At 39.9% G+C, this 72,089-nt stretch overlaps 1 protein-coding gene across 1 annotated transcript; it reads right to left on the reverse strand.

Annotated features, from left to right (window-relative positions):
• Positions 1–30,538: 30,538 nt before the first annotated feature.
• LOC122794776 (vimentin-like) lies at positions 30,539–56,484 on the reverse strand. Its single transcript, XM_044063401.1, has 3 exons — positions 55,685–56,484; positions 40,659–41,318; positions 30,539–30,858 (listed from the first exon to the last, which is right to left on the reverse strand). The coding sequence occupies exons 1-3, from the start codon at positions 56,184–56,186 to the stop codon at positions 30,788–30,790; spliced, it is 1,233 nt and encodes a 410-aa protein (XP_043919336.1). The 5' UTR covers positions 56,187–56,484; the 3' UTR covers positions 30,539–30,787.
• Positions 56,485–72,089: the final 15,605 nt, after the last annotated feature.

The raw sequence follows: 72,089 nt of genomic DNA on the forward strand, positions 1-72,089 counted from the left end.
CAGATGCAACGGTTATGATTTAATAAGTTTATTTGAATGTATATTTATGATTGTATATTATTTTTATATGTTTGCATACACACAATTTTGTTCTGATGTACTGTTTCATATCTGTTTTATACAAATATGTTTCTTTAATTCAGTTTTAACTTGAATCGTTTTTTTCATTTGAAGAAAAATACCTGGTGTACGGCTCTGTTCTTGTTGGCATTGCAGTGCTTTTGGTTTACCTTAACTGTGTAGCTCTAAAATATCCCATCAAATCTAGTAATACTAGACCATCTTATTCTGTGGGGAGAAATTACTTATCCCACTTAACTCTTGCCCACTTTCCTTCTGAAATAAATTTCTTCAATTTTTTTTTTTATTAATTATGGTCCACAGCTTCTTCTCTGGTTGATAAAAATATGCCTAACCCATGTTTGTTTGTTTATGTATTGACATCTATTAACATTTGATTAACAGGAAAGCCTGGATGGGTGGGAGCCCAATCTGAGAGGAGACCTGGGGAGAAAAGCTCCACAGTATTAGAAAACATTTTAAGAAAAATAATTTTGTAGTCTTTAAAATAATACAAAAAACAAATGCAGTTTAAATAATTTTACCCAATTAGACATAATATGAAAACATTGGTTATCTATCTATTTATTGGCATTTGTTTACCGTGATAGTCCACTGGACCATAAAGAGCCCATTTTCAGTGGAGGCCCGGGAGAAAAGCAACATAAAAACTTAGAATAGTTATCAGAATTAACCATTTTAAAAAAATAACAATTTAAAAAATTACACAAAGAATATAGCATAATCTTAGGATTTAGCAATATAAGATTGACATGAAAAATAAATGCATAGGAAAAACATTAGTAATGCTTTCTTAAGATTGTAAGAAGTAACAACGTATTAGAGAAGAATATAATGACCAAGTGTTTGTATTACTTGTGTAACTAAGATATCTCTGGATATTTAATTGGTAAAGAAAGTTAGAAAATAGGAATATAAATAAGAGGAACATGTAAGTCATGTTATAGATGGAGGAGGTTTAGCCCAAGTACAGACCCAGTTAGTAAAGAGGTGTTAATGCAATGAGGTTTTGAAAGAAGCAAAACTCTGAATGATACAAATTGCTAATGGAATGGTTAAGAATAGAAAAAAAAGTTATATGACAATGATTTAATAGTTAGAGAAATTTTGGCCAGTATATAGACTAATTAAAGGTAAGTTAGTATAATATGAATAAGAACTGCAATGTGAAGTGAGAGAAAAACAGGCTTATGGTATATTTAGAGAGAAAGCCAGGGGAGAGAAATTGATAGAGGTATAGAAATGAGTGAAGAAGGAAGAGTAAGGAGATGTAAGGTATGAACAGGTATTTGTTCACATTTAGGGATATGGACATGGTTTATCCTAGTGTTGAGCAAGAACAGCTTTAGGAAGGCTTTCAGAATGGTTTTGAAGGATGGGAGGGAGGGTTTTGACCTGATGGATAGAGATAAGGAGTTCCAGGTCTTGGCAACATGGTACAAGTGCAGACAATACCCAGCAAATTTGATAGGTTTGTGGACAGACAGGAGTTTTTGTTCACTGGATCATAATGAGAGACTAGGAACATAGTTGTGTAAAATGTCATTTAGTGCTGGACAAGCAGATGGATTCTGGATACTTTTATAGATGGTAAGAAGCTCTGTATATGTTAGTTGATGGGGTAGTTCTTAGGTTCATAGGTAAGTACTAGGCTATCTGCCCAAAGGCATTTATAAGCCTAGCCAGAATGTATTGGCTTTCGCTGGCCCTTAGATTAGTTCCCTGTGCCTCTGTCCAGCAGAGCCACTGAAGTGATCCCCGGGGTAAACTTTCTGTTTCCCATCCACTCGTCAAGGATTCTCTTGAAGAGTGCTAGTGAGGAGCTCTGCCTAATGTAGATTGGAATCTTGTTTCAAAGCATGGAAAGTCTCTGGGACAGGAATCTATCCCTCCAGCACATCCTATTTATTGTTGTGGTGAGGTTTAGATCCCTAGACCGTGTGGCTCGAGGGGATAAGGTTTTCTTTAGGTTGGAGCATGTCCATCAATTCTGGGTTGGACATGGCCTTGTATGTCAGGCAGAGATCACCTCTGAGCAGGTGGTATGCAACTGAGTACAGCTACAGTTTCTTCAGTCAAGCCCTATTTGAGGCCAGTGATCCTCTTATTGAGGTACTTCTGTGGTCTTTCCAGCTGTTGCAGGTGTCTTGTAAGGTACATCCCAAATGGGGCATTGTATGCTATGATGGGTGTGATGAGTGATGAGTAGAGAGGCACAATGACCTCTTTTGATCTGGATGCAAACTCTTTTGTGATTAGGTGGGCCACATAGAAGGATTTTCTAACCACTTTGGCAATGTGATTATCAAAGAAGAGATTGCTATCTACTTGGGTCCCCAGATCCCTTATTACGTTTTCCTTATTTAGGGGACTACCACCTATGTGATAGTTTGTAGGTACTTTGTTATTTCCAAAGGGAATAACTATGCACTTTTTGGCATTTAGCTTGAGGCCATGATTTTGACACCTATCCAGTTTAGGCTTTTTAGTGCTATACAATGGTGAGTTCTGAAAGGGTTATAGGCTGCAAATTTAACAGCTTTGTTATAGCATTGTTCAAGTTTTGACTTTTGTGATGCCTGAAGGTCATTAAGGACAGGACAGCCATAAAACAAAACTGTAAACTGTATACAAAATTACCGGGACTAAACATTTTCACAGCTTGTACCTTATCAATATCCATCTTCAAGAGCTTCCACCTTCTCACTTTTTTATCTTTTGATACAGTACTTTTCCATCCACTTCAACCTGTGGATTATTAAATCCTACTGGATCTGAGACCAGCACTTCAGAATCTTCAACTCTGAAGCTCCACCTCCTCTCTCATAATGCCCTGTGGTCCAGAATCACCTCAGATTTCATTTGCTGCTCTTCAGTGTCAGACGAGTTTTCTAAAGCTCCTGTATGGTTAAGTGCATACCTTTGATGATATTTTGTACTCACAGTTTCTTACTCAGTATTCTTAGTTATTGCCTCTACTTCCAAAGGAAAAAAAAAATAGATATATAAATACTTAGGAGGAGTCTTCATTCTTACTCTTTAGCTCTGTTATTGTAGCTCTGTGTGTGTGAGCTCTGCTCCTAGCTGCTATTTTACTGTTTCTTTCTGTTCTTTAGTATTTAGGGTTAGTCCTTTTCAGTGTTACTATATTTACTTGATTTAAGCAGCTGGTTTATTTAATTAAGTTTGTAGTATTGCTATACCATTCTATTTTCTTTTGGTGTTATTACAGTTTTGTGGATTCATTGAAATCGTTTGATATTTCTGTGTGCTATGGTCTCCTTTAATGCTTTTCTCACTTGTGTGCTGTGCTTAGTAGTTTCTTATGGATAAGACTTCAGGCCTCCAAAAGTGTTTGGGATGTGGTCATAAACTGCCCCCTCAAGACTCTCACAACTGCTGTGTATATTGTTTAGGGGTTGCACACTTGGATTCTGATTGCCAGCTCTGTGCTTCTTTTCAGGACCAGGGGCTTGGCTGACCATAGAGTGAAGCTTATTACAAAGTGTGTGCTTCCTGACTCTTCTGCTGTGTCTTCCCAGGATTTTGCTTCACCCTTTACATCAAACAAGTCAGTGGAGAAAAAGAAGAACAAGGATAAGGAAAAGGGTAGGGACAGGAAAGTGGGAAACAAGAAAAAGTGCAGGGGAAATTAAACGAGGACAGAAAATGGCCTGTTGTGAGCAAGGGAAATTAAATGAGGACAGAAAATGGCCTGTTGTGTCTTCCATTGAGGATGAGCAGGAGCCGAAGGCCCCAAAGCCCTCAACCTCCTCTGCATCTGGTATGGATCCAGTGTTGGTAACTCCTTGGTACCAATAACTACTTTTGACAGCTCTGGTGTTGGAGCTGCACAGGTTGCCTCACTTGGATGTTCCAAGTTCCTTTTTGTTGGTGGCTTTTTCTGGCCATTACTCCAGATCCAGAATTCACCCAAGAGCCTTCCACTTCTCAAGTCTGTGTTTCCCCTTTCAGGACCCAAGGCTGTGAGCATCTCTTGCCCCATATCTAGTAAACCATCCTCTATGGCTTATTCTATGTCTGCAAGGTCCACCCGGAGTACCAAATTATCAGATCTGGACAAGTTAATGTGAAGCCCAGATAGATGTAATGATCATTCTTTCTCCCTTAGCTCTGAGGAGAGAGACACCTGCTCATTCTGCCCCATTACTAGTCGTGCCTTCTGTGGTCTATACTTTGGCATCAGTGACTGTGGATTTGATGCCCACCTATATTGTTCCTTTGTCAGTGCCTACAGCTTGGTTGACTTGGGCAGTGATCACTGCATTGATGTATTCAACACGGTGACACTGGAGCTGACTGAATACCAGAGTCTTAGGGTTTGGGCCAGGGGACCAGGATCAGATCTAAGGTTGGCAGAATCATCATTGCCTCTGGGTGCATTGGCCCTTGACAATTCAACTTTGCTCTCAATTTCAGACCCACTAGGTCATCTGCTGGATTAGGGATTTCTCCTAGGTCGTTGATCAAGAAGGGTCCTTTCCCAGTCATCCAACTTCGTATTTGGTGTTCAGTGTTGTAGAGAAGATTTTATTTTATTCAGAGATGGGATCATCATATCCAATGCTGGATCCTTCCTGATTATTTCTTCTTTCTAGTGTTTTGATTTCATATAAACTTGTCCAGGGACAGTCTGTACCAAAAGGTTTTGAGCAGTCCCAGGCCTGAGCCTCCCATGTTCTTTCTGTGCCCCCCTGGTTTCTTCCCCAAGGAGGTTCACAAGAAGAACCCTCTGACTGAAGGCTCCAACCTTGATGAAGGGAAAGGGTCCCCTAAATTCCCTTGTGATGACACCTCCTTTAGAGATCTCCTTGAATTGATTAGACAGAGGTGGTTGGACTGCCTGAGCCCCCTTCCTGGAAGAGTCTGTTTTCCTTCAAGCTTTTGGTATGGGCCCAACCATGTCTTGACTAGTACCTCCTCTGGATGCAGTTGTCAACCTTGTGTCCAGGAGGGCATGGAATGAGCCCCATGTGATGGAGCCAATACCATGCTAACCTAATAAAGTTTTGGTCACATCCAGGTATAGGCCCTTCTGGAGCAAGGGTCCCACAGTCATTGCTGTTGTGGTCACTGCAGCCACAAAGGAAGACATCATTGAAGAGAGTGCTTCAGTTCACTCTTGAACAGAGAGTCATAGGTGTTGGACCGATTTGGGAAGTACACATATACTTCAGCTACCTTTGCCCTCTGTGCACTAAACTGTATTGTACATTTAAAAATGTAAAACACAAAAATTCCGCCAGCCGACAAACACACTAGTAGCCAGGAACCAAAACTAAGTACAGAAAAAAGCACCAAAGTGGAAACACATCACTCACAGTTCAAAATATCCAAAGCTAAAGTAGGCAGCAAACAGCAGGCAGCAGGTAAAATAAATCCAAGTTTAATGCATATATAAACTGGCAAGCACTTTCGCTATGGAATTATAGCTTCTTCAGACCCAAATAAAACAGCATCTTCACTGAATTTTTTTATAACAATTCCATAATACACAAACCAATCAGAAGCTAAAACTAACAAAACAGTTAAATAGTTAAAGCTGAACTCACTGAAGATATGAACCCAGCAAAAGGAGGTAAACATTACTTTTTCCTTCTCCTTCTGGCTTTTAAAACAGGTTTCATGGGTACAAATTAATGTAAGCCTAACCCCATATGAGAATGTAGTTTGGCTATCCATCTTGCTTCACATCTCTCTGTTTCATTTTCAATTTTGCCTAACCTAACATTCTCATATATAACATCTAACATAATAAAAGAAAACCTATGTGCATTACCTTGCATCTGAACATGTTTAGACAGTGTTACCTGTATTTATACAATATATATGGTCCCTAATGCATTCATGAAACCGACAGTTGGTCTTGCCAACATAAAATGAGCTGCATTGCTCACAGCTGAATCAACAACGTCCATGGTGTCAAAGTTAGCCATAACATATAAAAAATATTTCTTCCCTGTCTGTGGATGAACAAAACTCATTATCCTAGTACTCTGTTAAAGGCTTTTGGCCGAGGCGCTAGAGATTTTTACAACTGCTGTTTTGTAAATAAATTCCTTCTTTGGAGTTACTGGATTGCTGCTGTGGTCTTTACAATACTATTCGTTACATTTGGTTGCTGTGGTTTATCTAAAACTCATTATCCTGTCTGACATACTGACAGAAATTACAAGTGTCACATTTTTTGGTACCCTCTCCCCATTGTCCATAGCCCAACTTGTCCGGATAACACAACAACCTCTTTAAATTTGAAATATTCCTGTAATAAAACTTAGGAGATGTATCAACTAATGCTTCAATAGATGAATTAGAAGTTAATATATGCCAGTTCTTTTTAAGTACATCAGTGACCTTATTTATGTCACTGGAGAAAGCCATAGGGACTGTTAAGATGTTGCCCCTTCTAACTTGTCTATGTGGGTCTCGGGTGTGGGGGGGGTCATAAAATAAGGTCTCCCAACACCCTTGCTAAGCTGGCAGACACCATACATACCCTTGGCTATCTCAGTCCCTTTATACCCCCTATCCTCAAAATCATCCTTCAGGGTCATGATAAATTCCTCAAAGGCCTGATCTTTAACATGTAGCCTAGAGGCCCTTAACATTTGTCCCTTCACCACATTCTCAAATACATGGTTATGATACATACTGCTACAGTGTACAAAACTCAGTTTGTAACAATCCTTCCTATAAAGGCTTGTAATAAGTCTATTACTACCAGGCCCCCTCTTCACCATAACATCCAAATAGGGTATCTCAGTATGGGACTAAGTAGAAGTGAACCACAAAAAGTCTGTAGTGGAATGCAGATAGTAGATAAATTTATCTAATTCCACTATGGTGCCAGCCCATACCATAAAAAGGTCATCCATGAACCGTTGGTAAAATTTAATTTGATGACCCCACTATTGTACATACATTTATGTGAATGATCAAGTTGGTTTATTAAAAAGGCTTTACTCTATCATATGTTTATCTGAAAAAAAATTCAGTTTTAGAAAATGAAAGTGTCTGTCACTTTCTGTGTTTAAAATGACAAAAAACAGAAGCTCTGGAGAATAAAGTGCCAAAAAAACCACAAAAATATCATAAAGGTCACAAACACGGCTCAGGTGTAGAACTTTATTAGTCGCACAACTAAAATGTATAAAAAGTGAGTGCTTTCATATCCTAAACAAAAAGCTTCCTCAGACTTCAATAACACTACTCATAACAGGTGTTACTTAAATACAAAGAGGTAAAACACTTCAATAATAGGTCATCCAACTCTAACCAATATCACCTGTCTCATTAAACCTTACAATTGAATATGCAAATAGAGCTAAAGGCTTACAAAAACAATGGGCAATAGTAATAAAAATTACCTTTTTGTCAACTAATCTCTTAAAAAAGATGTATGAGAATAAAATGTTAGAGATGTTAAGTGATGATGAAACATATATTTCCTTGACAAATGGGCAACTTGATAGTAACTTGATAGTATCATTGAAATGTGCCTGCAGATCTCTATTATAATTTGATGTGTAAAATTATAGACAATGATTTGTGTAAGTATTTTTAGTTGAAAATCTGATAGTTTCCTCTATTAGGGTTTACCCAAAGTGCACAAAAATGTATTAAACCCTCCCTTGTCTTCTGTCTTGGACAATAAGTTGGAATACAAGATCTGTTGTATAAACAAAGATACCTGGTTCAAGGTAATAAAGGTGAAGTTTCTTCCCTTTTGGGGAAATTATGTCTGTATGTTACATTATATAGAAGTGTATGTATTTTGTATGTGCTCTGTCTGTGTGGCAAAAACATGTAAGTGGCAAGTGCCTTATTGCCACTGGCAGATAATGAGCGTTTGTTTTAATCTATAACACTGGATGAGTTTAATACTGTTTTATAGACAGTACTGAAGAATAAATTTTGAGGTATTGACAGCATATCCTTTTCTTTTCATAGTGCTAAGCACAATTCATATAAGTTGGTCTTTTTATCCATTCTGAATGAGTAGTTTTATAATGGGGTCAGCTCTTCAGATATTTGTGTCTTGAAGTTTACTTACCAAAAAGGTGATATATGTAATTTTGCTAATTGTCAACTTTTGACATTTAACAATACTGACTATAAATTATTTTGTAAAAGTTTCCAACATGGATTAGATAAGATTTCTTTTACGCTGTTTTATAAGGAGATGTATAGTATTTCAGGGAAAAGTATGAAGAATATTTTATTGTTATTATATGAGGCAGTAGACAGTGCTGCTCATGGGTAAGGATTGTTAGTGATGTGTGATGTGTCAAAAACATTTGATCCATTGGCCCATGGTAGTCTTTTGGATATTTTACAGAACTATAAAGCTGTTGATGGATTTATTAAAGTTATTTGGTCTAAATTATAATTCTTGGGTTAGAGCAGTAGTTAATTTTTTATGTTGTAGATTAAAGGTTTCTCGAGGAAGTAAACATGGTTGCCCAATGAGTGGCTTACTGTTTAATTTGGCTGTGAAGGCTGTGCTGCAAAAATGTATATCAGCTATTCTCAATTACATGCGGAATTTGCAGGTAATAATGGAATTTGTGGAAGGTATTAGGAAGGAAGCAAAATGTACAGACATATGATGTTGTTATTCCTACATATTTATCTTATGCAGATGATTTAAATATTGTTGTTAGCAATATTTTTGAGATAAATAGAACAGTTGAAGAATAAAAAAATAGTCTTATAGGTTTGCAATTTAGCATTAAGTGTCAAGGGTTTGGCATTGCAATGCCTTATAAGGATATTACATTTCAAGTTCATCATATTAAGATCTTGGGTATTTCTTTTGGAGATAAAGTCACTTATTATGGACAATTGGATAGACTTATAGAGTTAAGTTCTTGATTTCTACTTGCAAGCTTGCAAGTCTTTTTCTTTATATTTCAAAAAATGTCTCTCTACTAAGTTCCATTATATTAAATACTCATAGTTGAGTTGGTGGGTTTTCCCTTTCTCCATTTCTAGGGAAAATATTTATTGGGGTTGTTTTTCTCTTATTTTGGGTAGTAGAGATAATATAATTACGAGAGGAATTATTTATTGTTCTATAGATAATGATGTTTAGGTCTGATTCATCCTATATTTTTTCTTGTTTCCTTGCACCTTTATTGGACACTATTAAAGTTGTGTTACAGGAATACTGATTATATTGGGAAGTTTTTTTATGGAATAAATATCATTCAGTTTGAATATCATTAGATATTCATAAAAGGAAATTGCCATCTGATTTTCTTGTGCATTAATATACTCAAGAGATAAGCTTTGGTAAGTTCTGTTTAGAAAATTATGGTATTCTCTTGAGATGTTTTTTTTTGATGATGTTAAATCTCCTGTTAAGGGTCTCATGAAATATAAACTTTAGGAGAACTTGTCTTTATGAGGTACTATGGAATATAACCTCTTATCGTGTCCCAGAGTTTTCTTTTGTGGGAAACAATATTGTCTAGTTGTAGTGTCCATCATATTTCTAGAATTAGTATTATGGTTTTATTATATGGTGTATATTCTACTTTACCATCTTCCTTGGTGGATGAGTTTGATAAACTGATTGTTGAGTCCTGCCTGGGTTTTACTATTGGCACATTGCGAAGAGATGTTATATAACAAATTGTGGAATTGTTCATTCATTTTGGGAAAGTTATGCAAATGCTTATGGCAGAAAAATTGGAGCCACTTGCTGTGACAATGCATATGTTGCATTTTGCACTGCATTTCATGTACTGATGTTTGTTTTTTGTATGTAATCAATAAATTTCCCCTACTCTAGTCGATAGGCGCTATGGGATCTTTTGCATCCACCTGAGCTGCCACCAGCTCATGTAGATGGCTCCTCAGTTTAACATCTCATCTGAAGGGTGGCACACTGAGGAATGCAGCAGCCCTATAATGCCGAACTGTAGTACCAACTATATAGTCACCTGGAGGGGGAATAGAACCCGCAGCCTTCTGGTCTTCCAGCATCAAAGGCAAATGCAATGCCTGTTGAGCCACTGACACTAAGTTAAACATAAGTATGCAAACCAACTGTTGGAGCAACACGTAAGTGTTATGATAACACAAATATGCCTGCAGGCTCAGGCATCTCTTATCTGAGGAAGCAGTGTGGACCATCATAATCAGTGAGCTAAGGCTTTAATATACACTTCTTTCACAACCTACATCAGAAAGCAGAAAATATGATTTGGTAATCTATTTATCTGGAAGATAACAGAAAACTCCACTGTCTGATAGTGGCTGAAAGTTACAGCAGGAATCTTATACTACTAAATAATTTTATTTTTAAACTGTTCAGTGACTGTTGTTGCACTTCCTTAAGGGAAAATACACTCATGGCATATGCCCTTTGAAACAAATATGGAAGTCTTCTCTGGAGGCTGCCTCAGACTCTTGTGAAACAACATGCTACAAATTGTTCCACCAGGTGGGAAGGCATTACCCTAAAACCCTCAAAACTTAACCAGTTACATTTGGCTCACTTCTAAAGAAAGTTCTACCAGGACTATGGTTAACCGCTTCATATTTTGCTATCACTATTACATATTGTAGATTTTTAAATTTTACAATCAGATGTTAACTTATTGCAAACATTGTAAATACTATAAACATTGTAATAGGTTAACTTTTGTTTTATAATAAGGTATTTCATATGCATATTCAATAGCTGTTCCAGATGTACTTTAACAGGTATACAAAAACTTGTAGTTGGTTGTTCCATATCCTAACCTTAAATATAAAGTTTTTAGTTGCTGGCTGATAATCTTATAGTGAGTATTTCTGCAGACAGATTCTCCTACTTTATTATGCATCTGTCCATCAGTGTGTCTGGTATGAAGTAGTACTTATAACAAGTAGAGTATACTTTATTTTTTGTATCTTTAAATGAACTATGTGTGATATATTACATGTGGCTCAGGTTGCAACTGAAAGAGGTTTTGTGGCCAGCTTGCTAACCCCTTAGCAAACAATAAATAAAGACAGCAAAACAAATTTGGGGACATAGAGACCTGTTATATTATAAAATGTGATTATAAATATTATAAATTATAAATATTAGCTACATTTTACAATCAAAACTGAAGAGAAGAATTAGTAAAATAATAAAGTGATAAAAGAAATGGGGAATGCAGTGATATACAGTGGAATTTGTAGGTAATAATGGAATTTGTGGAAGGTATTAGGAAGGAAGCAAAATGAAATTTTGACCAGTATGGATATAATGAAAATGTATGATGTGGAAGACCATTTAAGTATGAAGATGATTTTCTAAGGATATCTTATGAGATAAATCTAGGTTGTAGTTTATAAAAATATATAGACATTTATTAATAAAGCCAGTCATTAATGGATATATGTGGAAAGTAGTAGAAAAGGGTATTAAACAAGAACACCATCTTACTTTGATACTTGCTGTGTGCATGGATAAAGTGGTTACAAATTAAGAGGGGAACCAGAATGATAAAACTGTAATGTCATAGGCAAGCCAGGTACCCATGGATTTTAATTTCTAGCAATGATTTAGCATTGGTGGTTAGAGTAAATGATGGATAAGGAATGGATTATAAATGATAAGAACAAATCTAAAGGAAAACATTTGGACATTAGTAGGGAAAGGAATACGAGACATGGCCTATATGTGAAACACAATATAAAATATTGTAGTGAAATTATTGAGACTTGAGGCTGAAATTGGTAAGAAAAAAAATGGCAAGAAGTAATAAAGAAATACAAAGAGCATTAGAATTGCCAAATATATTTAAATTGCATATTGTAAATTACAGTAAGAAGGTATAATTGATTGTCAGTACTTTCAGTACATTGATGAACAGAAGAATGTATAGCTAGCATATGTTTTGCCTGATTATGTATACGTGATATACACACACGCACACACACATGTATATATGTATATGTATTACACTTAAAAAAACTTCTAAGACATATGGACAAAAAACACAACACACAAACTAGTGATTTTTAGCGCTTTCATTCCTTAAATATCCTGGAACTTCATCAGAAAACAAGAAATGTACAGCAGTGCAGAGTTAAATAATGAACAAAGGGTAATACAAATGTAATAAAATAGAAGCATAACACCCAACTTTGGTTACAGTAACCAATCCTAAATCAAGAGATAGTAGGACTAATGGATATTCAATAAGTCCATTGCACAGAAGCAGCCCACTGGTTTCATGGTGAGGCTGTACAAACTACATGTAAGTTAAACAAAGAAAATGTCTATGACCTGTATAAATTCCAACAATTCTACAGAAAAATGACAGTAGAAAATGGAAGGTTAGTCTTGCCATTGCAAGACACACTTCAAGTTCAAATTGTCATTAAGTCCGGGTGCACAGTCCGCTCCCATTCGTAGATGCCATTTCAGTTCTTTCACTTCTAATAAGGTGCCACAGTCCCCGAAAAATAACTCAACCTGCTCCAAGATAATAAAACTGAATTTAGAGAAAATAGTGCAGATAAAGTATGTCCTGCTAAAGCATTTCTGCAGTTTTTAGCTCTAGCACCATAATGCTCTTTCACCAGGTCAGACAATTTGCGGCCAGTTTTTCCAATATAAAAGTAATGACAAGTCTCACACACAGTCACATACACTATGTTCTTACTGTTACAGTCATAGTGTAAGGGAAAGGACACAGTAAAAACCATTGTCTGAAAGTGTAGCTGGCTCAAATAAATATATATTGGTAGCAAATATTTTCCACATGGGAACATACCTTTAGGTTCAGTAGCATTGCAAACTCAATCAATAGAAAAGGCAGTGTCTCTGTTCTCAACCAAATACCTAATAGTGTTTGTGTTCTTATATGTGAACAAAGGCTGGCACCCTAGGACAGCAGCCAAATCATCCGAGTTAGTAACAATGTTCCAGTTTCTATCTACAATATTTCTAATGGACTGCATGTCCAGGCTAATTAACTCTGCACAGTTGTACATTTCTTGTTTTCTGATGAAGTTGCAAGATATTTAAGGAACAAAAGCACTAAAAACCATCAGTTCGTGTGCTGTGTTTTTTGTCCATATTCCTTAGAAGTTTTATAAGTGTAATAGATTTATTTTCTTCGCTTAGTTTTCCTTCAGTTTTTGTGGTGTATATATATATATATATATATATATATATATATATATATATATATATATATATATATATATATATAGGCATTATATGATTTGTCACTGCAAGCATTTGTTTTGCCTGATATATGTGTGCGTGTGTGTGTGTGTGTGTGTGTGTATATATATATATATATATATATATATATATATATATATATATATATATATATATATATATATATATATATATATATATATATATATAGTGCATAGATCACCGTGATTATGTCCCAGTATCAGTTAATAGACAAGGTAGTTCAGTGCTACTCTAGCACTAAACCTGCTCTTAACAGCGCTTACAAGGGTGCTGTTAAGAGCACATCTGGTACTAATCACTTAGAGCTGGCCAGCCATCAAGTGGCAGCACAAAACATGAAACAGTTTCATTTCAACCTAATTTCTACCTTTTTATAGAGGATTGCAATCAATTAAAATGTGTTTATGTATGAACTGCTTCCCTTACACACACAAGACTTAAGCAAGTACCTAAGACATCTCCTGCTGTCTGTTTGACAGTGCTTGCCAACTGCTTTTCCAGCTTTGAAATCCAGGAAAACACTTTGTTGCCTGTAACTGGTAGTACATGGAGAAGATAGAGCTCCATGCACTACAAAGAACTACAGTTGTGTATTGCCATTCATAACTGTATTATAGTGCATGGAGCATGCTGATTACACTTCAATATTCGGAAAAAAGATAAACCAGTTAAGCACCAGAGTGGCATGTGACCCCACCTTAACAAATGTTAAGCACCCCCTGCTTATGTTGTTAAGGGTGGGTCCCATGCTAGGCAGTAAAAATCTGCCTCTACTGACTAGCAAGGGACAGCAGCAGAACAAAACATTTGTTTCTGCCTGCTGTCTGTACCCTTGCCCCTAACTTCCTGTAAAAAAAAAAAAAAAAACTTTAAGAGAGTTGCCAGAATAACAGGATGTATATTCGCCTGCATAATTTGAAGTATGTGAATGCGGAAACTCAAATGTATGCCATTATTTACTGACTTCAAGCCTCACTGGTTTGTCCACAAAACACATTTTATGAGGAACACATCAAAACTATGAAGCAATAATGTGGATGTCCTGTGAAAATCAAGTTAGCTGAGAGGTATGGAGGTAAGTGTAAATGTACCAAACTGCATTGCACTACCTCTCTGGCAGCACTTGCTAAGTGTTTAACAACTTTGAAAGCCGGGAAACACTTAACAATTTTTCTCCTTTAATTAGTAGAGGGTAGAGCAGATAAAGCTTCATGCACTACAAAGAATTATGATCGTGTCACCGATCATAACACCCTTATTATATGTTCTAATTACCTCTCGAGCTTCGCTGTCAAGGTGAATTTCTTGACATCCATGTCTCAAATGCATAATAAGTGAGTTATGATCGGTGACCCAGTCATAACCCTCTTTGTTATATGTTCTCAACATGGATGTTAAGAATTTCTTGTCATCATGTCTCAGACATAAAAACACTGTTACGATTGGTGATCCATTTTTAATGCTCAGTATTATGTGTATATATGGGTCCCAACAATTTAAGTTACCTGTAACACATTGCATTTAAGTTACCTGGCACTTGCTCACTAAAGCAATTATATAAGTCAGCACTAAAAAATTAAAAGTACTACACCCTCACAAACTCCCCTTGAGCACCTTGTTCCCCATTGGCCCTTTGTTTCAATTATAAAGGAATTCCCAATACTATTCTAGCATGTCCAAAGGTCAGTTGTCAATCTCCTCTCAGGTCCAGCTGGTGAATCTGGGAATCTTGAAGCAATGTTACAACTGCCTCATGTACACTGACAACCCTCTCCTCCTCCCAACAAATTCCAACACATGTGAGAGATGCAACCATATAGCCAAACTGGAGGCTAAGCTCTCTCAACTCAGTACTGGCATAACCAGTCAGGAGGAGAAGGAAACCACACTCACTACAATTCCAGTCTCACATAGACCTACCATGACAGCAAACCAAACACATAAACACACAAAAACATACTCGGAGGCTCTAAATAAAAATCTGCCTAAGCAGCAGAGACCTCCAAAGCAGACACCCAAGCAACCGCTACCCCAAAACAAAACACATGCAACACATAGCTCACAAAGCCAGTGTGCCGAACAGTCACAGCCCTTAAGGCTAAACAACACACCTGATACACTTGTAATAGGTGACTCTATCGTCAGGCACACTGATGTCCCGCTCACCAGGCTGAACAAGAAGAAGGTCACAGTGAGCTGACTGTCGGGTGCTAGGATCCGCCACATAACACAAGCACTCAGATCACTCCAAGGCAAGTACAAATATGATTCAGTCATTGTCCATGTTGGTGTGAATGACCTGAGACGCACCTCCCTGGACTACATGAAAAGAGACATAGAGGAGCTCTCTGAGCATGTAGCCCAGGCCGGTATGACCCTGACCTTGAGTAGCATCTTACCCACACCAAGAATGATGCCACAATATGAAGACAAGATGATCAATTTCAACAATTGGCTTAAGTATTGCTGTCATTCAAAGGGGATCCAATGCCTGTCAGCCTGGGATGACATGCTCGACAAGCCACGATGCTTCGCTAGGGACGGCTTGCACCTGTCACTCCTGGGCTTTCGGATATTGGCAAAGGCTCTTGCTACCCCCATAGTGCCTTTTTTAGGCAAGGCTCAAAAGACAAACCCACCTCCATAGGTATCACAAAGGATAAGAAACTAAGAGTAATGCTACTCAATGCCAGAAGTCTAAACCTCAAGATGCACGCACTTGAAACTCAGCTTAGCATGGAGAACATCGATATCTGTGCAGTAACAGAAACCTGGTTCAAGGCTCCCGAGAGCACCCCAGCACTATCAGGTTATACCTCATACCATGCTTTTCAGCCCCAAAACTTGGACTGAACCACAAAAGGAGGGGAGTATCAATATTCGTCAAAGATACCCACACATCCAGGTTGGTGGCACAGCACGAAGCATCAGAGACTATCCATGTGCAACTAACAGTGGGTAAAACTGCCTTCCAGTTTATAGCCTGCTACAGACCACCCTCCCAAACCCAGGAACCCCACTTGGCCTTCCTGAGAACACTGGAAAATATGAAGGTCTCTCCAAACACCATTATATTGGGTGACTTCAACTACCCAAACATAGACTGGGAGCATTACTCTAGTTCCAACACCCTAGCCCAAAGGTTCATAGAATTTATAAACTCAAATGCTATGGAACAACTTGTTACCACTCCCACAAGAGGGGAAAACATACTGGACCTGATCATCACCAACATGGGGACTCTATGCTCCAGACCAGAAGTGTATCCCTCACTGGTAAGATCAGACCATAAACTAATCTCACTGGATATTCACATCCCAACCCCACCCCCTGCCCAGAAAACCACAGAGAAAAACTTCTCTAAAGCAAATTTCACACTCCTCAAAACCAAGGTGGAATCCTTCAAAGCCCCCTGGCCTGTGGAAAATACAGCCCAGACCGCAGAATCCTTTATAAACGCATTCTATGAACACATTCAGGAATGCATGGATCATGCAATCCCAAATAAAACCAAGACCCAATCCTCCAAAGGCAGACGTCCTGTCTGGTAGACCCCAGCCATAAACAAGCTATACAATAGAAGGAGGAAGCTACTACATGATAGCAAAATCCCAAAAAGGGAAGGCATCTCTAATCAGTATTAGCAAAAAACTACGGGCACTCATAAAATCGTCTAAGGCCAGCCTAGAGAGAAAAATTGCACAGGACACTAAGGATAATCACAAGGCTTTCTTTAGTTATGTTAGGAACCTGGGTGGGAATTCCCAGATATGTTCAGAATTAGTCCAAAATGACAAAAAATACACCGAACCCACAGACATTGCCAACATCCTAGCTGACAGGTTCACCGCAAACTTCCCCACCAAAAGGGCAAATATCTATCCCAGCAGAGTGCTGCCCCTGACATCTCAGATGCACAGGTAAGAGCCTCTCTCCAAAGAAAAATACACAGCATCAATGGGACCAGACGGTGTCCCGGGCTGCGTCCTACATGAACTCCAAGAAGAGCTAAACCCAAACTTAAAACTACTGTTCAATCTCTGCCTTACTGCAGGATATGTACCCAAAGAGTGGAGTACAGCAACAGTGGTCCCTCTTCACAAAGGTGGTGCCTCAACGGATCCTGGAAACTATAGCCCCATAAGCCTGAATAGCTTGGTCTGCAAAGCTATGGAAAGGATCATCATGGACCTCATAAATAAAGATATTGGGGACCTACAGACACTGGATCCTACCCAGTTCGGCTTTGTTAAGGGCAGATCCTGCCTCTTAAACCTGGTCTATTTCTTTGAAACAGTCACCAAGGCCATTGACGAGGGGAAGGTGGTCCACACAGCCTACCTGGACCTCACAAAAGCCTTCGATACAATACCCCACTAAGGCATTATAGATAAGCTCACCAGCTTAAATATAAACCCCTATGTCACTAGATGGGTTGCAAACTGGCTCAAGGACAGAACCCACATGGTTAGAATTGCTGGAGCCATGTCAGACTCCAAACCAGTTACAAGTGGTGTCCCACAAGGCTCAGTCCTGGGACCTCTCTTGTTCGGTATATATTTCTCGGAGGTACAGGCCAACATGGAAGGACTGTGGCTGACCAAGTTCACAGATGACTGCAAACTGGGTGCCATAATCGACTCTCCAGCCGACACAAGCATCCTCCAAAAGGGCCTCACAGAAACAGACAACTGGTGCCAGAGCCATAGCCTCAAGCTAAATGCCAAAAAGTGTATAGTCATCCCTTTTGGCAAAAACAAAGTGCCCACAAATTACCACATAGATGGTAATCCATTAAGTACGGAAGAAGTAATTAGGGACCTGGGGACCCAAGTTGATAGCAATCTCTCATTTGACAACCACGTGGCCAAAGTGGTTAGAAAAACATTTTATATAGCCCACCTAATCATGAAGGGATTCACATCTAGATCAGGGGAGGTCATCGTGCCTCTTTACTCATCCCTCATCAGGCCCATAATTGAGTACAATGCCCCTTTGGGATGTACCTTACCAACACCTGCAGCAACTGGAAAGACCCCAAAAGTACCTCACCAAGAGGATCAAAGGGCTCAAACAGATGCCATATGCTGCCCGGTTAAAGAAACTCCAACTCTACTCAGTGGCATACCACCTGCTCAGAGGCGATCTGTGCCTGACGATAAAGCCATGTCCAACCCGAATTAATGGACATGCTGCACCTCAGAAAATCCAAATCCCATTGAGCTACGCTCAAGAGACTTGAACCTCAGCACTGAAATAAATAGGACATGCTGGAGGGACAGATTCATAACCCAGAGGCTCCCTTCACTCTGGAATAAAATTCCAGTCCAGGTTAGGCAGAGTCCCTCATTGACTCTCTTCAAGAGGAATCTTGATGAGTGGATGGGAGATCGCAGGTTTACCCCGGGTATCGCTTCTGTGTCACTGTTAAACAGAGGCACAGTATACTAACCTCGGAAAAGGGCATAGCAAAATTAATTTAAAATGGGTGGCGAAAGCCAAACACACTCTGGCTAGGCTTATAAATGCCCTAGGGCAGATAGCCTAGTATGAACCTATGAACCTATGATCATTGTACTAATGGTTGATAGTTTTTTTGTCAATGCTGTTTGATTGACATATGAGCTGATTCACTGTGCTGGAGAGACATTGTTGTAATATCGGGATATATGCCGGCTCCCCACTGTTTTGCTTTAGTATATATAAGTAGCAGGGGGTGTGGGGGATTAAGAGAGCTTGTTTTATGCTTCTTTTACATTACTTGGAGCATGTGTATATTCAGTGTAGGCAAGGTGTATGCTGATTAATTTTTGTTGATTGTTGCTGTGATAGTTTGGAGACAGATTATCTTAGATAAATCCATCATGCATGTGTGCTCTGGCTCTCATATACATACATAGTTTATTGTGTAGTGTAATACCCACAAAAAAAGTTTGCTCAAGTTTGAGCATTCCCACATTGATTGATATACAATAATGGCATGATGTTATTAACGAACAGGCTGTCTATACATATGTTTGTTCACTCTGTCACAGCTGCCATATAAACATATAAACAGACTGTCTATGCATAGCATATTTTCTTGATAATAATACATTTATAATTCTTCCTCTGACTAATGTATTTAACTACATGTAAATTAAAGTGTGTGTTGTCCTCATCTGCAGTGCATTGTTAATTTTCACACAGGCAGACTCCCCTAATAGTCATTAAACTATATTGCCATTTGGATTATAAAACAAATGTAAAGCAAGGACAGGTAAATTATTTATTTATTTATTTTTGCATCTAAATTTTACATTTGTGGACCAGGATACTATGAATTAAATTCTAATCGATAGCTAATGAGGTTTGTAAGTCAAAGTAATTTTCAAAGCAAAAGGTCACTGACATCAACCAACAAGCAAACTCAAGTGCACACTTTGTCTTACTAAGCAGACAGTGTATACCGGATCAATCCACTGTACCACTAGGCAAAATACTGTAAACCTGATAAGTGAAATACTGTGCAACTTATGCAGCTGCCTTCCATTTCATTCCCTTACAATTTTTATGAAACTGATGGCACTCTAGCTCATTTCATTACATTTATGTTAGAATTGTTTTAATTAGTGCCGGCACCCCAGCCCCCTCTGTTTCAGTTATTATTATTATTATTATTAGATTAGTGCTGTTCTATTCTCATTTGCATTACTATTTCAGTGACAGGCATTGTAGGAGTGTTTCATTGGCAATGACAGCACCCACTTAAGCATGATTAGCTAGACTGTGGGTTAGATTTGCTACTGCACCTCTCAGGGGGTATTACATTATGCAATAACTCATACATATGAGTCTATGACACTTTGTCACATACTCATATAAATGAAACACAAATACTTGAGCAACACTGCTTCATCTTCACATGACTGAAAAAAATGAATAGTATTTCTTTTCAAGGCAACCCCCCTTCACCCCACATCCCCTTATATATATATATATATATATATATATATATATATATATATATATATATATATATATATATATATATACCAACTCCAAGGTAACACTATGGAGGGGAAAGGGCTAATTGCCCACATCCTACAATTCGCAATCTTGCACCAAAAAAGCCATAAATGGACAATCAGTAGTACCATTTTTTTCTGTGTGAACACATGATTTGACCACCTAAATTACATACACACACATACACACACACACACACACACACACACACACATATATATATATATATATATATATATATATATATATATATATATATATATATATATATGAATGATCTGGCTGAGGCAGAAAGAAAGCAAAAGGATGGATAGATTAGGACACAGGATCTGAACTGCCTGGACATCATAACACCTTATTAACTTTAATTCTTTTTGCAGCCAAAAATGCAATTGCTAGAAAACGGAAAACAAAATCTAAACCAACTATATTTGAAGTATTGAATACTGTAGATAAACGAATTGGAAGTATAATCTTTAGAAAATGGAAGGAGCAAATTACATAGCAATGAATGGCATTTGTTGGAACAATACATGCAGAACAATCCTCAGTAGGAGGAGGAGGAGGAGTGAAGTTTAAGGGAAGGCAGGAACTGAACAATTTATGTAATGGACTGAACGGCAGTTGTTATTAAGAAAGAAGACAAATGCATGCTATACAATGTATATGAACGAAAAAAATGATAACATGGTGTGTTTTCTTTTGTATTGATGTATGTGTGCCTGTATTTTAAGTGATAATTTAATAAAGATGTTTAAAAAAGAGATTGACAGAAGACCTGAGACATATAGGCATGACAGGTATGAGAGTGGCTCAGAACATGAAATAGTGACATTTAATGCAACAACCTAGCACCATGTCAAGATGGGTAAAAATGGGTTGAGGATGATGATGATGATGTAATTTGAGAACATTCACCACAACAACCGTTTTCAAATGTAACTCAGATTTAGCCAAAAAATTAAAAATAACATAATTGAAATGATGTTACTTTTTTGCCTTTTGGAGTCAGTATTTAATTAGGAAAAAGGGGGTATTCTGTAAGAGATGAAAAGAAAAAGAAGAGGCAGGTTGAGCATAATACACAGAATGGTTCGTTTTTGATCTTGCATTTATATTGTGTATGGAAAGAAATGAAAAGTAGTAAGAAAGATGTGATTGGTTCATTTCAAAGGAGAAGTATAAGGAATGATAGGATAAATGGATGATGAGGAACAGTGGAAGACAAGGGTTAGCTCAAGCTGTTGTAGAATTAGAACATTAAAAGAATTAAAAATTTCAGGATGACCTTCATATTTGGAAAGTTTTATATCAGAATATTGTGGAAAGGCTTTTGCATTTGGCATCCTTTGCCAGAGGTCTAAGGTGTTTCTGCTTGAATCCAAGCCATCAAAAGCTAAGAACAAGAATTTAAGTTTATTTTCAGCTTTATCTGCACTTTTTCAAATGCATTTTACTGTTTTACTGCATTAATTTGTGCCTTTTTGACTGTTTGTACTGTCAGTGCCTACTTCATTATCTGCACTTGTTTGCATTGAAATATTGCTTAAATAGCAGAGACTTGATCCAGACTCACTGAATGTAGCCTGTTTTTCAGACCCTTGAACTCATATCCAGCCATCTTACGTTAATAAGTGCTACCCTGCACCCTTGTGCTAGAAGAGTGTGGATATAGCCTTGTTGTCTGAGCTGGGGAAGAATCATTGTGTGATTTCCTATTGGCTGACTAGTTTAAAACTAAATTTGTTTAACCCATCTTGTACTAAATAAACCCACTGCATGTCCCTCTCTCGCCAGTCTAGTTACCTACTATTCCCCCCCTTCATCCCCTACACAGTTCTGAAAAACTTCTTGAAACTTATACACCTAAAATGAACACAGGCAATCTGTTATATAAAGCATCCGTAAAAAAAAGTCTGGAACATCCTCCCCTTTAATTTGTGAAATATCACACAAACAGTTTCAAAAAAGAACTAAAACACTTCTTGCAGGAAAAATTGGATCTGCCCCTGTCAGAACCCTACTTAACTTCTCATCTCCTCAAGTACTGTAATACAAGTCCACTGACTAACCCTACTTATGTATTACTGTGGAACCATACACATGTATTTGCATCAAATTTACCTATATTAGCTTAAGATTTGTCTCATTCCCCTTTTTTTCTTTTTGTCAAACATACTTAATTTTAAAATTCTTGACTACTAATTGCATCATCATCATCATCATTTTCTTTTGGCTGTTCCCGTTAGGGGTCGCCACAGCGGATCATCTGTTTCCATTTCTTCCTGTCCTCTGCATCTTGCTCTGTCACACCAACCACCTACGTGTCCTCTCTCACCACATCCATAAACCTTATCTTAGGCCTTCCTCTTTTCCTTTTACCTGGTAGCTTCATCCTTAGCATCTTTTTCCCAATATACTCAGCATCCCTCCTCAGCACATGTCCAAACCAATGTAATCTTGCCTCTCTGGCTTTGTCTCCAAACCTTCCAACCTGGACTGACCCTCTAATATACTTATTCCTAATCCTGTCCTCTCACACCCAGTGCAAATCTTAACATCTTTAACTCTGCCACATCCAGCTCTGACTCCTGCCTTTTTGTCAATGCCACTGTCTCCAACCCATATAACATAGCTGGTCTCACTACCCTCTTGTAGACCTTCCCTTTCACTCTTACTGGTACTCATCTGTCACAAATCACTCCTGACACTCTTCTCCACCCACTCCATCCTGCCTGTACTCTCTTCGTCACCTCTCTTCCACACTCACCATTACTCTGAACTATTGATCCCAAGTAGTTAAACTCATCCACCTTCGCCACCTCTACTCCCTGCATCATCACCATTCCTCTATCCTCCCTCTCATTCACACATATATTCTGTCTTAGTCCTGCTGACCTTAATTCCTCTTCTCTCTGGAGCATATCTCCTTCTCTCCAGGGTCTCCTCCATCTGTTCCCTACTCTCACTACAGATCACAATGTCATCTGCAAACATCATAGTCCACGGGGATCTCTTCTGTCAACCTGCCCATCACCATTGCAAATGAGAAAGGGCTCAGAGCTGATCCTTGATGTAATCCCACTTCCACCTTAAACGCATCAGTCACTCCCACCGCAGACCTGTCCGCTGTCACACTACCCTCGTACATATCCTGTACCACTCTTACATACTTCTCTGACACTCCCAACCTGCTCATACAATACCACCACTCCTCTCTAGGCACCCTGTCATATGCTTTCTCTAAGTCTACAAAGACACAATGCAACTCCTTCTGACCTTCTCTTGTACTTCTCCATCAACACTCTCAGAACAAACATCGCATCTGTAGTGCTCTTTCCCGGCATGAAACCATACTGTTGATCACTAATCATCACGTCCCTTCTTAACCTAGCTTCCACTACTCTTTCCCATAACTTCATGCTGTGACTGATCAATTTAATCCCTCTGTAGTTACTACAGCTCTGTACATCACCCTTATTCTTAAAAATATGCACCAAAACACTTTTTCTCCATTCCTCAGGCATCCTCTCACTTTCCAAGATTTCATTAAACAATCTGGTTAGAAACTCCACTGCCATTTCACCTAAACACCTCCATGCTTCCACAAGTATGACATCTGGACCAACAGCCTTTCCATTCTTCATTCTCTTCATAGCTATCCTTACTTCCTCCTTGCTAATCCATTGCACTTCATGATTCACCATCCCCACATCATCCATCCTTCTCTCCCTCTCATTCTCTTCATTCATCAACCCCTCAAAGTACTCTTTCCATCTGCTCAACACACTCTCCTCACTTGTGAGTAAGTTTTCCTCATTATCCTTTATCACCATTACCTGCTGCACATCTTTCCTAGCTCAGTCCCTCTGTCTAGCCAATCGGTACAGGTCCTTTTCTCCCTCCTTAGTGTCCAACCTTTCATACAACTCTTCATATGCCTTATCCTTAGCCACCTCTCTCTTTGCCATGTACCACATCTCCTTATACTCCTGTCTACTTTCTTCATCTCTCTGACAATCCCACTTCTTCTTTGCCAACCTCTGTCTCTGTATACTCTCCTGTACTTCCTCATTCCACCACCATGTCTCCTTGTCATCCTTCCTCTGTCCAGATGTCATACCAAGCACCTTTCTAGCCATCTCCCTTACTAGCTCTGCTGTAGTCACCCAGCTATTTAGTAACTCTTCACTGCCACTCAGTACCTGTCTTAACGCTTCCCTGAACTCCACCTCACAATTACCCTTTTTCAATTGCCACCATTTGATCCTTGGTGCTGCCCTTACACTCCTCCTCCTCTTCTTGATCACCAGTGTCATCCTACAGACCACCATTCTATGTTGCCTAACTACACTTTCTCCTGTCACCACTTTACAGTCTCCAATCTCCTTCAAACTGGCCCTCCTACATAAGATATAATCCACCTGTGTGCATCTTCCTCCACTCTTGTATGCCACCCTATGCTCCTCCCTGTTAAAATACATATTCACCACAGCCATGTCCATCCTTTTTGCAAAATCCACTACCATCTGACCTTCTGCATTCCTTTGCTTAACACCATACCTACCCATCACTTCCTCATCCCCTCTGTTCCCTTCACCAACATGCCCATTGAAATCTTCTCCAATCACTACTCTCTCACCTTTGGGTACAGTCATCAACACTTCATCCAACTCACTCCAAAATTTTTTTTCTCATCCATTGCACACCCTACTTGTGGAGCATGTGCACTAACAACATTCTTCATTACACCATCAATTTCCAGCTTCATAAACATCACTCTGTCTGACACTCTTTTCACCTCCAAAACACTCTTAGCATACTGTTTCTTCAGAATTACTCCTATGCCATTTCTCCTCCCATCCACACCATGATAAAACAATTTGAACCCACCTCTGATACACCTAGCCTTACTCCCCTTCCATCTGGTCTCTTGCACACACAATATACCAACCTTCATTCTGTCCATCATATTGGCTAGCTCTCTCCCTATACTAGTCATACTGCCAGCATTCAAATTTCCGACCCTCACTACCACAGTCCTAGCCTTTCTCCTGTCTTCCAGCCATCGGTCATGGCTTCCCCCTCTTCTCCTACTTTGGCCAACAGTAGCCCAATTTCCGCCAGCACCCTGTTGGCTAACAGTACTGGTGGTGGTCGTTGTTAGCCCGGGCCTCGACCGATCCTGTATGTAAATATTTACTACTGTCCGCATGAATAATTTGGTGAAGTTTTATGCCGGCTGCCCTTCCTGACACAACCCTCCCCATTTATCCGAGCTTGGGACCGGCACAAAGAAATGCACTGGCTTGTGCATCCCCAGTGGCTGGGTTGACTACTACTAATTGCATATTCCTCCATATACTTGTTCTTTAATTGTATTTTTATATCTCTCTATATATTAACAGTATGCTGCATTTTACTGTACTGTACTGTATTGTACTGTGTTACATCAGATTAATATACTTACTGTGTTATTTTTGGAGCTTTTCTCCTCGGGTCTCCACCGAAAATGGGCCTGTGCTCTGTTGGACCAACCCAGTTAATAAATGTGAAAATAAATAAAAATAAAAATAAACTGTTTAATTTTGCCTGTATATAAGCCTTGCATTTGCGCATAGCTGCACACCACACAATGGTGGTTAGCAGTGCCCTGTATTAATACAAATGCCTAAAAACACTTTTTTCCCTAGACACCACTCACTGAAACCCTCCCAGGCTTCCCTGCTGCTCTGCAGGCATCTCAGCTGTGCACATCTGCATTGCAGGCAACTCATCTGAGCACTGAGCAGCGTTGACACACTTTTCATCCCTGATCCTCTATAGAACAAGTCCCCTTGTTAATCCCAGAGCAAAAGCTGATCTAACTTGCTATCTGATAAATTAGTACTTAAGGATTACCTGCTACTGCAGACAGTCAGTTTCCCAACATTTCTCCAGCCAGCCTGATTGACATGAGCATCCTCAGGCAATGTAGCAATTGCCTCAGGTATACTGACACCCAGTTACTCCTAAAGCAAGCATATACAATACAACCATGAAATTAGAATGAGACCTCAAGCAGGTTGTCAGCACACACCTCTCCTCTCACCAAGATATGGTCAAGAGACATAAACCCACATACTCAGAGATACTCACTAAGATCCTACCAAAAGATCAGAGACCTCCAAAGTGCAAACAACCCACATATACTGGTACATAAGCAGAATCCAGCACTACATATAACAACACACATATCAGTGTCTCAACAATTAAGCCCCTAAGGCAAAACAGCTCAAAACCTAATGTCCTGGTCATAGGTGACGCCATAGTGAGACACAGAGATGTCCCCTCACCAGGCTGAACAAGGAGAAGATCACTGTTAGCTGCCTGCCAGGTGCCAGGATCCATCAAATCATGCACACATTCAAGTCACTCAGCAACAAGTACCGTTATGACTCTGTCAGTACATGTTGGAGTGTATGACTTGAGGTGTACCTCTCTGGACTATATGAAAAGAAACATGACTGAACTATCAGGTTATACGTCTCAAGCAGGTATGTCCCTAGCCCTAAGCAGCATTCCACCTTCACCCAGGATGATGCTACAGTACAGACAAAAAATGATTGCTTTCAATAATTGGCTTAGCTTTTGGTGTCACTCGAGGAGGATCCAGTATCTGTCAGCCTGGGAAGACATGGTCGACAGACCATGCTGCTTTGCCAGAGATAGCCTTCACCTTTCCCTTCAAGGTTTTCAAATACTGGCAAAGATGCTTGCCTCCCCCAGTGCCTTTTTTTAGGCAATGTCAAAACAACAAAACCTCGGATGTAAAGAAATTCACTAGAGACAAACTCAAGGTCATGCTGCTTAATGCTAGGCCTAAACATTAAACTTCACTCCCTGAAGACACTCCTCACATTAGAAGATGCTGACGTCTGTGCAGTCACTGAGACTTGGTTAAAGACCACAGACAGCACCCCTGACATGCAGGGCTACAATGCCTTTCACACGTTCAGACCCCTTAACAAGCATGAAAGAACCAAAGGTGGAGGTGTATCCATCTTCATTAAATCCAAATTCACCTCGAGACTGGTAGAAGAGCACGACTCTCTTGAGCTACTCCATGTTCAAATAACTATAGGTAAAATACCCTACCACATCATTGCTAGCTACAGGTCCCCCACCATGACCCAAGAGACGCATACCACCCACCTGGACTTGGACTCGGTATACAACCAAACATCATGGTCATGGGAAATTTCAACTATCCTTCCATCGTTTGTGTGATGTACATGAGCACAAACATGGTCACTATGAGATTCCTGGACTTTTTTAAATTCAAATTTCATGGAAAAGTTGGTCTGCACCCCTACAAGGGAATTAAATGTCCTACACCTAGTGCTCACCAACATGGGGGGGGGGGGCACTGCACTACCCCCTATGTGTTGTCCTCCCTGGTAATGTCAGACCATGAATCTCTCTCATTTGAAGTAAAGATCAGACCTGACACCCCCACAGGAGCAAAAAAACTGAAAAAATGTCTCCAAAGCAAACTATAGCCTACTAAGTGATGGTATATAGTTTCAAAGCCCCTGGTAAGACAGACAACAATGACTCCTATGTAGAGGAGTACACAAATGCCTTATATAGCCACTTAAACAAATGTATTGACTCAGTTATACCTGACAGGAACAAAACCAGGTCATCCTGAAAAAAACAAGCCACCCCTGGTGAACTGTAAGTATAAATAAGTTATATAACAAAAGAAAAAAACTGATATCTAAGAACATGAAGGAACTTACTCAACAGAGGAAGAATACCCTCCAAAGCTTGAACAATCAAATAAGATATCTTGTAAAGACCTCTAAGGCTAGTTACAAGACTAAATTTGCATCTCTACCTAAAGACAAACATAGGGCATTCTTTATCTATGTCCAAAACCTAAAAGGGAATGCCTAGCTGTGTGCCAAACTTATAGTGGATGGTACCACTGACACTGAACCTGAGAAAATTGACACCCTCCTTAGCAGACAGATTTGGCAATAACTTTACCCCTGTCTCTACCAGCTGTACCCCAAAGCATTCCTGACACCAGTCCTCTACTGAGTATCTCCAAATAACAGGTCATACAAGCACTTTACAAGGCCAAAAGCTCAGCCTCTATGGGACCAGATAAAATCCCAGGCTGCTTACTAAACAGTTTAAACCCAGACCTAGTGGAACCACTTGGCACTCTGTTTAACCATAAGCTGAGCATGAACAGCAACAGTAATCTCCTTGTATAAAGGGGGTCCGTTAACCAACCTTGAGAACTATTGATCCATAAGCCTAAGCAGCCTTAACTGCAAGGCCATGGAAAGAATCATCATGGACCTTATCAACAAGCACATAGGCAGCCTTCAGACTCTTGACCGGACCCAGTTTAGTTTCATCAAGGATAGATCTTGCTTATTAAACCTGGTGGACTTCTTTGAGAATGTCACCAAAGCCTAGGATGAGGGTCAAATCAGTACATACCACCTATCTTGATTTAGCCAAAGTTTTTGACACAATTCCCTTCTCAGGGATCATTGAGAAACTTTCTCAGTTGGGGACTGACTCATACATCACTAGATGTGTAGCCAACTAGCTCACCAACAGAATGCACGCTATCAAAGTTGGGGAGTCCACCTCCACCAGCAGACCAGTTACCAGTGGGGGCCTCTACTATTTGGAATCTACTTCTCTGATGTCCAGGCATAAGTAGATGGCCTGGGGCTTACCAAGTTTGCAGATGACTGTAAACTGGGTGCAATCATAGAGTCCTCCAACTATGTTAACATATTACAGAAGGGGCTGCCACAGACATATGATTAATGCCAAAGTTATGGACTAAAACTAAATACAAAAAAAGTCTCATTATCCCCTTTGGCAAAGAAATAGCCCATTCTAATTTTTATTTTATTTATCATTTGTTGACTGGGAAAATCCGACTAGGTTCCACAGAGCCTGTTTTCAGCAGAGGCCCGGGGAGAAATGCTCCAGATGCATGTCTTTGGAATGTGGGAGAACCTTTTGCTGTGAGGTGACAATGTTAACCACTGCACCACTGTGCCGCCCATGCATAATTATGATATAAATGTAAATAAATAAATAAATAAATAAATAAACAAACATAGCATCCCTCTAAGCTCAAACCCAGTGGTGGGAGACTTGGGAACACAGTTTGATAGCAATCTAAACTTCAATCACCATGTATCTATAGTGGTAAGAAAAGCCTTCTAAATTGTGCATCTCATAAATAAGGGGATCGCATCTAAGACTAAGGAGGTTATAACTCCACTGTACTTGACCCTTATCAGACCACTAATTGAGTACAGTGCTCCCTTCTGTATGTACCTCACTAGAAACATGCAGCAACTGGAGAGACCACACCACAGAGCTTGCCCTGACTTGATATAGAGTAGTATTTGCAGGCCAAGAATAAAGCAGTGGGGAATTGGAGAATTCTGCTAACTTTCCACAAAAATATGCATGTGTGTGTGTGTGTGTGTGTGTGTGTGTGTGTGTGTGTGTGTGTGTGTGTCAGAATAATATTTTGTGTGAAAGGCAGTTACTGTAGCTAGGCAGTGGAAAACATTAGTCCACAGAGAGAGAGAGAGAGAGAGAGAGAGAGAGAAATGAGAGACTCAGCTCTTTAGGTGGCCTGCATTAGGTTTAATCTGAGTATAGAAGTTGGAAGCCCTTACCCATGATATCAGTGCTTATTCCCTTCATCTGTGGGAGCAAAGAAGTACTTTATAAACTAGTTATCAAAATAGATCTGTATGCACGTCCCTACTGTTATTTTATCCTTTGAAGGCAGTAGTACCAATCATCTTTCACATTTGGTTGACAGTAGTAGAATTCAAACCCCATCAGTGCCAGTCCAGTGTCACATTTGATCTCAGGTGCCATCTGACCTCCACATTTGGTAGCAGGGGTGCCAGACTTAAATCACATTTGGTGGTAGTGGCTATAGACCCTGTCACAGCTATTACAACTTGTAGTGATTATTCGCATTTATATTATTTTTAAGTCACACATTGAAACAAAATTGTTATGTTATATCCTCTGTGTACTCCAGATCCACGTTTTCTTGAAATTCATCTGGAAATGACTTGCTTAAAGTAAGCCTTACATGGTAAAATTTAGCTAAGTTAGTTGCAGTATATACTTACCTCAATGTCTGCTTAAAGAGAACAATAAAAATATAGAAACTAGAAACAATTATTTTCACTGCATCAAAGTGCACTTTATTTCAGTACAAGCATTGTGTGTTCAGGATCTTCTCATGCTAAGGTATACAAGTTTCACATTTAAGACAAAACAATTTTGTGCACTATCTCATTTTCTCTCAGAGCACAAGTTGTGTTTTTCAGATGTTTCAGGAGGGCTGGTTGAACTCTAAGTGCCCATTTTGCAGACGCTGAAGGCTTTTTCTTTTCTGGTATAATAAGTAGGATTTCAAACATTCACTTAATGAGTTGTATGGGTTTCCACGGTGTGCACTACAGAAGTTGTCTTCTCTTCCTTTGTAACAGCTTGTACTTAGAAAGAATAAACAGATTAAGGTTAGCCTCCTTGAATGAGGGTGGTGTTAATTATACACATCCAGTTTCCTTGAAGAAACACTAAAAAGACTATAACTTAGAGAAGAATAATTAATTCTTAGTACTCAGAGTCACATTAACACAATGTCAATCCTCTTTAATTAATTTATAATGAAATATATTAAAATATATATTAGCTGGTCCTCAGCAATATAATCATAGTTATTTCTTGAAGTGGTTATAAATATCTGTTAAAAGGTATTTATTATTCTGATATATAGTTACATGTTTCTTATTATGATATAATTATTTGTTACTTGTACTAGAAACGCAATACAAAATTGATCAGACAGGAGTAAGAAAGATAGTAAGCAGGAACGGTGAAGCAAGCACTAAGTACTCCCTGTGAGGAAAGCAGAATGCATTCATAGAATAATAGGTAGGCCAGAATGGTAAACATTTGAAATGTTGGGACCTGCATGCACGAGTCCCAAAATACTGGCTGAATGTCTATAAGTCTGAGATGCCTATGTCTTAGAATATTCTCTTTTCTCCGAGGTATTGTGATCTTGTAGTTGGTATATATCTGGGGTGTGTGTGGGGGGGTTTGTCCCCCACATTGGGGGTGCAGGGGGTTTTGAACCCCTGCAAAAAAATAAGTTTAAAGTTGAAGTGCAATGTTTGAGATTTGCTGATGTCCTATAGCTTTGGTCTTTTGGTACGAGACATTACAAGTACCGTCATGTCAATAGGAAGGTAATCAGGAGACAATCTTACCAGCTAGTCCTCGTTGGTCTTGCACTTTCTTAGTTCTCTAACTAACAAACATCAGTTAACAGAGCAAATTTAAATTCACTCTGTCAGCACTGGCTATTATGACTGTTAGTGTCCCAGAGTGCATTGAATGTCTGTTCTGTATACTTTACATAAGCTTTGGTACCTTTATTTGACCTCATGAACAACACTTTTGAATGAGGGTGGTGTTTTCTGCCAGTGTGACTCTTGTAGTCAAGTCCATTCCCTTTACAACATAACTTATGCCTGTTTAATTTACTTTTGTCGATTGTTAGCAGAGATGCACACTGCTAAGTAACAGAAAAACTCTTCTCATCTATGTTACTTCCTTTGAACAACTAGGCAAAGCCAGCTCATTAATGCAGTGGCTAAATTCCTACTATCAGCACAAGTGTATGTGGAGATCTCCCTGGGTTTGAATGTATTTTCTGCTGGTGCTCCCATTTCTTCCTATCTCCCAAGGCAATGCTGGTTGATAGGCTAATCTAGCATTGGCCATATGAACGTTGCACTTTACCTTGCCCTTGTGTCTAGCCATGGTTGAAAAAGGTCCAATGAGAACCAGCTCACTTACCAGCTAAGACATAAGTAGAATTAAATTACATTTAAAAATAAAAGGTATATTTTATTATTTGGAAGTAACACCTTGCTTCCCATAGTCACATCTATTGCTGTGTCTCTGCTACTTGTTGAAAACAGAACAGTTGCTGATTTTTTGTATTGTTTTGAAGAGACAAAAATACAAAATATAGCTATTTGGGCAACCCACCAAAAGACTGAGGGCCGTTAGTAGTAGCAGAGGTTATTGGCAGGCTGTGACAAAAAGAAATAATCATAATCCACAGGCTCAAGCCTTAGCTCCATGCATAGAGAGAGATCCTTGACTTTGACCAAGATATCCTGAGTTTGATTGACTGTTTGGGCACTGGAAGAAGCAAGTGGGGAGAAGTATGACGATCGGCGATCAATGTTTCCCATTCTGAGGAGCATGGGGTTGATGCTTGTACTTTATCAGTCCACTGGTGATAGAGGTACTGATGTAATCACATGACAGAAATTGATTTCGGCATACTGCAAGGGCAGTAGCTAATTGATGCTACATACAACAATATTCATGATGTCAGTCAGCCCCTCCCAGTTAGGGCATAACAAAATTCATGCCAGACAAGGACAGCATATTATGATGTTGCTGGGTTGCTATGTTCCATGCTTCCCCTTTGCTATGCAACCTGCCAATGGCCACAGCGGTCCTCCAAAATATGTAAACAGGTGAAACCTGGGGTCTACCTTCATAGCACAAATTCTTTCTTTCTACCCATTAATTATAGATCTATGGAGCTGTATTATGTTAACTGCCAAATAACAAATGTTCCAGTTCAATAATACTTCTGTATGCCCAGTTGATTTAGTAAAAGATGCTTTTCTTAAATCTAAATTTCTTTTTTCTGTGTCTGTGAACACCATTCTTCATATTTGAAAGAATTGATGCATACTTCTCAACCTCTTAGCGCAGGAATTCTGGAAAAAGCAAAATAATTTGTGGGGACAAAATTAGGGACAGTGGTACAGCAGTTAACATTGTCGCCTCACAGCAAGAGGTTCTCCGGTTCGATTCTCGGCTGGGATGCCTTTTGTGTGGAGTCTGCATGTGCTCCCTGTGTTGGTGTGGGTATCCTCCGGGTGCTCTGGTTTCCTCCCACATTCCAAAGATACGTTTGGAGCATTTCTCCCCAGGCCTCCACTGAAAATAGGCTCTTTTCTAGTCGGACTTTCCTGGCCAACAAAATGTTAAATAAATAAATAAATTATTGCTCTTATAACCATACAAAATAGCAGGTTTTGTATTAGCATGCATTTTCTAAAGGACATGATGCTTGAAACTCAAATGTCATTATTTAGTGACTTTAGTCCTTAATGATTTGCAGAAAAAAACACATTTTATAAGGAACAAACCAAAAATATAATGCAAAAATGTAGACTTTTTGTGAAATTCTGGACAGTTGAGAGGTATGCAATGATGTTTAATGGAAATAGTCATATTTTTATTAATTTAAGTTGCAGACTTGTAATATCAGCAGGGTGATACATAATTGCTGCTGTTGTGTTATGTTAGTGTGTGATATTACTGAATGCATGTTGAACAACATGAAATGCAACAGCACATTGGCGGTAAAGATGTCATGCTGTTTGGGAAGCAAGCATTAACCACAGAGGCAGAATGAAGTTTTATTAAAAGCAACATCTGTGATGCCATCAGATGCCCTAGTAATATTCATCTTTACATTTTAGAGAGGACACAGTATTTGGACCATAGCTAACAGTGTATTGTGTGCATGCTTCTTGGTGCAGGACCAGACCATCATATGAATTGTTTTCAGATGATCTTTCAAGTGTTTAGAAATACAGATGATTTGTCATGCATTGGCACTTATGTTTGTGACTATTTACAAAGCACTGAGTTTTAATAATGGTTGTATAGGCCTTGGCATGGTAATGGTTTGGTGCTTTTACAGTGTAATACTAATTAATGTGAATAACCTGTAACTACTTTCATCTACAACATTGCAAAATGCTAATGCACGTATTTATCATGGCCACCAAGGATAACAGTTCTCATTTGAAGTTTCTTGCCTCACAGCAAATACTGATATAAACTGATATTATACAGCAAGTATAATCTGTATCTAAGATTGTTTACTCTCCAAGCATGTATAAAAAAGTTTTATTTTTCTTCTATGTATAACTTTTTACTTGTTTGTTTACTAAATTATGTACTTCATTGTAACAAATTATTTTTGTACTGGAGCTTTTATCCTTGGGTCTCTGCTGAAAAAGGGCCCCTGGCCCAGCCAGACCAACCTGGTTAAAAAAAGGCAAATAAAAGAAAATAAATAAATAAAGTATGCTGCCCCACCTGAAACTCTGTGAAGCCGCTTCCAGGATCAAGTCTGAGTTTCACGAAAAGAAGACAAATCTGCATCACTTCTGCACGAGTAGGCCTACCTATTATCCGGCTTGCCAGCTTTCTCATCTGTGCTGTTGTTGGTATTGGGTTTATTCCTATTTTGCCTTCAAGTGTCATAACAATTATCTCCTTTTACCCTATTTCTTTGCTTCATTATTATTCCGTTGCCTTCTCCGTAGTCTCTGTCTGTTGTTCTCTTCACATTACTTTGCCTGTATGCATTGTAACTCCCTTCTTTTCCTTTCCTTATTTATACTTGGCCTCTCTCTTCAAACATATATTTTTTTCACCTTCAGTTTTCCTAACTTGACTAATTTATTAGTCCCTTTTCCTGCCTTCTTTATTCCCAATTCTATATTGTCCCATGCTCTCTTTTAATTCTCCCCACTTATGGCTATTTTAACTAATTGTGTTACTATACTGCCATTGCAACTTACGGGTATTTTAACTAATCGTGACACCATACTGCCATCACATATGACAGTCTTACTCTTCTTAGTCTTTGTCCTTTAATATTTTTGTGTGTGTATTCTTTGCTCATACTGTTTATCATCTGCACTTTCATGGGCAGTTGACTCATTCATTCCCTATCAAGGGTCAACTGGCAGTGGCCAACATTCAGGCAGCCATCTGGGTGGTTTGAGTGATTTTTCTGTTACAGCCCTAACTCCCTATGGATGCTCAGCTGAGGACTAGAATGGGGATGTGCAATGAACAGACCACACTAGTTGTCCTTCACGTCTACAATGCATGATACCAGCAAGCAGCCCTCCCTTCTTTCCTAAAGCTTGGGGAGTAGTTTCTCTGACCACTACAAGAGAAACAAGACTTCTTATGTACCACCTGAGAGCCAAAGATCCCCCCCCCCAAGAGAGTGAAGAGCAGACCACATATCCTTCATTCTTCTAACTCCCTGCTCCCTGTGCTAGGGCTGCTAATCAAACCCCTTTTGACTGAGTTGCAGTTGGGGTCCCATCCCTCTGTACCACAGGTCCAGGCTGTCTGTCATTTAATTTCCATTCATTTGCCATTTCCTATGTTTCACTTGTGTTGATGTTTGCATATTCTGCAGCAGTATAGAGGTGGTCTACAGAGGCATGCCAGTGTGAACACTCCTGGTTGCATACCTCTGGTGGACACTGAGTTCCATAGACCCTTTGTTGGGACAAAACAGCCAAAGAACCTCCATCTGTTGTCCTTTGAGTTGTATCTAAGTTCTACTTTTTCATCTGTGGTAGGTATTTGTGACTCATCCTCTTATGACAACCCCCCCCCACTTCATACTGTATTCCACTTTTAAGTTATATTTGCAACACGTCTGTTATTGTGTTGGACTTAATATAATATTGACCTTGTTTTTATGATGGAGTAATGGTTTGATAGCAGTTTCAGACTATATATGGCTGTCACCATTGTTCTGGGGTCTGTATTACAAGATCAAAACACAAAAAGAGCGAACGCTCTTTAATCGAACACTAATGCTCAAAACCAGAAAATATTGAACATACAGAACAGTGATTTTTTTTTCCAGGGAAAAAAAAATCGCTGCTCCAAAAAAAAAAAAAAAATCCAGAGACAAAATAGAATAAATATACCAACTCTTCTGTCACACCACAGTGGTGGAAACGGCAAAGTTCTGACAACAGCCCAGGGATTTTTCTCCCTGAGAAAAACAATTGCTGTTCCGTGCATTCGATATTTTGTGGTTTTTGAGCATTATTGTTCGATTAAAGAGCGTTCGCTCTTTTTGTGTTTCAATCTTGTAATTTAGACCCTTCTACTTGGGGTCTCCATTATTCACAGTCCCATATAGGGTAAAAATGATGGGAGGAGTTGTTATATATTATGCTGTAGGCTACATCTAGCACAGGTTGCCATTAGAAAGATCATCTCTTTTTAACATGTCTTCGCTAATGGTGCAAACAGTGGGTTTGCCCTCATCTACAATCCTGTTGGTTGTGTGACAGCATTCCTCCTAGAATTTGCAAATTTCCTATTGACTTTGTATTTTGTCACCAGCTTCTTGTGGTCCCTGATGATTTTAAAATCTGAGTTACTGACAGTTTAGTGGCTCTTTCTAGAAAATTTCACTGTATAATGAAAGGCTTAAGGTTTGCTCAGGTTATTACCTCTGCAGTTCATGACTTTGGACATTCATTGGACTTTATCATTTTTTCAGACAAGAAGACTTCTGACTTGGTGGTGGAACTGGTCTCTTGTAAACACTTTCTGGTCCACATTGCCCTAGAATTATTGTACACTAATCCTCTTGATCTTGTGCTAAGGGCGACCCACTCTTTTAGCCATGGTACACTTGAATTTTTTTTCTTCTGTAGTCCCTCGATTCCTGTTGAAGGATGATGCTGGCTATGTTGATGATTTGGTTAATGACTAGAATAACTTACTGAGCTTAGTTCCTGATGTCTTAGCCCCATATTGTGTTTTCCCAGGCTGTCATAAAGTCATGAACCTTAATTTGATCAAAAACTCTGCTCACTTCTTATAGAAGGCAAAGGTTAGAACATTATTAATGGTAGTGCAGGGGCCTGTAGAGTGACAGATCTTGACTTGGTGAACCTTATGCTATCTGCCAAACTGAGATCCCCTGTATTTATGTAGAGAGATATCTGCAGTTGTCCATTATCTTTTAAGTGATCGGTATATTCTGAAGCCCTGCCTGCTTCACCACTTGTCAGTCTCTTTCAATCTCTTAGGGTGAACTGCTTGCTCAGTTTTCACTGACAAGATGGCTGCTCTAAGATCCTCTTTTCTACCATGTCAGCAATATATTAATTATGGAAGAATGCTCACTTTATCTTGAAGGATGTTTGATATTCCCAATTATGACTGGTTTATTTCTGCAATATCCAGTATGCACTCTATAATGAGTGAGTTGGATCATTGTCCTTCCAGATTGGTACAGGCCACCCTTGATGTTCATAGGTTCACAGGTAGGTACTAGGCTAACGGCCCAAGGGCCTGTACAAGCCTAGCCGTAAAGATTCTCTGGCTTACACCACCCAAAAATTATTTTTATGTGCCCCTGTCGAGCAGAGCCACAGAAGTGATCCCTGGGGTGACTTTCCTATTTCCCATCCAGTCGTCAAGATTTTTCTTAAAGAGGGCTAATGAGGTGCTCTGCTTGACATGAATGGGCAGTCTGTTCCAAAGTATGGTGAGTCTCTGGATCAGGAATCTATCCCTCCAGCATGTTTTGTTTCTTGTGGTGACAAGGTTTACATCCCTGGAGTGTGTGGCCCGGAGGTATTGGGATTTCTGTAAGTGTAGCATGTCCAACAGCTCTGGGTTTGACATGGCTTTGTATGGTAGGCAGAGATCACCTCTGAGTAGGCGATATGCGATGGAGTAGAGCTGGAGTTTTTTGAGACAGTCTGCGTATGGCATCTGCTTGAGGCCAGTGATCCTCTTCATAAGGTATTTCTGTGGCCTTTCCAGCTGTTGTAAATGTCTTGTGAGGTACATACCAAATGGGGCGTTGTACTCTGTAATAGGTCATAAAAGGAGAGACTGCCTTTTATGAACCCAAACTGGGTGGGGTCCAGAGTTTGAAGGTTACCTATATCTTTGTTTATAAGATCCATAATGATACATTCCATGGCTTTGCAGCTCAGGCTAATGGGGCGGTAATTCCTGGGGTCCATGGTGGATTCCCCTTTGTGGATAGCTGTGCGCCATTCAGTAGGCTGCCTGAACATGGTACTTAGGTGGTACTTAGGTGGGGTGTCAGTTTGTTTTGTAGTTCATGCAGAACACAGCTCAGGATGTTTTCTGGTCCCATGGATGTTGTATTTTTGGCTTTTGAGAGTGCGGTTTTACCTGTGCGGTCGTGATTACTGGAACTTGGTATTCTTCCGGTATTGAGATGGGCCCTTTAGGGGGTGAAAGGGGTGTGAAGTTAGCACTGAACCTGTCTGCCAGGATGTTGGCAATATCAGTTGGTTCTGTATATTTAGTGCCATTGTGCTGTAGCTCAGAGCAGATCTGAGTGTTGCCATTGAGATTCTTGACATAACTATAGAATGCCTTGTGGTTTTCTTTAGAATCTGTGACAATTTTGTTTTTGTAACTAGCTTTGGAGGATCTTATGAGGGATCTCAGCTTCAGGGACCAATTATTTTTTGAATCTTTGTATCCTCTCTGAGGGCTGTTGTGTTTTTGAAAAAGACAATTATCACTCCATCCTTTAGAAATCATCTCTTATTTCAAATGTATTTGATAACTACCACCCCATCTCTAACTTTCATTTTTCTGGGTAAGGTTACTGAGAAGGTTGTTTGTGTTTAACTTGAATGTTTATCTTGCAGTAAAATAATTCCTAAACCCTTTTCAGCCTGGGTTTCATCCTCCCATAGCACTGAGAATGTCTTTAAGTAATCAGTGAGCTCCTAATGATCAATGATCAGTGATGCTAATCTGTCTTGGTCCTGCTGGATCTGTCTGCAGCCTTGGACACCATAGATCATCATGGCATCCTCACTGAGTGCTTAAGATCCTATTGGATACTTCACTGGTTTACTTCTTATCTCCTAGGCTGTACTTAAACATTTTTATTTTAGGTCTGAGTACCTGTGCCTTTTCTCTCTGGACTGTGAAATGCCAGAGTTTAATCTCAGACTTCGTCCTTTCATAGTGCATATGGTTCCCTTGAGAAATTTAATTAGATTAGGAAGGGGCCCAACATATCACTGTTACACTGACGATATTCAGCTTTACCTTTGTTTCCCAGGGGATGATGTGACAAAAATGTCTACCCTCACTGATGATTTGGAAGCCATTTTATACTGACACATTAAATCTTCACCATGGAACATAATGCAGCTCTTGAGCATTTTCCTGTACCCTACTTCCCAGTTATGTCTCTTATGGTGACATTAAGCTTGAGTTCACTGTCAGGGTGCATAATTTAGGGCAGACCTTGAAAAACAGGGTGAGACTCTGGGACCAACTTTGCACAGTTGTAAAATTTTCTTATTCCTACCTGTGGAATATTTTCAGAATCAAGCATGTTAGTCTTCAGGCTTAGCAGTAGTTCATGCCCTGGACTTCTCTTACCTCGACTGCTGCAATGTACTTTACCCTGAACACCCTGACTCTGGGATTGGCTGGCTATAGCTCATGTAGAACTCTGTGGCTAGGCTAGTTAGTAGTGCATCTTGCTACCAACATTTTATGACTGGTGTACAGCCTGCACTGTCTATTTGCTCCTTATTGTGTTATATATAAAGTTTTGGTGTTAGTTTCCTAGTTCATACGTGCCTTGTGTCCCTTTTCTCTGGAGAAGTTTATTGTGCATTCATCACCTCACCAGGTTTTGCATTCTATCTTGCAGGGGCTGTTGATGGTTCTACAGGTGGTGTTAGATACATCTATAATTTTTGTTTTTGACATTTTGTCTATCACGCCGTACACCTGTGGGTTCACTTCTATGTTGGCTCATGGAGTTTGCCACACTAACTTGATTCTGCAGCTTATTAAAATATTTTCTTTTCTGTTCTTTTGGGTCTTACATGCAACATTGGGGAATTCCCTTTTTAGTCAGTAATATCTAGTTTGCGGACTCACTAACTGACATGCTTGATTTGCTGTTTCATTTCCTTTTATCATATATGTTTATTTCATTGTTCATTTTTATCAAGTGGCAGTTTTGTTTTTGTTTACTTGTACATTTTATTGTATTTACCCATTTACTGTTCATTGTTTTCCTGTTATTATATTTTTATGTTGTACTTTCATAACAGCAGCTAAATAAAGTTGAAATTGGAAGATCTTTTAGATAAGATTGAGGGAAGCAAATAACGAAAATTAAAATAATGTAAATACAGCAAAAAAGTTGATAGCCTCAGTAATGTTAAGGCATGTATGGGTGCTGTCTTAACCAGGGACTTGTTTTATGGGGAAGAAAAGTTTTGTGTGTGTGTGTGTGTGTGTGTGTGTGTGTGTGTTAGTCACATTATGGTGTGGTATCATTTGACAAATGTTTGTTAGAAAACTAATAAGTATCTCCTAGTGGACCTACCTGCACCAGAAATACCAAGCCGTTTTTCCTCTCCTTCCAGCAGTTTCCTGTAAGTGGCAATCTCGGCATCCAGCTTCAGTTTGATATGAAGCAGATCTTGGTAGTCTTGCATGTACCTTGACATGTCAGCCTTGGTCTCACAGAGCTCACTCTCTAGCTGGGCAATGATATTGTGTAGCTGAGCAACATTTTCCAAATGCTGGACTTCCATGTCATCCAGCTGCTTCTCCAAACCTTCATTTTGAGCTCGAAGGCCATTGATCTGGCCTTCCAGATCACTGATTTGTGTACTATATTTGTTGATTTCTTCTCTGACTGTCTTCATGTGCTCTTCATGTTTGGCTGCATGGTCCTTAAGGGTATCGAACTTGCTCCGGTACCACTTCTCAGCATCTTGAACATTTTTTGCAGCAATTTGTTCCATCTGGGCACGGACATCACGAAGTGCAGCAGCTAAATCTGGTCGACTGGACACCAGGTCTACAGCAACTTTTGAATTCTTGATTTGAATCATCAGATCAGCCACTTCTTCGTCATGGAGTTTCTTAAGGAACTGCAACTCGGACACTAATTGTTCTACTCTTCTCTCCAGGTCGGCCTTCTGAAGGGTTGCATTATCTGCATCTTGCCTGAAGTCCCTTAGTGTCCTTTCTGCCTCCTCTGTAGAAAGAAAATACACACATCTATGTACTCATTCTTGTTTGCAAACTGCCATTTATAGGAATGGTAATAGTTTTAACAAAAATATGCTGTTTACCCATGGATTACTTAATTGTAAGAGGTCTGCAAAGCAATGGGAAATACAACATTTTCATTCAAATTTCATACTTTATGTTTGAAGAAATAATTTTAGCTACAGAGAAAGTGGAATTGCAATACTTGGCTAGTAATAGCATTTGCTTTGAATTCTTAAATTCTTCAGAACTGTATTTATAATTATGAACAAGATACAGAAGCTGTAGAAGTTGTTATCCAAGTGATAATAACAGTGATATTTTATTTCTTATTTCACTTACCTGTAATGAATATTTAAGTATAAAAACATTAAAAATGTGACAAAAATCTAACCCCATAGAAGACTATTGAAAAATGTGACAAAATCGAACTACATTTTTCAGTGTTTGTGCAGGTAAAGCTTGTCCCCATGCACTCCCAGCCCACCCACCATGTGAGGGGGTTGCACCCCCACACTCCCTGCTTATTAGATATAGATCAACTCTGAGGTTGCACAACAGTGAGGAAAGGGCATAAGCCCCTCCCTATTATAACTTCAATTTTGTCAGTATTTGCCTTTCACTGTTTTGCATTTTAGGTCTTACTGCGTTTCAATCTTTTGACACCCATATATTATGATGGTTTCCCTACCCCATGGGGTCACTTAATCAGCTTGTGGAATTTCCTTGTGCAGTTTAGTTGCTCATGCACTTACTGACTACAGTGATACCCAGTGTTCTTACACCTGGGAAGTGATTAGTTTCTGGAGGAACTTTGATTATATCTTCATGTCAGCTCCCAAAAATATACATAAACTATTCCAAGAGCAAGGGTTCCTTAACCAAGTTACTGTCGGCAGAAATGACTTGAACCCCTAGTCCCCACAGGCCTGTGCTGAATACACTGCTTCACCAGTGGCACATATTTACATTGTCTAACATGGTTACCCTTAATACCTGCAAAACAACATTGATCATATTTAATACATGAAAGAAAGTCGAATAATGCCACTACTTAAAGTGGTACTTCTGCAAGAATCAATAACTTTTGAATGCTTGTAGTTCCTAACATCTTATGAAAAACCCATGAGAAAATCATTCACTAGGAAACAGCTATGCCCATCACAGTTCAAAACCTACTACTTGTAAGCTTGGGTTCCATAAAAGCTTTGTTGTCACCTCACAGTAAGATGCTGTCCGGTTCGATTCTCAGCTAGAGCGTCTTCTGCGTGGAGACATGCGTGAATGGGTGTACCTTCGTTGAAGGTTGTGCATCAGTGCTGGTAACTCGGCATGTAAAATGCAACTACCAATCATTAGCGGTCCGGAGTTCCTCTGTGGCGACCTCTAACCGGGAAAAGCCGAAGGACACAAACAAACAGCTCTCCTAATCTGACTATTTTAGAGAATATCTGAATTCATGTAGTAAATTAACAGTACTTTTCATATATTTCTGTAAGGTCTTTAATACCATTAGTCATGAAGGAGTAGCAAACAAATTAGTAGATCTAAATTTAACTCTCTTTACTATAACTTGATTTGAATTTACTTAACAGATAAAAAAATCAGAGTCTGGTGGTGCTAAAAGCAATTATCTGAACATATTATGAATAAAGGTGTTAAGACAAAGATAATTCCTTGCACTTGTTTTGTTCAATGTATACGTAAACCAAATAACAAAGAAAATCAGATGTCTAAAGGTGTTTCAGCATACAGAGCATGCAGCCATACTATGCATAGACAACCACTACTTTCTACCAGCAAAACAATTTCAAGAATGTTTCCATACTTTAGAGAAATGGTTGAAAGACTTCCACTTAATATTAAATGCTAATGCAAACAAATTCAGTCTGTTTTGTTCTAATCATTACAAAGCTCAGAAGTGAATGATGTGATTGTATGGAGGAGGCTGGACATCCTGTGTATCCAAGATACAAGGTGGAAGGGCAGTGCAGAAAAGACATTTGAGTTGGGATCCAGAGTCTACAACTCAGGAGGAGGACAGGCTAGAAATAGTGTGGGAAATGTGGCGAGGGAGAGGCTTCAGAAGACAGGGAGGATGTCATCAGAATTAGTGACAGACTCATGGCAATCAGACTCCAGTGTAAGGATGGGGCACTAGTCATAATCTCAGCCTATGCTCCACAGCAGGGTTGTGATAGTGAGGAAAAGAGTGTATTTATACAGCAGTTGCAGAACCTACTAGATAAAGCAGGACAACATGAATTGGTGTTGATAATGGGTGACCTTAATGCGCTTAGTTACAGACAGGACAGGATATGAGGACCATCTGGGTCCACCTGGGTGGGGCAACAGGAATAAAGAAGAGTCCATTCTGGACTTCTGTCTGGCTTGTTGGTGGCCAACACATGGTTCAGCATGAGAGACAGTCACAAGATCACATACAAAACTGGCAACATGCAACTCAGGTAGTCATCCTGAGGAAAGGACAGAGGGGTAGAATCAGGGGTAGAATCAGTGATTGCAAAGTTGTCACCAGTGAAACAGTCGGCCCACAGCATAAACCACTGGTTGCCACAGTCAGGTGCAAGCAGTAGTCAGAGAAGGATCTGTGATCTCCAGAAACCAGGCCGAATATCTGGACATTGACTGGAGAGAAAGCACAACAGTTCAAGGTATTACTATGGGCTGTAGCACCTCAAGAAGAAGAGAAAATAGGTGGTGCTGAAGAAAAATGGCAACACCTCAAAACAGCATGCGTGAGGACTACAGAACTGATATGAGATGGAACCAGGCATGGAAATAAGGTATATAAGGAAAGCTGGTGGTAGAATGCAAAAGACTAGGAAGTCATCAAAAGAAAGAAAGAGTGCAGAAAAAAGTGGGAGATAGAAAAGATGTAACAGACCAGGAAGGCTAACAAAGAAGCTAAGAGAGGAGTTGTAATAGAAAGAATAAGGCATTCTACCAGCTTCTGGAAAGTGACTGAGTAAATGGCAAAAAGAACCTCTATCAGGTTGTAAGGCATTGGGTATTTCAACAACAATCTGCTGTCCACACCAGTCCACAGGACATTAAAGGCAGATGGAAGGAGTACCCTACAGAAGCTGTACTGCCTCAGGCACAACCTATAATGAAAGAAGAGGAGGAGCCTACCATAGAAAAAGTAAGAATAGCACTAAGGAAAATGAAGTCAGGGAAAGCAGCAGGCTCAGATGAGGTCACAGCAGATATAATAAAGCTGTTGGGTGAGACAGGAGAGAAATGGGTGCTGAGGGTACTCATAGCAGTATGGAGAGGAAGACATATCCTAGATGACTGGAGAATAAGCATACTAATGCCAGTGTTCAAGAACAAAGGGGACATTCAGAACTGTGGGTGGTATCAAGGTATCAAACTCCTATCACACTGCATGAAAATTCTGGAGAGGGTGATTGACAAACAAATATGCAGTGTAGTGCAGAGTATTATGGGAGATGAGCAGTTAAGATTTAGATCAGGATGCAGCACAAATGACCCAATGCTTCCAGTGAGACAGATAGTTGGGAAGAAGCTAGAGATGAGGAAAGAGTCCAACTGGGCATTTCTAGACTTGGAGAAAGCATGTGACAGTCCAAAGAAAGCTGATTTGGGCAGTCCTGTGGTAGTTCGAAGTCCAGGTGACATTAGAAGAATTAGTATAGGCTATGTGCAAGTACCCAATGACTTAAGTATGAATAGTGTTTGGTCTCACAGAGGGGTTCCCAGTGGGATTGGGGGTACATCAGGGTTAAGCTCTGAGTCCACTGCTGTTCACACTGGGGATGGACTTCATTTGCATTAGCAAGCAGGTTGGAGGGGACAGCTCAACACAGTTGCTGTATGCAGGCAACATAACATTACAAGCAAACATTGAGCAAGAACTTCAGCAAAGGACAGGGGAATGGAATGCAAAACTGAAGACACATGGGAAGTAACTGAGTATAGATAAGACAGTTGTAATGGCAGCAAATGAGGGAAATTAGAAGAGGCTGAGAACTGAGATAGAATGAAAGATAGTAGAGCAGGTTAACAGCTTCAAGTATCAGGGAGGGGTGGTTGAAGAGAAGGGAAGTCTGAATGAGGAGGTCAAGGCTAGACTCAGAGGAGCTGCAGCCACGTGGCATAGAGTGGCATAGGTAGTGTATGACAGAAGAGCACCACAAAAACCTGAAAAGTAAGGTGAAGAAAACAGTGGTGTGACCAGTACTACTGTATGGTACAGACACCTAGGCAGTAAAAGCAAAGCAGTTGAAAAAGCTAGAGGTGATGGAGATAAAGTGTCTGAGATGGGTGGTAGAATGCACACTGTGGGACAGACAAAGACATGAGGACATCATAGCAGAAGCCAAAGTAGCTCCAAATGCAGAAAAGGTCAAAGAGAACAGATTATGGTTGTTTGGGCACATGTGCAGAAAAGCAGAAGACAATCCTGGTGATAGGGATTTGGGACAGGCAGGAAAAAGGCAAGTAGAAATGAGGGCATCCAGCAAAGAGGTGGATGGACTGTGTGAGAGAAGACCTGTGATAGTCAGGTAGGAGAATGGCATTGAATAGAGAGAGAGAGAGAGAGAGATGGCTAAATATGATACGACATCCAACCCCATGGAGAAAATATGACAGGGAAGTTGCTGCTGCTGATGATGATGATGAATGAAAAAAAAAACTTTACAAATATTGATCAGACAAATGGATAGCCTTACAGTTTTCCCTACCACATGTCTGATTGGAACAAAGGCTGTCAACAAAAATGTCATTATTCCTTCAGTATCCCTTTTCCAACAGCAGTTTCATCAACATGTTGCGGAAACCTTGAGCACTGCAGACACAAATATAGTTGTTTTGATGAGTTTAGCTCTTAATTGCTGAGGGGAACATTCATTGATAGGGTAGATCTAGCTAAAACCCAAGATAGTAATCACTGGTTTATTAGGTACTTTGACTGCTGTCATACCTGCGCCTCACATTCCAGTGAATGTCACAATTCAAATGTTCATTTATACCTCATTGAATGAATACATGAAGTTGGTTCATTAGCCACTTGGTATCACTTAATGTTGAGCTCTACACAACAACACAGCAGATTACGATCAGGTTGCCAATCGTAACTTGCTTATTTTGTGTTTGAGACATGGATGCCAAGAAATTCACCTTGAGAGCAAAGCATCCATGTTGAAAATGCATACATAAAGATTATTATTGGAGAGCCATTCATGACCCGCGGTGGTGGTGCTGCGGTAGCGTTGTCGCCTCACAGTAAGACGCTGTCCTGTTCGATTCTCAGCTAGAGCATCTTCTGCGTGGAGATGTGTGTGAATGAGTCTACCTTTGTTGAAGGTTGTGCGTCAGGGCTGGTAACTCGGTACGTAAAAATCAACTACCAATCATTAGTGGACCGGAGTTCCGCTGTGGCGACCCCTAACCGGAAAAGCCGAAAGACAGAAACAAAATTAGAGAGCCATTCATAATTCTTGTAGGGCATGGCCTTTATATACTCCATGTACTACTAGTTACAGGGAAAAGAAAATGCTAAGTGTTTTCTTGGCTTTCAAAACTGTAAAGCACTTAATGAATGCTGTCAGAAAGACAGTGTAACATAGTCTCTTTATGTTTTCACTCACCTTGTCATGCCTCAAAATTTCTACATTCTTGCTTCATATATTTGGTCTGTTCCTCATAAAATCTTTTTTTGTTTTTGGACAAATCACTGAGGACTGAAGTCACTAAATAATGGCATACATTTGAGTTTTAGGCTTTGTATCCTTCAGAAAATGCAGGTGAATGCACATCATGATGTTCTTCATCTCACATTGCTGCAGTCCTTACACTTGGGTAGTCCGCTGTCCTCGGTCGGCCCGAATATCAAAGTATAAGGCTGACGTTGGTCAAGGCGCATTTGACTGACATCAGGACGTCAGGGTACAAATGCGCATGACCGACATCATATCCTCAGTCTTTTTTGCCGCATGGTCCGATGCAGAAGCAGCATTGCAAGTGCCGGTTGGCGTTCTGAGATTTTTCGATTTCGAAGTTTCAGACCGAGTTCAAAGTTGGCTAAGTACCCCGTTGGGGAATATTTTGGTTTTTTCTTGCCTCAGTGATTTACCGGATGTCAGAAAAAGTCAATAATTGCATTTCTTGTGGGAAACAGATACCGCATAGAGATTATCATACTTTGTGTATTCCTTGCTTAGGGCCTGAGCACGACGTTGTTGGCTGTCGCTCTTGTGCTAGATTTAATAAACGCACTATAAAGAGAAGGTTGGATTGTGCAAGGTTAGTCTTTGGGAAGCGGTGCAATTATAAAATGCCGTCGGATGCTCCGACGCCCGCTTCTTCGAAGAAGCGCAAGGACAAAGCAGTTAAGCCTAGGCTAGAAGAACCGTCTGTACCGGACGCCGGTTCTTTAGAGGTGTCGGTGGAGCCGGTGGCTCCACCGGAGGTTTCTTTGTGTTCCCAGGGTGAGACTTTATTATTGCAAGATGTGGCCTCTCAGGAGGCAAGTCAGGCTGAGGGGGCTTCTCAGGTTACTATACTCCCCTCCCTTCCTAGGGTGGCTAGGCCCTCTCCTTCTGTTTCAAAGGCTTCTCCCAGGGGCAGGCCAGGTTTAGCTTCAGTTGGTGTTACCCCTAGCTCTTCGGGAACTGTGCCCAAGAAGCATATGCTTAAAATGGCAGAAGATTTGATTACTTTGATTAGGGGTTCTATGCCCCCTCCTGATAAGAGACCTAGGATGGAGCCTGAGCTGGGGGTTTTGAGCAGGCTTCAGATGTTTCAGAGTCTTCGGCTGAAGACTTGCAGGAGTACTCTCCTTATTCTGATTCTGATGTGGATGATTCTACTCCTTCTGCTTCTCCTCCTGAGGATTTTTCTTTTTCAGAAACTCTTCATTCCATGAGGGAGCATTTTAAGTGGGAAGGTCAAGACTTCTCTGATTCCAGGAAAAGGCTTAGGGAATTTTTGTTTTTACCCCAGCATAGGCCTTTGGCTATACCTCCTGTTTTGGATGTAGTGGAAGATGTTTTTTCAGAGGCTTCTCTTAATCCTGATTCTTTGCCTCCTGCTCCTGTTAAACCAGATAGGTATTACAGGGTGCCTGAAGCTCATAAGTATCTTTTTAAGAGTCCTAGGGCAGACCCAGAAACTGTTAGCCAGGGGCCTAAAGGTGTTAAGGCTTCTGTTGTAAAGAATCCGGTTCCTGCAGACAAAGAGGCTAGGGCCTTGGATAGATGGGGAAAGAAAGTTTATACTTCTTCCACTCTTGCTATGAGGGCTTTGAATTGCCAGTTTCACATGTTGAAATACCAAAACTATCTTCTTTCACAATTGAAGTCTAAGGTTGATGCTCTGGCAGTAGGTATTGATTGTAAAGAGTTGCAAGATTTAGTACATGTTTCTGAACAGGTGGGTAAGCATTCTTTGCAATGTGGTTTTGATGCTGTACAGGCCTCGTCTAGGGTGGCTGCCACTGGGTCAGTTCTTCGCAGGCACGCCTGGCTAAGGGATCAAAATTTGTCTGAACATGTTAAAACAAGGATTTTAGATGCTCCTTTACAATCTGACGTGTTGTTTGGTCCTCCTGTTGAGGCAGTTTTAAAGAAAATGGAAGACAAGGCTAAGTCTATGCAGACGGTTAAAGATTTTTTGCAGGTCCAGCCTCCAAAGTTTAGTAGAAATTGGCCTACTAAGGGGTGGACGTATCCTTCTTATGATTCCCAGTCTAGGGGTAGATCTAGACGTGGTAGGAGCAGAGCTCAGGGCTCTTTCAGGCCTAGAACAGGGAGTTCTCCTGCACAGTCTTCGGGTGAGGGCAGGGGTCAGTCCTTTCGTAAACAGACCCAATGACCTACCTTTTCAGCTGCCAGAGCCTTCTCGTCTGGCAGCACCTTTGGGAGGAAGGTTAGCACTTTTCAAAGAAAACTGGAGTTTAATTACCCAAGACAGATGGGTATTGGATATCATACACCACGGTTACAGGTTTTATTTCCATACCTTGCCTCCTTTCAAAGGCATGCCAGACGTTCCTCCTCAACAAAGAATAGAGGCTCACAAGCAAGTTTCTCTGTTACTCCAAATAGGGGCCATACAGCCGGTTCCTATGCCAGAAGTGGGCCTAGGATTTTATTCTCGCCTGTTCCTAGTACCAAAGAAGGGGAACACGTGGAGACCAATTTTGGATTTATCTACCCTCAACACTTATCTGGACATTCCCAAGTTCAAAATGTTGACGTTACAGCAGCTTTTACCTCTGCTGGGCAAAGATCATTGGATGGTAACTTTGGATCTCAAGGAGGCTTACCTTCATGTTCCTATCAGACTAAGTTGCAGGAAGTATCTGCGTTTTCGAGCTGGGACTTCTCACTATCAGTTCTCTGCATTGCCCTTTGGCTTATCTACTGCGCCCAGAGTGTTCACGAAAGTTCTGGCTCCAGTAATAGCTTTCTTCAGGCTAAAAGGAATACAGATCTATCCTTATTTGGACGACTGCCTGATTCTGGCTCAAGGAAGGGAAGAGCTTCTTCATCATTTGGAATATGTGATAGCAGTGCTAAGATGCCTGGGGTATTCTGTGAACGAAATAAAGTCCAGTCTAGTACCCTCTCAGGACATGTGCTTTCTGGGTGTGAGACTGAATACAGCATCCCAGATGGCCTTTTTAACCCCGGACAAACAAAAGAATCTATCCCTTTACTTCCATCAGCTATCTCATCAGTCCGGGCTGACTGCAGGGACAGTCCTTCAAGCCTTAGGGTTCATGGCATCTTGTATTCTGGTGCTTCCCAATGCCAAACTGCATATGAGGAAGCTGCAATGGTACCTCAAAATGTATGGACACAGCACTGCCAGGATCTAGACACTGTCATTCAAATAATACCTTGCATTCAAAAGGAATTTTTGTGGTGGGCTCAGGAATGTCACCTAAACAAGGGACTCTCTGTGACCCGGCCAGAGGCGAGTCAGATTTTAACGACAGATGCCTCAGACAAAGCTTGGGGAGCTCATCTAAATGGAAAGTGGATACAAGACAAGTGGCCTGCCAGACTACAACATCTACATATCAACCTGAAGGAGATGTTAGCAGTCCAGTTTGCATTAATAGCTTTCAAGGATTTACTTCTTCCAGGGCAGGTGTTGATTCTAACAGACAACACCACTGTCATGTGGTACATCAACAAGCAAGGGGGAACGCATTCTTATCCTCTATGCAGGCAAGCAATGATTTTGTGGGAGACTGCTATCAGTTTACAGCTCAATCTTCAGGCAAGGTTTCTGCCAGGAGCACAGAACTCCTTAGCAGATGTGTTGAGCAGACGAATTATGGATCCCCACGAGTGGAAATTGGATCCTCATGTATTTCAGAAATTGACAGTGTCATGGGGAACTCCAGACATAGATCTGTTCGCTTCTCCACTAAACCATCAGCTGCCAAAGTTTTGCACAAAAGGTTTCATCCCACAGCTTGGAAAGTGGACACTCTTTCTTTCAATTGGAGCAATCTTCATGTGTATGCCTTTCCTCCTCTGACTCTCCTCCCAAAGGTACTTCTAAAGGTCAGACAGGACAAGCCAAGGATGATTTTAATAGCTCCAGATTGGCCTCGACAGCACTGGTACCCATTACTGAGAAGTCTGGTACGGAAGCCTCCATGGCCTTTGCCTTCGATTCCACACCTGTTGTCACAGGAGGACAGCCATTTGCTGAATGTCAAACTTCACTCTCTTCACCTAACGGCCTGGCATATTCTGTTTTGAACCATAGAGGGTCTCAACTTCCACAACAAGTTTTGAATGTGATTTTGGAAGCTAGAAGGCCTAGTACAAGGAAAGTGTACGCAGATAAATGGAAGAGATTTTTATTTTGGAGTGCAGCAAAGATTTTGATGTTTCTGAGCCTAATTTGAGTGTGGCTCTTCAATATCTTACTGAGTTACTGGACAAAGGTTTGTCTTTCTCTTCTATTAAGGTTCATGCTGCAGCAATTTTGGCTCACTATGATTGTGTCCCACCATTGTTTTCTCATCCTTTGTTCAAGCAATTTCTTAGAGGGCAAAGAATATAAGACCCCACGAAGAGCTCCTACTCCTGCTTGGGATCTCAATTTTGTGTTGGAGAAACTCACTCTACAACCTTTTGAGCCTGCAGCTACTTCTGAGTTGAAATATTTATCATGGAAGACTGCTTTTTTGTTGGCAATTACCTCTGCAAGAAGGGTTTCTGAATTGCAGGCCCTTATGGCGGTTGAGCCTTTCTTGATTTTCCATAAGGATAGGGTATCATTACATACTAATCCTTCCTTTATGCCTAAGGAGGTTTCTAGTGTGGCTTTAAACCAAACTATTCATTTGCCTACTTTTTATGCAAATCCCCAAAATAAAGGGGAAAAGATTTTGCACACTTTAGATGTACACAGGCAGTTGCGTTATTATTTGGACAGAACTAAAGGGTTCAGGCAGTCTCAGCAGTTGTTTGTTTCTTTTGCTTTGAGTTCTCAGGGCAAGCCTGTGTCAAAACAAACTATTTCTAAGTGGATTGGGTTTTGCATTGCTTTCTGTTATTCCCATCATGGCAAGGAGATTCCAGCTGGGATTAGGCCTCATTCCACTAGGGCTACTGCCACATCAACAGCTTTTTGAGGGAGTGGCGACCAAGGATATTTTGGAGGCAGCTACTTGGAGTTCAGTGCATACTTTCTCTAGGCATTATCACCTGCCACTTTACTCTAAATCCAGGGCTGGTTTTGCCACTGCTGTTTTGCAGGGCATTTTGGCAGCTCCTGCTTCCTTGTAGTTAGCCATCCTCCCTTACCTCTGCTTTGGGATTCTACCCAAGTGTAAGGACTGCAGCAATGTGAGATGAAGAACATAGTACAGTTTTGTACCTACCATAAATGTAGATGTTCGAAGATCCACATTGCTGCAGTCCAATTTACCCTCCCTCCTTCCCCTCTGTAGTTAGAGGCGGTTGTGTGGGTTGGGTTGTACATATTGTGTATATTGTATATATTGTACATATAGTTAGTGCACGGGTGGTTGGTTGGTTGTTTGCTGTCTTTTGGTTTTGACCTTTATTTTTAGGGTCTTCTGACATCTGGGGCAAGAAAAGACTGAGGATATGACGTCGGTCATGCGCATTTGTACCCTGACGTCCTGATGTCAGTCAAATGCGCCTTGACCAACGTCAGCCTTATACTTTGATATTCGGGCCGACCGAGGACAGCGGACTACCCAAGTGTAAGGACTGCAGAAATGTGGATCTTCGAACATCTACATTTATGGTAGGTACAAAACTGTACTTTATTCTAGAGACACTCTAAATTTATAAGAGGTATGGACATCATATCAGTACAGACAACTACCAGAAACAAATATGTTTTTTTATCCTGCTGCTGTATTTTGCTGGTCAGTACTGGCAAATGTGGCTGCCAAACACAAGACTTGACCTTAACAAGTTAGATGGGGGTGCTTAACATTTATAAAGTTCAGGTCTCGCGCTATAGTAGTGCTTAACTGATTTGTCATTTTCCGACTATCAGAGTGTAATCATGTGCTCCATGTGCAATATTATTTGGTTGCTATTGCGTTCAAACAGCGATGAATAGACAAAAATAATTTGTAAACTGTTTACCATGAGCAGGACAGTGCATTATGTTATGACAGCCTATGTTCATATACTTTTATGGGATACTTTCAAGAGATTATACAAAGTCAACAATGTAGAAAAATGCCATGCTGTAGGCTATTAACAAACACCAAATAAATGCCAATAACATTTAGTAAATTAGCATTTTAAAAACAAAATAAGCAAAAGCTATGCCCACACTTTTAAATTAAAAGAAAGCCTCTTGATCTGATTTTGTCAGTTTTACTATAACTGAGTTTGACTGCGTACTGTACATTTTTGCTCCAGTTTCTCAGCACTGCTTACATTTCATAAATTGTTTCATGTAATGCTGTTTAAAATTACTGTGCATATATAATACAGGATGATGTATTCTAGTGTATCAGAATTCTGCTGCAGTTTGTTTGCCAGGACCATCTCATTGGATCTAACTGTAAAATTCCCATATTTTTGGGTTACTTTTCTGTTATTGAATAAACTACTTACTCATTGTGAAAGTTGTAATCAACTCTGCTTCTGAGTGATGCCTGAGGTGTTTTAAGTCTGAATGTGGTATGGAATCATTTTCATTTCTTTGTAGCAGTGTCTGTAATTTGCTACAAGTCAGGGTCACATCATCTGACTGCATGCTATGCATCTGTTCTCAGAAACTATTCAACATTAAAACAGCTTAAATGGACCATGAACTGTTCCAAAAAATGTAAAACTCCAATACATTGTAATATGCTTGCAAAACAAAAATGTTTCTTAAATTGTCACCATTCTTAACATTTTTAATTCACAGTAAATTCTTCATACATTTAGCTTAACAGATTATAGTAGAATTAATATACAAAATCACGGACATGAACTGTTCTGCAAAAGAAAAGTATTGAGCCAGAAAAAAGCTTGGGAGGTGCTCATGTACTTCAGCTGCACCCCCCCCCCCATTATATATTAAATAAAAACATCATTTTAATTTTAAGAATGCTGTACAAAGCGGCTCACCTACTCTGAAAAGTCATGTACGTACAGAAACATGGGCTGTGAATTCATATCTTAAAGGACTTGTTTTGTATCATTCAAGACTAAATCATTTAATGGGGGAACAAGTGAAAGCAGCTATTTGAATTTCATTTTAAGTTTGCACTGTCCTGTTTAATAATATATATCCCTTTTGTAAGGTCAATATTCAGTTTCAGTGTACCTTATTTGCATACTGGATAATTAGATATGGGACGTGTAGAATGTGAATAGTGATAATAGGTTCATACATGTTTACTAGGCTAATGACCACAAGGGCCTTTTTAAGCCTAGCCAAGCATTCCAAATCTCTGACAAGTTCTGTTACCCTTGATAAGTATAAGCAAGGGCCTGAGAGATGAACCATTTACAGGTTACCTGTGTCCATTAGGGACATAGGTGTCAAACCAGGGATGAATTTCCGTTTTCCCATCCAATTGTCCAAGTTGCACTTGAACTGGGTTAGGGAGGAGCTCTGCTTTACATGGAAAGGGAGCCTGTTCCATAGGTGAGGTAGTCTCTAGGATACATACCTATCTGCCCAGCAGGTCCTGTTTATATCACAGGCAAGGTTTAGGTCTTTAGAATGGGTAATTCTAGTGCTGTTTATTTTGTGGATATACAGGAGGTCCATTAGAGTGGGGTCTGACAACGCCTTGTATGCCAGGCACAGATCTCCCCTCAAAAGTCTGTAGGAGACAGAATACAGGGATAAGACCTTGAGGTGGTCTAAACAGGACATTTTACTTATGCCCTGCATTCTTTTAGTGAGGAACCTCTGTGAAAATTCCACTTGTTGGATCTGCCTGGTTAGGTACATACAAAGGGGGCATTGTACTGAATGACAGGTCTGTTGATTGCCGAATACAGTGGAATAATGACTTCCTTGGACTTAGATGCCATACCTTTGTTTATAAGTTGTGCAACATAGAATGATTTCCTCACCACTGTAGACACATGATGGCCAAAGGCTAGATTAATATCCATGTATGTCCTTAAGTCCCTGACTACTGGGTTAACTCTACAGGGTGTGTTGTCAATACAATAGTTACCAGGCATGGAGGACTTCCCAAAGGATACTATTATGCATTTATTGGCATTTAGTTTTAGTCCATGGCTCTGACACCAGTTGTTTGTCTGTCAGCCCTCCTGGAGAACATTTGTGTCAGTCTGAGATTCAATGACAGCTCTTAATTTGCAAATATCTGCAAATGTAGTCAGCCAGAGACAATTGACATTGGCCGTGACTTCTGAGAAGTAAATGCCAAAAAGGAGCAGTCCAGGACTGATCGCTGAGGGACTCCACTTATGACAGACCTCTTTGTAGAGATCGACTTCCCAATTCTAACCTTTTGGTCCTGTTTGTGAGCCAGTTGACTATCTACTGGGTGACATATGGGTTTGTACCTAACCTCTTGAGTTTGTCAACAAATTTCAATCAAAGGTTGCATGCAATTCATATTTATTAACTCAGGAAATCAATTCTAGTGATGATAGTATATCTATCAATCTATTTATGCATGCATCTGGGTGTGCATGCATTCACAGGTGCCTGTACTACTTCATTGTTTCTTATTACCCCTAGTGTTACACATTTCTAATACCATCAGCAATTCCTTGTAATACAGAGCCAGTCTACAAGACTGAATTTATAATTACCCCAAAAATGAAAAAAAGAGAAATTTGTTAAATAGCACGCAGCTTTGCCTCTTACCCTTCAGCTCCAGCTCTTCTTCAACTTTCACTCTCCACACCTCGATTTCCTCCTCAAGGTTTCCTCTCTCAATGTCAGCCACTCCCTTCTCCTGGGTTAACCTTTTGATGAGGTCCTTCAGATCCTTGAACTGCTTCTCATATTCATCAGCAATATTTCCTGACTTAAACATGTTATTCAGCTCCTCTACCTCAGCCTTTAATTCAGCATTCCTCTGTTCTAGTGACCTGACCTTCTCGATGTAACCAGCAAAGCGCACATTCAGTTCTTGTAGTTCTTCCTTTTCATTTTGACGGTGAAGCTCTGTTCCAAGCACAACTGCAGTGCCTGGAAATCCTGAACGGCCACGGGTGGCTGAGGTACTATATGCGGTTCCCCTTTGGGAATCACTGGATACTGAGCGGAACTTAGCTGTTTGACGAGAAGGAGATGGACTCTGTACTCTCATCCTGTTGGTTCCACTGACAGTCAAGGTTTTCTGAGTAAATGTTGTACTTCTCATGCTGTACTTATAGCGGTATTCCTATATGCTGCTCAGACAGTGCAATACACGTTTACAGAATCTTTTTCCAGTCGGTAGTCTGCACCAGTGGAATCTTCTCTTTAACTGATAATGCTGCAACCTTTTAGGCGTTTTTATACACAGTGAAAGAATCTGACAGTTACTCTATAAGTGTTACAGAACTTAGAAATGGTTTAAATTTGGATAATGATTGTTTCTGCAGTGTCGTCATGTTCGTCTTATTAGATGTATTAACAATACAAATGTAATGTCTAGGGCATGTTACTAAGATGCATAACACTACTTCCCACACTGATGCGACATTTCTTGCTGCACTGCATGTTCCTATTTTTTCCTCTGCATTCCTTCTCTGCATTGCACATTAAGGCAGGGCAGGCCTGAAGAATGGAAACTATTTCACATGGAGAAATCAAGGTAATTTTGTCTCTCAGCTGTAAGTCAGGAATTTTCAAACAGGGCTACAGAAAGTGACATGTTACTATAGAATCACATAATATATAAGAAAAAGGGCATACATTTCAGACCATTTATTCTGCTTTGCTTTAAACGAATATGTCATTAAACTGTAAAAAGAAGAGTAATAATCCCATCTAAATTAATTTTAATTCAGTTTTACTTCAGCAATACTTCTTAATTCAGCAGACATGTCTCCTACTCCAAACAACTTCTACTTGCAGCCCAAAGGAGGCTTAAAAATGATTTTAGGGCTTTTGTCCTTTATTTTTTCAAGAACTTCTTCAGAAATGAAATAAATATCTCCAATACCAAATCCTGTGTCACTAAATCATGTGACTAGTTATGTCGAGTGGCATTTAGTCAAAGTGGTCTGATGGTTCCTATGCCATTAGCTGATGTTCCTAATGTTGACTTTCATTGGTGTGACAATAAAATTGACAGTTTATACCACACAGCGTGTTCAAAGTGCAAGATTTTGCAATAACTTTAAAACAATAAATGTTCTGATACACATTCAACAGGAGTGGAATCTTAAATGAGATCACTTCAAGAAATATAAGCAATACCATTTGTGATTAACAACTAAAAAAAATGCTTTTTTTCTATGACTATCACCCGCAAGCCATTTACTTTATTTACCTTGTTTATAACTCAGTTAAAATAAAACAAGATTTCACTTTTTTACTTAAAAAAGCTACCTAGAGTTTTTTTTTCCTTCCACAAAACAAGATAAGCCAACCTTACATATATAATAAAAAACAGTGGTTGCTTTTTAGCATTGTAATAATGTGTCTGCAGCTTGTTTGCAGAGATTGTTAAAGACAATAAGTAGGAACAAGTCTCAGGCAGGCACAAGCTGGTGCTGTGTGTTTTGTGGTTAGCAGGTTATTGGTAACCTCCTGAGAAGCAATGTTAAAAGAACAGCATGCAGAGGATAACTTGAAGGGACAAAAGTGTCTCTGACAAGACAGCGGCTGTCAGGAGTGTTAGGCAGACAGGTGGGACTGGCATTCGACCCCACCACAGTAGGCTTGTGTTTTGAAGCAAAATAGACTTCATTAGTGAGTACTCTTCTAGCAAAGATCATTTTTGGATAGCCTTAGTGTCCTTTCTGTTTCACAACAGGAAGCAAAGTACAGAATTCTACTTTCATGCATGGCTGACAAAGCTATTGTGGCTGCAGAAGTGTATGGTTTTCAAATACATAGATCTTCCCACATCTATGGAAGATGGATGTTTTTAGCAGTAATGGAAATGATGTATATGTATTAGTAGAAAGAGCAAGAGGTAAATTTATTCTGTCTCGTTGGAGAGCCAAAATGTGTAGCAGCCAAGGAATGAACTTTAGTCTTGATCTTTGTTGATAGCTGACCACATTATGTGACGTATTCCACAACTATTTACTTATATGTTATGGCTGGTTATTGAAGGTAAAGTGCAAGACTACCAGATGGCCTTAAACACACACACACACACACACACACACACACACACACACACACACACACACACACACAGGCACACAGGCACACAGGCACACGCACACACACACACACACACACACACACACACACACACACACACACACACACACACACACACACACACACACACCTAACTGTAAAAAATCTAAATAAAACATAGTACTTCAGAAAATATCTTCCTTCTCTTTGACATTTGTAAACAAAGCCACAGTAATTTACTTAATATTTCTTCATCATTTTGTCAAGCTAAATTTTCAAAATTGCATTTCTGAGTAGTATTCCACAATCCAACTGGAAGTGTGAGGAGTAATATGCAAATATTATTTTTATTTATTTATTTATTTTACATTTGTTGACCGGGCTGGTCCAGCTGGATATATGTCCATTTTCAGTGGAGGCCCAGGGAGAAAAGCTCCACAAATCAGAATAGTATTTACAAAACACGGGTACATTACAAATGCTAATTGTTTGCTAATTATTTGTCCCTGATTTTAGGATGGACTTACTTATTTTTGAAGAGCACTTGTACTTATTTTTGATGTCTATAGACTGAAAGTGACAGCATTGTGCTATTGTTTGAATATACCATATGTTATGACTTTTTAATTGTAAAATGTTGCCATTCACTCCAGTACAATAACAATGATATTCATTTGCTCTCAAAAGAAGACAGACATTAAAACATACATAATTACACCTGCCATGGACAAACAGTCAAAGCCACTGATGCATTGAGTCTGAAGAGATAAAAGAATGTTCCCTTAGGAGACCCCAACAAGATTCTAAGAGGTACCACTAATGAAATTGTACTGCTTTAAAGTGAGACTGCTATATTCATTTTACTGAAATAACTGCTTTAATGACTGCCACTTTCTGTACTAGGCTGCACAAGATTCATTCATAACAGAATGAATAGAATAAGTCCATAAGTAACCATTAAGCTCTGTGATATATTTTTGTGATGGGCTACAGGACTAGGGGCTTCCTAAAAAAGATATGGTTGCTGCAGTCAAGAGGCCCCCCCAAAGCAATGGCACTTGCATGTTGAAGGATCTTACGGCATTTGGAGGATGGTATCTGGCATCATTTCTTTTCACTGTTTTATATTATTTTCAGGATATATACTAGTACGTCTCTTACTGGAACTAACAACATACTAATGAGGGTGTCTCACAGAATAAAAAGATGTCCACAAGAAGTGGAAGTAAATAGGGTGACACAGTGGTGCAGCGGTTAACATTGTCAGCTCACAGCAAGAGCTTCTCTGGTTCAATGCTTGGCTATGGTGCCTTCTTTGCGGAGTCTGCATGTCCTCCCTGCATTCACGTGGGTTTACTCCGGGTACTCCAGTTTCCTCCCACATTCCAAAGACATGTGTCTGGTGTGTTTTCCCTAGGCCTCTGCTGAAAATAGACTCTGTCCTAGTCAAATCTTCTTGGTCAACAGATGTTAAATAAATGAATAAATTGATTTAGTTGAAGAATCTCAAACAGTGAAGAGGGAGATAAACTGAAAGGCTGCATTAAGTGAATGGAGGTGTAAGGAATATGGAAATTAACATGAATTAAGATGTGAAAAGGAAAGAAAATAAAAAAGCTACTTAAGTGAATGGCTTTGTGTAAAATTAAAGACAAAGTAAGTTATAAACAACTCAGATAATGCAATACAAAATGTGCAGCTGAAAACTAACTGCCTTTAAGCCCATTATCACCCACTTAATTGAGGTCCATATGAATTGCTTGAATATAAACAAATAAAAACAAGACTCAGTACTATGTTATGGTAATTACACAGAGAGAGAGGGGCAGCCATATATGGTTGGTATGGTCAGGGGGTCATGGAACTTTATCCTGCTCAGCGTCCTGTTTTACCATGATCCTGCTCCAGGTTTCAAACACATGTTTGTAGATTATGAATGTTAGATCGTTAGATCAAAGTGCTGATATAGAAATGTTACAAGATTGTCCATCAAAGTCTGTGCAGCCTCATTTATGTCATGGGTTTTGTAACCACTGTTCAAAAACGTTTAAGCATTTATTATATTGCCATGCATTCTAAATGAAAATAGAAGTTTTTAATTTCCTTCTCAGAAATCATTCATTTTTTTACTGAATGCAGACTTTTTTATAGACACATTTTATTCTATTTCTGAAAAGAGGTAGTTGCCACTTTCATTAAATAATTTCATGAAATGCAAACATGGTATTTTTAGTGCTGAAAACTGGCAACATTAATAGGTTCATGGGTGTTTACTAGGCTAATGACCACAAGGGCTTTTTTAAGCATAGCCATGCATCCCAAATCTCTGACAAGTTCTGATACCCTTGATAAGTGTAAGCATGGGCCTGGGAGATGACCCATACAGGCTACCTTTGTCCATTGGAAACATAGGTGCCAAACTAGGGATGAATTTCTGGATTCCCATCCAATTGTCCAAGTAGCACTTGAATAGAGTTAGTGAGGGGCTCTGCTTCACATGGATGAGGAGCTTATTCCATAGACGGGGTAGTCTCTGGGATACATACTTATCTCTCCAGCAGGTCCTATTTATATCACAGCAAGGTTTAAGTCTTTATAATGGGTAATTATGGTGCTGTTTGTTTTGTGGATATGCAGGAGGTCTATCAGAGTGGGTCTGACAATGTCCTGTATGCCACTCATAGATCTCATCTCAAAAGCCTGTAGGAGACAGAATACAAGGATAAGGCCTTGAGGCAGTCTGCATAAGACATATTACATACGCCCTATATTCTTTTAGAGAAGAACCTCTGTGGACATTCCAATTGTTGGATATGCCTGGTTAGGTACATACTAAAGAGGGCATTGTACTCAATGATATGTCTGATGATTGCCGAATACAGTGGAACAATGACTTCCTTGGACTTAGATGCCATACCTATGTTTATAAGTTGCGCAACACAGATTGATTCCTCACCACTGTAGACATGTGTTGATCAAAGGCTAGATTACTATCTATGTGTGTCCCTAAGTCCCTGACTACTGGGTCAACTCTCAGGGATGTGCTGTCAATATGATAGTTACCAGGGATGGATGACTTCCCAAAGGATACTATTATGCATTTCTTGGATTTAGTTTTAGTCCATGGCTCTGCACCAGTTGTTTGTCTGTGTCAGCCCCTCCTGGAGAACATTTGTGTCAGTGTGAGATTCATTGACAGCTCCTAATTTGCAATTATCAGCAAATTTAGTCAGTAAGAGACCAGTGACATTGGCCATGACTTCTGAGATGTAAATGCGAAAAAGAAGTGGTCCAAGGACTGATCCCTGAGGGACTCAACTTGTGACTGGCCTCTTTGTAGAGGTGGAGTCCTCACTTCTAACTTCCTGGGTCCTGTCTGTGAGCCAGTTGGCTATCCATACGAGTTTGTACATAACCTTTTGAGTTTGTCAGCAATGCCAGAGTAGGGTATTGTGTCAAATTCCATGGCCAAGTCAAGGTAGGCAGTGTGAATGATTTTGCCCTCATCCATTGGTTTGGTGACCTTCTCAAAGAAGTCCACCAGGTTGAGTAGGCATGATTTGCCTTTGGCGAAACCAAACTGGGTTGGGTTCAGTGTCGGGAGGCTTACTATATCTCTGTTGATCATCTCCATGATAATTTTTTCCATGGCTTTACATATAAGACTAGTGAGACTTATGGGTCTGTAGCTTATATGGTTTGTAGATGGCCCACCTTTGTGCAGAGGGATGACTGTTGCCTTTCTCCATTCAATAGGCACAAAGTCTGTTTGGAAGCTACAGTTAAATAGTAATTCCAGAGGCCCTAATAGGTCATGTTTCATGCTATTTAGAAGGCATCCTGGGATATTGTCTGGGCCTATTGATGCAGTGTTCTTAGAGAGAGCATTAAGGGCCTGTTCCCTAGTGATAGTAGTGGGAGTTATATTTGATGATATTTCCTGAGGGAAGGTTGAGGGGGAGAGAGGAGTAAAGTTGGAGGTGAATTTATCAGCCAAGAGGTTTGCTATATCTTCTGGCTCAGTATAAGTGGCTCCATTTACAATGAGCTCTGCATACAATTGTGTATTGCCTGTGAGGTTGCAGACATACTGCAGCTAAAGAATGCTTTGTGGTTGTCCTTAGCTTGGGAGGCCAAATTTACCTCAAATTTTGCTTTGGTACCCTTTATTCATCCTCTGAGATTCTTGTTTAGTTTGCTGTGAAAGCTTTTATCCTGCTGGGTGCTGCACCTCCTAATTTTTGCCATGATTTTCTTCCTTCTGTTATACAGCTGATTGATTTTGTGATTCCACCAGGGTGGCTTGTTTTTTGAGTTAGTTTTGTACTTCTTCTTGGTGGTTAAATTTGCCTCTATGCAGCTATTAACATGCTCGTTCAGGGTTTCTGTGGACAGTTCTGCATAAGCAGAAGTGCTCTCAGGGTTTATGGGGGCTTGGAATTTTGCCAGGTTCTCACTTAATAGCAGGAGTTTAGCCTTAGATAGTTCCTGAATATTCCAGGTTTAGCTGAGGGTCCAGGTTTTACTTTTACTTCAAAGGAGACCATTTTATGGTCTGAGCTTACCAGAGAAGGCATTACAGTAGGGGGTGTGCAGCAGTCTTCCATATTGGTGAGGACCAGATCCAGTATGGCTGCACCCCTGGTTGGTGTATTGACTATCTGGTCCAGGGAGTTTGTATTTACAAAATCCAGGAATCTCTGTGCCTGTGTGTATGGTGTTGTACTGGATTCCCAGGTAATAGTGGGATAATTAAAGTCACCCACAAATATGGTATTGGGCTGGATGGTTGGTGTTTCTAATAAGTCTAAATACATGGTATGGGTTTCCTGGGTCATAGCAGGGGACCTATAGCTTGCAAGGCAGTGGTATTGGATTTTACCTGTGGTGATTTGAACATGGAGCAGCTCAAGTGCATTGTCCTGTTTGACCAGCCTTGAAGTATATTTATTTTTGATGTAAACAGAGACACCTCCACCTTTAGACCCTGCCTATGAAGTAGTTGGTCTAAATGTGTGGAAGGCATTATAACCTTGTACTGTTGGTGTGCTCTCCCCAGCTTTAAACCATGTCTCAATGACCACACAGACATCAGTATTCTCTAGGGTAAAGAAAGCTTCTAGGGAGTGGAGTTTTTGTTTAGACTCCTAGCATTGAGCAGTAACACCTTTAGATTTTCTTGGTTTTGATTTGCTATGTCAGACGTACTTTCAGTTTGGCATTGCCTAAAAAATGAATTATGGGGGAAGACAATGTTTTAGCTAATATTTGAAAGCCTAGAGGGGAGAGGTGCAGACCATCCCTGGCAAAGCAGCATACATGGTCTGTTGACCATCTCCTTCCATGCTGACAAATATTGCACCCCCTTAGAATGACACCAAAAACTAAGCCAATTATTAGTCAATCATCTTTTGTTTGTATTGTGCCATTAACCTTGGAAAAGGTAAAATGCTGCTCAATGCTAGGCTCATACCTGATACATATATTCCGAGAGCTCCATGATGTTTTTCTTCACATAGTCTAGGGAGGTAAGTTTCAGGTCATTTACTCCCATGTGGACTATGACTAAGTCATATTGGTAATTGTGGTCCAATGACCTGAGTGCATGCGTAATGTGACGGATCCTAGCCCCGATAAGCAGCTGACTGTAACTTTCTCCTTACTCCGCCTGGTGAGAGGGACATCAGTGTGTCTCATGATGGAGTTTCCAATGACTAGGATGTTGGATTGTGCGGTGACTTGCCTTATGGGCTTAGAGGTAAAGGCTCCATGAGCTGTAGATCTATTGGTGTGGATATTGTTTTGAAAGAGTGCATTTGGGGCTGCTGAGGGTATTTGTCACGTACTTCATCTAGGAGGTCTTTGTAGTTTAGGAAGGATACATGTAAGTGCCTCAGCATATGTAGGTCTATATGTCTGCTTTGAATTGTGCATGATGGGTGCAGCGTGTGAACTACTGACAACCTTATTGACATTGAGTACTTTTATGTGAAAGCTTTGCCTCCAGTGACATTGTGTAAGTACATCTCTCACATACCATATCAGTTTGTTTGAGAATTAACTGGTTGTCAGTAGACATAAGCCAATTTCTACATTGTCTCAGGATGCCCATTTCCACCAAGCTGGTAACAGAGGCAGTGAGAAAGTTCATATCCATGGCAATAATAACGTGTGCATTCGGACGTCAGCAGAAGGATGTAACCTGTATCATTTTCAAAACTTTCTACTGACTTTCAGCATTGCCTTCCTTCTGACTGCACTGTATCAATTAAAACAATGAATACATTCACCTCCTACATAGAATGTGATCAGCTATACTGAATATTAAACAAACCTGTATGATATATCTGATACTGGTACTGTGAACATTCTCCAAACATCTGAGGCCTAAATAATCACAGATTATCACAGTAAAGCTGAAATGAACACTAAAACTAAAAATCCCATTTAATTTCTGTGAATCACTTACCCCATTTCATAGTCATGCATGAGAGGGGGGAAGCGTCTAGTTTTGGAAACAATGAAAATTTCTCAAGTCTAATGTACATACCTTATTAGTGGTCCAACTCCAACAGTTTAATCTGGTAGTGTAAGCTTAAACAGCACAACAGCAACATGTTTTTTTTTAAATATTAAATTAATAACATTTTGGAAATAAATTTCCACAAATCAGAAATGAGTAATAATGTTTCTTTTTGTTTCACATTAGTTTATTTTCAACTTACATTAGGTATCAGTCACCTGACATGACTGACCAAATATAAAGACTGATCACTGCTTGGAAATGTAACATAATCAGTCCCTGAAGCAAGGTCAGTTCTCCTCTCTCCCAAATAAATAAGTAAGTAAATAAATAAATTACTGGAAGTGAGTCATGAGATTGAATTCCTTAGTTTTCTGGGAGAGTAGTCCATTTAAAGGCTGGTCTTCTTTTTGCAGAAATTGGAACTCTGCTTATGTACAACAGAGTGATACATTTGTTGCAAGCAAGGCTGGAGAAAAGCAAAAGTTAGCAAAACATATTAAAAAAACAGTTAAAAAAAATCACATATATAAATGGAAGGGCTGCAGCCCAAAAGCCACGTACCATGTGCTAACCTAGGTTATGAGGTCTGTGTTGAAAATCTGGGTAGGAAGATGTGAAGATGTTTTATATAATAAAGTATGGGTCATGCCATTATTTTGAGATAGAAAATACATTCTATCTCAAAATTAATTTAGGTCAGTTCATTAATACCATGATTCTAAATTAGAACACGTATTATTTGTCAAAATTCATTTAGGTAATTCATTTTAGATTATTGTTGTATTTCATTTTTACTTTTGTTATACTATTGTTTTATAATTCTGTGATTTTCATCAGTTGAGTTTGATATTGTTGTATTGCATTTTGAATATTTATTAATACTGTGTAGTTATTAATGCTGTGTGAGGGCACTGCCAATGATCAAATGCTGGAAGTTGAAAAAGGGTGATTGTGAGATGGAGTTCAGGGAAGTGTTAAGACAGGCACTGGGTGGCAGTGAAGAGGTACTGAATAACTGGGTAATTACAGCAGAGATGGTAAGGCAGACAGCTAGAAAGGTGCTTGGTGTGGCATTTGGACAGAGGAAGGAGGACAAGGAGACCTGGCAGTGGAACGAGGAAGTACACGAGAGTATACAGAGAAAGAGGTTGGTGAAGAAGTGGGATTGTCAGAGAGATGAAGAAGGTAGACAAGAGTATAAGGAGATGAGGTGCATGGCAAAGAGAGGGGTGGTGAAGGCTAAGGACAAGGCATATGAAGAGTTGTATGAAAGGTTGGACACTAAGGAGGGAGAAAAGGACCTGTACTGATTAGCTAGACAGAGGGACCGATTCGTGAAAGATGTGCAGCAGGTAAGGGTGATAAAGGATAATGCGGGAAATGTACTCACAAGTGAGGAGAGTGTGTTGAGCAGATGGAAAGAGTACTTTGAGGGGCTGATGAACGAAGAGAATGAGAGAGAGAGAGAAGGTTGGATGATGAGGGGATTATGAATCAGGAAGTGCAACTGATTAGCAAGGAGGAAGTAAGGACAGCTATGAAGAGGATGAAGACTGGAAAGGCTGTTGGTCCAGATAACATACCTGTGGAAGCATGGAGGTGTTTAGGAGAGATGGCAGTGGAGTTTTTAACCAGATTGTTTAATGAAATCTTGGAAAGTGAGAGGATGCCTGAGGAGTGTAGAAGAAGTGTTTTGGTACTGATTTTTAAGAATAAGGGTGATGTGCAGAGCTGTAGTAACTACAGACAGATACAACTGATCAGTCACAGCATGAAGTTATAGGAAAGGGTAGTGGAAGCTAGGTTAAGAAGGGAGGTGATGATTAGTGAGCAGCAGTATAGTTTCATGCCAGGAAAGAGCACTACAGATGCAATGTTTGCTCTGAGAGTGTTGATGGAGAAGTATAGAGAATGCATTGTGTCTTTGTGGACTTAAGAGAAAGCATAAGATAGGAATGGTGGTATTGTATGAGAAAGTCGGGAGTGGCAGAGAAGTATATAAGAGTGGTACAGGATATGTACGAGGGTAGCGTAACAGTGGTGAGGTCTGCAATAGGAGTGACAGATGTGTTTAAGGTGGAATTATATCAAGGATCAGATCTGAGCCCTTTCTTATTTGCATTGATGGACAGGTTGACAGAAGAGATCAGACAGGAGTCCCCATGGACTATGATATTTGCATATGACATTGTGATCTGTAGTGAGAGTAGGAAACAGGTTGAGGAGACCCTGGAGAGGTGAAGATACGCTCTAGAGAGGAGAGGAATGAAGTTCAGCAGGACAAAGACAGAATATATGTGTGTGAATGAGAGGGAGGATAGAGGAATGGTGAGGATGCAGGGAGTAGAGGTGGTGAAGGTGGATGAGTTTAAATACTTGGGATCAACAGTTCAGAGTAATGGTGAATGTGGAAGAGAGGTGAACAAGAGAGTACAGGCAGGATGGAGTGGGTGGAGAAGAGTGTCAGGAGTGATTTTTGACAGACGGTTACCATTAAGAGTGAAAGGAAAGGTCTACAAGAAGGTAGTGAGACCAGCTATGTTATATGGGTTGGAGACAGTGGTACTGAGAAAAAGTCAGGAGTCACAGCTGACGGCGGCAGAATTAAAGATGTTAAGATTTGCATTGGGTGTGATGAGGATGGACAGGATTAGGAATCAGTATATTAGAAGGTCAGCTTAGGTTGGACGGTTTGGAGACAAGGCCAGAGAAGCGAGATTGCATTGATTTGGACATGTACTGATGAGGGATGCTGGGTATATTGGGAAAAGGATGCTAAGGATGGAACTGCCAGGTAAGAGGAAAAGAGGAGGGCCTAAGATAAGGTTTATGGATGTGGTGAGAGAGGACATGCAGGTGGTTGGTATGATAGAGCAAGATGCAGAGGACAGGAAGAAATGGAAACAGATGATCTGCTGTGAACAAATGAAAGAAGAAGTAGATTAATACTGTACCACCTACTCTTTTCAATAAGTGCCTTAACTATCACCAGATCATTCACACTGGGCTTCATTTGTGTCCGAATGGAGAGAGATAAGTCAGGAAGCAAAAGACAGTAGTATTGGTGTAATTGAATTCATCCTCAAGTCATGATATCTTCACAAGGTGTACCCTGTTTTTCATGCAATCTCACCAAGATGACACTGATATGTAGACTGCATTTTGTATAGCATATATGGAAGGAAGTAGTTTAAAAAATAAAAAAGATAGCTGGGTACACAAGACCCAGGATAAAAAAAGTGCACAATCCTGGTAGGCGCACTGGTACCAGCGCTTGAAAAAATGATAGCGTAGTTTGCTCAAGACACAGAAACATTCCTACAATGAGGCTAGGCCAGGCCCAGGGGGAGGATGGCCCTCTGTTGTAGAAGAAAGTAGCAGTCCACAAAAATCACAAAAACAGACAGGCCAAAAAAGAGCCATAAAGATAATAGAGTGGACAATTGTGGTTAAGGAAGAAGTTATGTATTGTTACTATTTTGCAAGAAACCCAGAATTTCCAGACAGAAGATATACAAAAAGATTAAGAGATAAATTAGAGGAAAGAAAAATACTTTCACAATTAAACACATCAAAAGCTTCAAATAAAAATCTGTGTTCATTAATACAACACATTTATGAAAAACATTATATAGACCAAGAAACCTTGAGCCGTTTGGAAAAACAAGTGACTGAAGAAGTGTGAAAATATAAAGCACAAAATCTAGATACTTTTGAAAGGTATAAAAAGAAATATGGACATGGGAAAGAAAGAGAGATCTGATATGGTGCAATACTTATGCAAAGGAGAAAGCCAAATTAATCAATACAAAAAATGCAGTCCCAAAGCTATTTGAAGATAAATAAGCCATCCAGATATGGAAAATAAGACCTTTTTCCTCTTTCTATAACTTACTTTATCCAACTGCTCTACTTTCTGTACCCTCCCTCTAGTACATCCCTCCTCTACTAATATCTTCTTTTGCACCATTCCCTCTTCTGACCTACAGTCCCTTGTGCTGTCACCCCTCTCTACTTTTTACTCTCACTCTCCTTTCCCTTAATTCTGAAGCCCCTGCACTTACACATTTCTTCTTCTAGCCACTAATCTAATTATACCTTGTTTCTTTTCATTATATTACCTACAACCTTAACTTCCTTCCTGCTTACCTGCTGGATTTATTATTGTTGTTTCCCCTGTTGCAACCTATTACTACACTTTTTGTATGTATAGCTATGTACTATTCCACTGAGTACATTATGTTCTTCTTATCCATTGTATCTGTAAGATTGTTTTGCTCTTTAATATTGTTAATTTGTCTCTATTTGTATGTATTTGTATGTCTGTTTGGGGCTTTTCCCCTCGGGTCTCCACTGAAAAAGGGTAAATTCTTACTCAGCTGGACAATCCCGGTTAACAAATGCGAAATAAATAAAAAAAAATAAGATCACAAAGATGGAACTTAGAACAGAAGGTCAGTAAAGTAGAAGTTAAAAAAATAGAAAGTCTAAGACTTATATCACCACATGGATAGGACAACAAGTCACCAAAGTAAGGAGAAACAGGAGGAGTAGGAGATATCTGAAGAAGAAATATGGACATGTGAAAGAAAAAGAGATTTAATATGGTGCAATATCTATGCAAAGGAGAAAGCAAAACTAATTAATATAAAAAGACCAACACCAGAGATATTTGAAGAGAAATACAGACAAAGGCATCTGGACATGGAAAATTTACAATACAAAAAATGAGAAAACAGAGAGGAAAAGTACAAAAGAAAATTAGTAATGGAGAAGTTAAAGAAATAGAAAAAATAAGTTATGTCTTACAATAACATGCCATCTGTGTTGTCAATCTTCACGAATCCTTGACAGTGGGTTTGGTTCCAAATCTTGGAACCAAGATGGCTGTTTACTTCAGCTCGTGGTCTCTAAACTCTCGAGCCAGGCTCTACCCATAATGCTCCTCTCAGAGATTACCTCAGATCGAGTTTGCCAAGGAGTGGCAGTCAGACGTGAAAGATCATGGATACATGATAATTAGATTAATCGAGGCCATATATGAGCCCTTAAAGGGAAACTAGCCAAGGGCTAAATTTGGTCTACTAAGAGTCTCAGGATGGGGGAAGGAGGGTGGGGATGTGAAGGATTGGTGAAGATAAACAACACAGATGGAACGTTATGGTAAGACATAATTTCTTTATCTGATGTTGTCAATCTTCATGCAGTCCTTGATGGTGTGACAGAGTCCCCAGCTACTTTAGCCTCGGGAGGTCTCACAGAAGAATATTCCTAAGCACCATAGAGCCAAAGGATGCTCTTCCCCTTGAGAGCTGGTCCAATTTGTAATGAGTGATAAAAGTATGATGAGAAGACCAAGTGGCTGCTGCACAAATGTCATCTAAAGAAGCTCTGGCATGAAAGACTGCAGACATAGTTACTGCTTTTGTAGAATGGGCTTGGACTGTTTTTGGGAGCTGGAGTCCTTTAGAATGATAAATTAATGTGATACAGTCTCTAAGCCATTTGACCAAGGTAACTTTAAAACTGAATTACCTAGATGGAGAGAAGAAAATGCCACAGTTGGTTTGATTTTCTAAAAACTTTAGACCTGTGAAGATAAAAACGTAGTTGCCTGTTCACATCAAGTAAATGGAGAGCATGTTTTCCCTTGTTTGAAAAGTTTGAGGAAAAGACTGGTAACTGTAGAGTCTGATTAATATTAGTCTTGGAGACCACCTTGGGCAAAAAGGAAGGATTAGTTCAAGGCTCAACTCTATCCTTATGAAAAATTAACTATGGAGGTTTGCAGGATGGAGCCTGAAGTTCTGAGACTCTAATTGATCACCACCAAAAATAAAGTTTTCCAAGACAGGTGTTTTAAGTCATAAGTTGCTGATAGTTCAGAGGGGTTCATAGTTAGGGCCTGAAGTACTACAGTTAGATCCCAAGGGGGAAAATGTTCTTTAAAAGGAGGTCTTAGGCCTTTTAGGAATGCTTTACACAGCTTGTGTGACATTAGAGGTGTGCCATCCAGTCCTATATGAAAGTCTGAAATTACGGCAAGGTGCACTTTAATTGTTGATGCAGAGGAACCTGACTGGTACAGTAAAGCCAGAAAATCTAATACTTTGTGGATAGGACTAGAATAAGGTTGTATCTCATTGTCCAGAGCCCATCTAGCAAATTTTTGCCACTTACTTTGGTATAATCTCTTTGTAGACGATTTGTGATGAGCAATAATAATTTGTGTGACAGGTGAAGAAAGAGAAGGATGCCTGGTAATCATGGGAACTGTAGAAGCCAAACAGTGAGCTTGAGGTTTTGCAGATTCGGATGCACCATGCCCTCTGGGTGAGACAGTAGATCTAGAACTGGGTTCAGAATCCATGGTTTCTAAATTAAATGAGGCCACAGGAAGGGAAACCAAACTTGATGAGACCAGAAAGAGGCAATGAGAATTATTGAATTTTCCATCCTTTTGGCTTTCTTCAGAAACTGTGAAATGAGAGGAATTGGGGGAAAGGCATAGAGCAGACAGGGAGGCCAGTCATGGAGAACAGCATCTCTGGGTGACTCCCCCCGAGGGGTGATTACGGCAAAGTAACTTCTTCACTTGTTGTTTCGAGGAGAGGCAAAGAGATCACAGCAAGTTTGGCCCCAGTGATGAAAAATGTTGTTTGCCACTGCTGGATTGAGAGACCACTCATGAGGTAAGAGAATAGCTCTGTTTAATTTCTCTGCTATCATGTTGGAGCTCCCTGGAATGTGCATTGTTGTGAGAAAGCAGTTAATTGCCCATTGCCAAACTCTGAGTGCTTCTCGACACAATGGGTAAGATTTAGTTCCTCCTTGTTTGTTTGTGTACCAGACTACTGACATGTTGTCCATCTGAATTGCTACTATTCCTAGAGGGATGCTTGCAACACTAACAGCACTGCCCTCATCTCTAGTACATTGATGTGCAAGTTGGCCTCCAATTGGGACCACATGCCTTGGACTGTCTTTCCTAGATATTGACCCCCCACACTCTGTCTGGGAAGCATCCATGGTCACTATGGCTTGGGGCTGGGGAAGAATGAACAGACGACCTAAGAAAATCTGGTTGCAGTGACTGGTAATCAGAATTGGCTGAGACATTGGTTGATGTATGACAGACCATTGGGACACTAGTAGCCATTGCAATAGCCATTGCAATATCTGCATATGATACCTTGCCAAGGGAACTAGAGTGATTGATGCTGCCATGGAACCTAGTGTTTGAAGAACTAACTTTGCTGGGACCGTGTTACTGTGTAGTAATGGACAGACCTGTGATCTTATATGTTGTACCCTTTCTGGAGATAGAGATGCAATTTCCAATATAGTGTCTATGTGAGCTCTGATGAAATCCAGTTGTTGAGTGGATTAAAGGGTGGACTTTTCATAATTTATAGTTATTTCTACAGATGTACAGAG

The sequence above is a fragment of the Protopterus annectens genome, chromosome 2.part1 (genome assembly GCF_019279795.1).
Source record: "Protopterus annectens isolate FY-2018-M chromosome 2.part1, PAN1.0, whole genome shotgun sequence".
Taxonomy (NCBI): domain Eukaryota; kingdom Metazoa; phylum Chordata; order Ceratodontiformes; family Protopteridae; genus Protopterus; species Protopterus annectens.

What these genes read in the sequence shown, in the direction of transcription:
- LOC122794776 (XM_044063401.1), bottom strand. Translation starts at nt 56,186, where the DNA reads ATGAGAAGTACAACATTTACTCAGAAAACCTTGACTGTCAGTGGAACC. An exon ending in AGAAGAGCTGGAGCTGAAGG is followed by an intron (nt 41,319 to 55,684) that starts GTAAGAGGCAAA and finishes TTCTTTCTACAG; the next exon opens with AGGAGGCAGAAAGGACACTA. An exon ending in GCTTGGTATTTCTGGTGCAG is followed by an intron (nt 30,859 to 40,658) that starts GTAGGTCCACTA and finishes ATTCTTTCTAAG; the next exon opens with TACAAGCTGTTACAAAGGAA.